This window comes from Thermobia domestica, unplaced genomic scaffold, assembly GCF_964235325.1.
Source record: "Thermobia domestica unplaced genomic scaffold, izTheDome1.hap1.1 HAP1_SCAFFOLD_794, whole genome shotgun sequence".
Taxonomy (NCBI): domain Eukaryota; kingdom Metazoa; phylum Arthropoda; class Insecta; order Zygentoma; family Lepismatidae; genus Thermobia; species Thermobia domestica.
Window position 1 is genome coordinate 10,385 of NW_027656504.1, and position 72,089 is coordinate 82,473.

The 72,089-nt window shown below is 38.7% G+C and overlaps 5 non-coding genes across 5 annotated transcripts; all 5 read right to left on the minus strand.

Annotated features, from left to right (window-relative positions):
* Positions 1-7,876: 7,876 nt before the first annotated feature.
* Positions 7,877-7,995, minus strand: LOC145677337 (5S ribosomal RNA). The gene has a single exon (XR_014129774.1). It is a non-coding gene; the product is annotated as a 5S ribosomal RNA (ribosomal RNA).
* A 16,821-nt stretch (positions 7,996-24,816) lies between these two features.
* Positions 24,817-24,935, minus strand: LOC145677339 (5S ribosomal RNA). Its single transcript, XR_014129776.1, has one exon. It is a non-coding gene; the product is annotated as a 5S ribosomal RNA (ribosomal RNA).
* A 16,052-nt stretch (positions 24,936-40,987) lies between these two features.
* Positions 40,988-41,106, minus strand: LOC145677340 (5S ribosomal RNA). Its single transcript, XR_014129777.1, has one exon. It is a non-coding gene; the product is annotated as a 5S ribosomal RNA (ribosomal RNA).
* A 14,939-nt stretch (positions 41,107-56,045) lies between these two features.
* On the minus strand, positions 56,046-56,164 carry LOC145677341 (5S ribosomal RNA). The gene has a single exon (XR_014129778.1). It is a non-coding gene; the product is annotated as a 5S ribosomal RNA (ribosomal RNA).
* Positions 56,165-69,915: 13,751 nt separating this feature from the next.
* Positions 69,916-70,034, minus strand: LOC145677342 (5S ribosomal RNA). The gene has a single exon (XR_014129779.1). It is a non-coding gene; the product is annotated as a 5S ribosomal RNA (ribosomal RNA).
* Between the last annotated feature and the right edge of the window lie 2,055 nt (positions 70,035-72,089).

Here is a 72,089-nt window from a genome sequence, read left to right on the forward strand (position 1 = left end):
AAAGTGGATGCCGAGAAGCTTGCTCCATTTATCAAGAAATACTTGAGAAGTGCAGTTGCTTCTGGGTCTTTGGTTCAGACCAAGGGAAAAGGTGCATCTGGATCGTTTAAGCTTAGTGCTTCATCGCTGAAGGAGAAGCCTGAAGGTGGATCTTCAACCAAGGCGAAACGATCAGCATCAAAGGAGAAGAAGCCTGCGAAAAAGCCAGCAGCTAAACGTCCCAAGAAGACTGGTGAAAAGAAAAAGGCTGCTGCTCCCAAACCTAAGAAATCACCATCTAAAGTGAAGAAGGCAAAAACTCCCAAGAAGCCAAAGGCCCCGAAGCCAAAGAAGGCTACAGCAAAACCGAAAAGTGCTAAGAAGGCTGCACCAAAGAAGAAGTAAATGTGTCAGTAAATCATCTGACATTTTAAAACGGCTCTTTTTAGAGCCATCAAATACTTTGAGAAGAGTAAAATTGTGCTTTTCCTATCATTATCACATGTTCATTCATAGCAATGTATAGTATACACGCAAGGGACTTTGAGTTTTCTTTTTAACCGAAGCACTTCTTGATGTAAGTGCTTTATAACAGAGGGGAATTGAGGGTGGGGAAAGAAAGCTTTCACGGGTGTCAAGAATGGTGTACTCGAAAAAAAATGGGGAACACATTACGTAATGTCAATTTGTGATCACTTACTTTTTCCTTGTTCCTATCTTCAAGTAGCGAAACAGTACAGAAAACGCACTTAATGCATTTGTTAGAAAAACTTTTGCAGGCTGACTGGGTTCGATTCTCGGTGGGAGCTCAAATGTTTCGCATTGCACGTTAATAAGTAGGTCCACGTTTGAAACAGCCTTGCTGCTGAAAGGGACACTAAACTAAAATCAACTCTTTTCAAGGCTGGGGTGAAAGAAATGTTCGAACTTATTACAACTCGTGAAAGTGAAGTAGACTGTTTCAATTTAACGTCGTACTATTATGATTTTTATGATAAAGGAGACGGGTGATTACGCCTAATGAATGATGGAAATACTGGTGTAATGAGAAAGTGTTAGGAAAAGGGAACACGCTAATAACCACGGATACCGTCTTATAATTCGTAATATTGCTATAAAGAAAAATAGTAACACCAGCAGAAATGTAGGTGTACAATTGAACTGATGTTAAGTACAAACAGACACTTAAAGAAAGTTTAGTTTAACGTTTGCATTCAACAGCAGCGACCTCTGAGAAAATATTACTTTTGCTACCTTGGAAGAAGTACATATTTCGCCTGCGAGTTCTATGAGATTAATAACGTTGAGAAGGGCAAACAGTGGTTGAATCGAAGTTAACTTATGCAACATATGGCAAAATCGAATCCTTGACCACATAAAACGAAGATAATCAATCGGTAAACATAGGGGAAAACTAAAGAATATACTTGAAAGATAGGATGATATACGAAACGAGAGGAAAACGAAGGTAGATGTATTAACTATGCAACATACGGCGTGAGAATTTAAAAAAAAAAGATAACAAGTATGGACAAGATCCTTGTTAGGATAACAGCATCTCTAAGTAGTGTATTGGTCCTAAAAAGGACCGTTTTTGAACTCAGTGCCAGAACTTCAAACTTAAGCACGTTCCCCACGGATGCGGCGAGCAAGCTGAATGTCCTTAGGCATGATTGTGACTCTCTTTGCGTGAATAGCACACAAGTTGGTGTCTTCGAAAAGCCCTACAAGGTAAGCTTCACTTGCCTCCTGTAAAGCCATGACAGCTGAGCTTTGGAAGCGAAGATCTGTCTTGAAATCTTGTGCAATTTCTCGGACGAGTCGTTGGAAGGGCAGCTTGCGGATGAGCAATTCAGTGCTCTTCTGGTAACGACGAATTTCTCGGAGAGCCACAGTACCAGGCCTGTAACGATGGGGCTTTTTCACTCCACCGGTAGCTGGAGCACTCTTTCTTGCAGCTTTGGTGGCAAGCTGCTTTCGAGGAGCTTTGCCTCCAGTAGATTTCCTAGCTGTCTGCTTGGTACGTGCCATTGCAACTGTCACGACTTGTTTCAAATAATTGCGCGCTGAATGAAGTCAAGTTATATAAAGAGCAAAACCGTTAAATCAAGCTATTTCTCATTGGATAAAGTCAGTCGAAAAGGACAGTTCTCATTGGCTTAGACACGTTTTGTGTTTTTCCTCCGTGCTTTCCCTGCATGATCGAAGGAACAAAACCACGAGTCTTGGGCTGCTTGGGCTTGTATTTCTCGTGTGTGGTGAGCGAAGCAGTAACATATCGAAATGACAGGACGTGGAAAAGGAGGCAAGGGTCTTGGCAAAGGAGGTGCCAAGCGCCACCGTAAAGTTCTTCGTGACAACATCCAGGGTATCACCAAACCCGCTATTAGGCGTCTTGCTCGCCGTGGTGGTGTGAAGCGTATCTCTGGTCTCATTTATGAAGAGACCCGAGGAGTATTGAAAGTATTCCTGGAGAACGTAATCAGAGATGCTGTTACATACACAGAACACGCCAAGAGGAAGACAGTGACAGCTATGGATGTTGTGTATGCCTTGAAGAGGCAAGGAAGAACCCTGTACGGTTTCGGAGGTTAAGTTGGGGTTCCTCCTATTTTGGATATAAAATTGGCATAAACGGCTCTTTTCAGAGCCAACAAATTTATATAAAGGGAAAGATTTACTTTGTGCGATTTTCTGTTAGATTATAAGAATTCGTGTAACTACATTAAAGCCTTTTGATGCACACAAAATTACAGACGTAGAGAGATTAATTTGAGAAAATCATACGTTTTTTTTTACATTATGTACGTTCATGTATACGTATTCATATGTAGCAGTATTAATGCTGGAGAAGGGGTTCTGGTTGGAAATTGGCGATTTGTTGGAAGTAGCGAGCATGAGAGATGCGAAACGCAAGTCGGAATTTCTGTTCTGACAGTAGGATGTACGTATAGAGGCTTATACAACTTCTATACTGTGCTGTGAGGGGCGAATAATGCGTTAGAAACCTGAATCTTGTCCTTTATCTTGTTTACGTGGTCTTGGGTTCGATTTTTTTCTTTTGCGGTAGTGTCTATTGTGATTTACATGTAAATTAATGACACTTCGTAGCGGGTTAGTAAAATAAAGAGTAATACAAATATGAGATGTAGGTTAATGCATTGTATACTTCACATTATTTACTAAAGAAAGGCAGTAGTTACAAGAAACCTAGGCTCGCTCGTTGGGCACAGTAGCAAATGAGTTCTGAGATCAGAGAATAAGAGTAGTTGCGTATTACAAACCATATACATATAACACATATCACACAAATATGAATATCGACCTTGCAAAGAATAAATCGTACTTAAGTGTGCATTTAATGTCATTACTATGTTGCAAAAGAAATTTAGGAAAGTTTTTTGATCCGCTCTGTTCATGATGTCATTGGGGCATAGTAATGAACAATAATAAATGTCGAGAACATATTGAACAGAGTAATTTCAGCCAAGCCAACGCAAGAGAGAAACATGAGTGCTTTAAGAATGTTGGAAATTCCTTTGTCTAGCATGAAGTACATGAGAATATGTGGTATGAGGTTTTCTTCCATTGCTGAGAATCTGGGCTCGACTGTCCTGTCCTCTGGGTAATATGAGCCCGATGTACGCAAATATCAAAAAAATGTAGCTAGCGACAATACAAAAGGTAATGATCTTATAATTAATAATGTAGTGGGAACTAAGCACATCGCTGTTTGGAGTATTCTAAAGATAGTGTGACTTCCTATGGGCTTCAATTACGATCGACGACTACACATACTAATTAATCGAATAGCAGCGAGAATTTCGAATGACACTAAGCAACTATCTCAGACACTTTTGATGAGTCTGTATATCGAAAACAATTCATTTCAATCGTAAATCTCCTCTATAAAGGGGTTTGTGGCCCTCATAAGGGCCGATTTGTATGAGATATAGGTCTTACATTTATGCCTTCTTCTCAGTTTTCTTGGGCAGAAGTACAGCTTGAATGTTGGGCAAAACACCACCCTGAGCGATTGTAACTCCAGACAACAACTTGTTTAATTCCTCGTCGTTACGGATAGCTAACTGCAGATGACGTGGAATAATCCTAGTCTTCTTGTTGTCACGAGCAGCGTTGCCTGCCAACTCAAGAACTTCAGCTGCCAGGTATTCCATGACTGCAGCCAAATACACGGGAGCGCCAGCACCAACTCGTTCGGCATAGTTACCCTTTCGCAAAAGACGATGGATTCTGCCTACTGGGAATTGAAGGCCAGCCCTGCTGGAGCGGGACTTGCTCTTTCCCTTGACTTTTCCACCTTTGCCGCGACCAGACATTGTTCAATATTCTTTCGTAATAAGATGAGAGGAAAAATTGCGGCCTCCCATGAATCAAGTCAGTTTTGTTACTACTTCAAGCGTGCACCCGAGTGCATCAAATGAAAAGCAAGGCAGTTGGCGCGAATTGAAACACGTACTGTAATTTAAATGAAGTCGATAAATCGGCGGACACATCTAGCTGGCCATATAGGTTGTACAGCCTTTGGCGACAGTCGGCTGACGGGAACCCAATACTATCTCCTCGGGATAGCATTAGAGGAGCAAAAACACTATCAATTAGTGACTAAAAGGCCCTTTCGAGGACCATTCTCCCCAATCTGTGACATAGTGACGTGAAGTGTACCAAACAAGTGTGGCCCTTTTTAGGACCAAAACCAAGTGCAGTGCTTTTTGAACGAGGTGAATACACGTCAGCCATGCCCAGACCCAGGAAGAGGACGCCGACGAGGAGACCACCAGAGAAGGAGGAAGATGAAGAATTCATCGATGTGGTCACGGTCCCTGAAACAACCCCACTAGACGTTTCATTCTCATTTGTTGACCCGGTTACAATAGAGAAGACCTTCAGAGGAGCCACAGAAGCATATCTAAACAGAGTAATCAGCCTGAGAATACTAAAAGAAGAATTCCATGTTGTGCAAGTGGAAGACACCACATACAAAGTACTCTTCAAATCGGAAGCGACGAGGGACAGATTCCTGAAAGTTTTCCAAGATGCAGACTTCGGCTCGAAGGCTAAGATATTGGAGAAGCAAACCGGATCCCAATCCAGAGAGGAGCTCAAATCGTCAAATAAAAGACAAGAAGCCCCATCACAGACAGAGAAGACAAACCACACCCAGGAGGAAGAACCATGCGTCGGCTCTGCTAAGGGCCCAAGCCACATACAGGTGAAAAACCACAAAACCCAGAAGCTGAAATCACACCCTGGTGAGATGACTGGCCCTGAACAGGACCACAAAGAAACTCCTGAAGACGATGCCACATCTGACAAACACAAGGAAGAGGATGATTTCACATTAGTGAAGTCGAGAAGACAAAAGAAAGAAGACACCAAACAAGGACCCGGCCCTTCTCAGGACCACAATTCCAGAGCAACAACAAACACAAACAAGAAGCAGCAAGAGATAGAGACCCGTACTCCCCTGCAAGCCAATAGAAGCAAGAAGAACAAACCACATGAAGACTCAGAACCAATAAGATCCGGACAGAAATCAAAAGAAAGAAAAGAAACGACATTCACCTGTGTTGTCAAAGGTGTCCCTACCAACATAGAAGTCCAAGTAGTAAAAGATGAACTGAGAAGACAGAAGATTGACTTCAGAGGCATAACTCGCATAAAATCAGACAAAGGACCCACACCATTACTAAGGATTTTCTCAGAGAACCCGGAACAAATTGGCAGATTACTGTCAACTGGAGTGAAAATTCAGCATATCCACTATAAAGTAGAATCGTCAAGAACAGTACCAAGACCATTTCCCTGCCATAACTGCTACCAATACGGTCACTTCAAGAACCGGTGCCAAGCGGAAAGAATCTGCAACAGATGTGGGAAACCACATAGAGAGGACTGCAATACACCCAGAAAAAGAGACTTCTGCGCTACATGCATTAGCGACACACACCGTACTGGTAGCGGAAACTGCCCCAAGAGACCAAGAGCCACACAACCAACCAGACCACCACCGCTGTTAACGCCCACAGATGTAACAAAAATCACAAGCAGCGGCTCTTATCAGGACCAACAGGCAGCTCACCATGAAGAAACCAACAACTCGGAAACACCCAACAAGGAATTACAAAGATGGATCAAGCAAGAAATAGAAGAAGCAACAAACAGAATCATAACATGGATGACCTACGTAATAACCGCCACAACATCACAGCAACAACAGAAAAATCTTGCAATAGCCTTACAAACCGCCTCCAAGAAGATTTTTGAAAATACAGTAAATGCACTCCAGACCACAACAGGGCACCTTTACATCACAAGGACTTTTGCTGACACAGTTAAAAGGAAAACCAGTTCAGACCATGCGACACCAAAGCGGAAGGAACAGCAAGCTGAGAAGGAAGGCAGGGGATAAAGCAGCTGTGACGGAAGCAAACAGATGACGACCAGGCCTGGCCATGGACAATGAACCGACTTGCATGCCTTAAAAAAAAATAACAGATGTCCCACTAACAATAAAATCCCCCAACTACAGACAACACAGATTAGTATAATAACCAACAGATTATAAGATAGGATTTGTAAAATAACATAATTTATTAATTTATTACTACAGACAAGTTTACATGGATTTTCACCACCCTTCTCAAGTGGTTTTGCCATGTAAATACTATTGCATGCAGCATGACCGATAAAGGGGGTTTTTTCCTGGTTTCCAGGTTTTTTATCCCTCTATCAACACAATAAAATCTTCTTTCGCGCTTTCCTGTCTTCTATTTTACCCTTCTTTCTTTCTATTTACACTTTAACCACAGATACGCGTGTAAATGTCTTTCGTTAAAGATAGAAACCGCGACACACACCCACCGACACCAGCTTTAGGCTACTAATTGCATGTGAGGAGAGGCATGTAGATAGATGGTTGATGCCTTACTCTCTGTCAGGGCGCGGGCTTTCCCGAGGGGCGTCCTTATTTTTAACTTTTCTGTTTCTGTTTCTGCGGACACATCTAATTTTGCTGAACGAGTGAGTCATCATGCCACCAAAAACTAGCGGAAAGGCTGCAAAGAAGGCTGGTAAAGCCCAAAAGAATATCTCCAAGGGAGATAAGAAGAAGAAGAGGAGGAGGAAGGAGAGCTATGCCATTTACATCTACAAAGTTTTGAAGCAAGTGCATCCTGACACTGGCATATCTAGCAAAGCTATGAGTATCATGAACAGCTTTGTTAATGACATCTTCGAGCGTATTGCTGCTGAAGCTTCTCGTTTGGCCCATTACAATAAGCGGTCAACTATCACCAGCCGGGAAATCCAAACAGCTGTGCGCCTTCTTTTGCCTGGTGAACTTGCCAAGCACGCTGTAAGTGAGGGTACGAAGGCTGTTACCAAGTACACAAGCTCTAAGTAAAAATCTTCTTCAAGATTTTTCATTTCAAACGGTCCTTGTCAGGACCAACACATTATTCGAAAGAGTTAAATCACGAAATTTGCTTCATTCTGTTATGTAGAAACACCTTGAAATCCAATTTCTATATGCTGTTAGTAAAAAAGTAAAGCACATAGCGGAGATGTGTCGTGCTTGTATACGAAAGGCATTTACTCGCCGGAGATCTACACTTAGTCATAATAATTTACTTTTAAAAAGTGGTAATACATTCCGTGTTAAGTATAGTAGTAGGTGCACACGGATCGGAAATCAGGTTATTTTAATGTGCCGTGCAAATAAACAGGCTGTTAGTGTAAGAAATAGTGGGTATAACGCTTAGAATATCGATTAATCGCTATGAAATAATGTTGATAAATTATCTCTTGAAAGTACTATAAAATTAATGTTTCTAGTATTTTCGTACTTGAAGGATAATGAAATTTGAAAAAGAGATGCCAACAGCACCTGGTGTTCCCAGGCGGTCACCCATCCAAGTACTGACCAGGCCCGATGCTGCTTGACTTCGGTGATCGGACGAGAACCGGTATATTCAGCATGGTATGGCCGTTGGCAACTACCTTTTCTTCAATGTCCTGTTAAGGAAGTATGTTTTAAGTAAGAATTGACATTATTAACTATAAAGGCAAGCATATTAACGTCGTTAACATTACTTGGAATATACTAATATTCGAATAAATATTTGAATGTTCGAATGATGAGTGATTCGGATGTTCATAGTGCCACTATGTCCTATCGAGTTTACTATCACGAACCACGTATGAAATTGTATATAAATAAATAAAAATAAATCCTTTATTAAGTATTGATTACAGGAAAAAGGCAAACTTACATTCTTTAATGTACACAATGAAATGTATGAAAGATATTTTTAAGATATGTTTCACTTACCCTTTATAACGCAAGGTAGTTTTCAGTGTAGCATCCTCTTCAGCTGCGAGATAACGTAAGGCAGATGATCATTCAGTCGTGAAGCACTAAAATGTAATATACATTTTAACTATTATCGATAAGAATTATTTACTGCAGGGATGCAAATAAAGTGAGGCAAATTAGTAAATAAAAACCGATACTGTAACTGATAATGTAATTACGTATCTGTATTAGTTGTATATACAGTAATCGCACGATTATCCGCGGAGTTGGATGTTGGCATAATCGCGCATAATCAGCAGTATGAGCAGAAAAGGGAAATGAAATGAAATCTTTAGATTTACGTCGCATACTTATACCGGTTACGCTAAAGGAGACGGTGATGATGAGTACTGAATGAAGAAAGTGGGAGGAAACGGGAGAAACCCGAGAAAACCCATGAGCACGGTCTTTATGCACGACAAAGTTCACACGGCACGAGCTGGGATTGAACCAGGGACCCCAAGCACCGGAGGCCAAAAAAGGGACAAAAAGTCTTTCGTGCAACTTTCGTTTTCGGTAAAAAGTTTACACATAATTTAGAAAGAGTAGTTTTCTGGTCTTTTTATTTCACAAGTTGGTTCATGTCTATATTTTTTACATGCATAAAAAATTTTTCAACTCCCTTGCTTAGTTCCTGTTAAAGACCTCTACCTCTGATTGTATTTTTTGCACATATTCTTATTGTTTTCAGACAACATTTCTAAGAGCGTAATTTATCGTCAGCAAGAAAAGAAAAGGAAAGCCTCGGATAGTGGAATGTGTACTGTATATATATATATATATATATATATATATATATATATATATATATATATATATATATATATATATATATATATATACGTATTAGTATATAGTTTTATTTTATACGTCTCCTATTATTACACAATGTGCAGATATTGTGAAAGCGCAAGTAAATATGTATAACTCCCCGTTCTGCACTTAATAACTTGAAAGAAGTTCGGGGAAGGTAGTGTAACAGAAAGTGCAAACAGAAATGAGGGTTTACAGGCATTTAATATTATTCCGTAGTAGTATGATTTTTTGTAATATATATATATATATATATATATATATATATATATATATATATATATATATATATATATATATATATATATATATATATATATATAAACATACATATTCAATGATATAGTAAGAGGTTAGCAGCACTGATAGAACTGCAGAAAGTACAAAACCGTTAATAAGAAAGAGAGAGAGATGGTGGCCGCTTTTGTGCTTTTCATTGGCTAATTCCGAATTGCGCGCGAATACGTACGAGATTTCTTTCTTTTTCCTCTTCGCAGCCCAGATGTTGCCAATTAGAAGTTTTTAGTACTACATTTGTATGAAAATGTTGCCTTTAAGAAATGTGGTTTGCATACGGAGAAAAGAGCAAAATGAATATTTATCTTAGTGGGCATGAAAAAAGACGAAACATTTTGCAAGATGGACACACGAACTTCCTTAATGCAGGCGTTCAGTACATTATTGTAAAGAAAAAAACACTAAAAAGAATTACTTCAATATCCCTAGCAACATTCAACAATTCATAGAGAAAAATCTTTATTTTGAGAACAATGGAAAACTATGTAATTGTAGATAACTACTAAATTTAATGATTAAGGAAAACGTTTAGGCCCGGCCCTTCAGAAAGAAAGTGCACAGAATTTTCTCTCATGGAAGCAATTGCAAAATCAACATTTTGTTTGCAGTTATAATTAGAGGATCTATATACAGGGTGTTCGAAAAAGAATGTATCCTCTTGAAAGAAAATATTCTCTGGGCCCCTAATCCTTTATATACCGAAAGGAAGTTTGTATAGCATTTTTTCTTACCTTCGTTAGAAGAATTGAAAGTGACTACTATCGTGACACTGATCGATAGTCGAATTACTCCCATGCTCGAATGAACACGTCTCTTGTAAGGAGAGGAAAGGCTTCTGTGATCCGCTATCGCAGCTGTGTCATATCTGCAGAGAATGTTAGGACACAAACGTGATCTTTGAGAGCCTCGTGAAAAGAAGTCGCATAGTATCATGTGTGGAGACATCGGGGCCATCTGAAGAACGCTTCATCATTAGGACCAAGGGCGAGTTACGAAACACTCTGGGATATATTTATTAACATAACTTCTCGTCATTCTGCAAGTGTGGTGGAGCTCCATCCTATTGGAAAAGGAAACCTCGGGAGCCCTCTTCATGTGTAGGTATCGTTCACATCTGAAGCATGTGAAGATAGATTACTGTACTATCGTGTACCTAAAATCATTTTCTACGAATACGAACATGTCTACACTGAAGGCAGTGCAGCTCTTTTTCTCTTTTTTTTTTGGTCATGTATTGTAACGCGGGGCAATGCACACAATAACATGTAATGTTGTGTATCATCATAAAGGGCCAGGGCGATGATTGGATCTTGATGGACGTGGAGAACTGATAGGTGATGTGAGTGGTATTGTGATCTATGGTTGTATGTTTACTGATGAATGCATAAGGAGAGGTGAAGGGGTTGCCTTTTTTTTTATGTCGATCGGCAGGGAAGCGATTGGGAAACTTTTGACTTTGTTTTTCAACCGAATATATTGATTGAATAGGTCGCCGACAATTTTACGGGGCGTCACGTCGTTGCCTTTTTCATGTCGATCGCGAGCGAAGCGAGCGTTTTTTTTTTTTTTTTTTTTTACCGACAATATGTATTGAATCGGTTGCCAACACCTTTAGGGGCGCGTCACGTCCTTCTTTCTGTGCTGATCGCGAGCGAAGCGAGCGCGAAATTTTTGACTTTTTTTTTTTTTTTTTTACCCACAATATTTATTCAATCGGTCGCCAACACTTTTAGGGGTGCGTCACGTCCTCTTTTCTCTGCTGATCGCGAGCGAAGCGAGCGCGAAATTTTGACCTTTTTTTCTCTTTTTAATTCTTTTTTTTTTCTTTAAGAAAAAATATTGATTTCATAGGTCGCCAACATTTTTACGGGATGGAACATCGTTTATTTGTTTTTCCAACCGTCTTTCTGTCTTGAGCCCCCGCCAAGTTAACTTTATGGTGGACAAAAACTATGTGCGGTGGGTTACCGCGGGGTTCTCCCGTTTCCTCCCACTTTCTTCATTCCACCACCATTTCAATCATTTCTCATAATCAGCGCCTCTTTTAGCCTAAGCGGCATAACGTGGGACGTAAAACAAAGATTTCCTTTAGTTGCTTTCTGTCTTGATTACGAGCGCGAAATTTTTTACTTTTTTTTTCTTTCTTTTGATATTATTCATTTAATAGGACGGCAACACCTTTACGGGCCGCCGCGTCGTCGTTTACACTTCTTCAGCCCATATTCTTTCTGCTTGTTCGTTTTCCGGCATCTTGTTATCACCGCCCGCGGGAATGCCTATGTCTTTCATCGCTTTTTGAAGCAAATCTTTAATAAATATGCACTCTCACATTTCTACTAATATGCATACCACAGTGGATAGACTGTAACTAGGAAAGCAGAAGCCTGCATATCATATTATTTAACAGTTGAAAGTGAACTGCCATTTTAAGTTTGATTTTGATCAGATGAGTGCAGTTCAACTCGTCGACAATTGTGAAGATTCTCGAGGTTAGGGACCATCCATTTTGTGCTTTGTAATGAAAATGGCTGCAGCCAAACTTCTCTGATCTGAATGAAACTTGGCATGATGATACATCTTGACCTGCTCTACAAGTTTATTTAGTATTTTCCGTTGCGCAGGCTTTTGCTTCTCCAGGTTCTCCCATGGAACTGAGAAACGTATTCAGTCGAACTTCTGCGGTAAGTCAGTATATCATCCTGAGAAGTTTGATCGAGATAGCAGAGGTTCGACTATTCGTTTTTCAATTCCATGTGATATTACAACACGGTGAACTAAATTTATATAGAAACACTTTGATTTTGTTTTGTTTTTTGCTAGCATTAAACTGAGAAAATGTTATTGAATAGACAGAGAACACCACTCAAAGAAAAGTACATCATAAGAATATATATATGGTTGCTGTGGTTCTCGGTTTAATTTGCTAGTTAAGAAACTTGCTCTAAATAAGTACATCTTACAGGTGAAAAACTAAGCCAGGCGATAGAATTAAATATAAAGTTATACACTTTTATTTTACGTTTACTAGTGTTGGGTTACTACTGTAAAATAAGTCAGTATATATGAAAGATAACTGTATTAGGTACTATTTTCCACCGGCGGTGTATTCTTGCATAGTGTACTTAATGTTTACAAGCGGGGCGCTACTAGTATGGATGCATGACAAGTGCTATTGAAACTCGAAAACTAACTGGTTTCCACTACCCTTGCTTATACGTATACCCGCGTCGCCTTCGCTCCTGTTCACTTTGGACGCACATTCTTGCTATCGCTCAGGCCCCCAGCTTTCTCCTGTTTTGGCTCCCTTAAATAGTATTCGTGCTTTTTATTGGCCACCTGGCAAAGCACTTGTAATGATTTTACACCAGTAACTCTAAAATACATGTGTATTACTTTATTTAATTCTGTCGTCTGCAGAATTTTTTTTTTTTTTCGTACAAATATGCCTTTTCATGCAGAACACTGAATTTTGCCTGTAAATTTTTGAGAATATGCTGTGACGAAACTTGAGCACCGTTCTTCTTTTCTTTCTTATCACGAGTCTTCTTTAGCCTAATGAGCACAATCATCACACGATAACGACTATTCTTTTCATTTAACTTGTAAACAAGTTGAACTAATAATAATAATTGATGTACAAAGGAGAAGTGTCCTACATATTTGAGGTAAAAAATAAAATAAATATACTTCTACTTCATCCGTGTTTACAAAGTTAAATGTTATCGATTTACAAAAAATGGTCACCTATCCACACACTGACCAGGCTCGACACTGCTTGACCATACATATTAAAACATCGGTCCCACTGAATACACAAGTAGTAAGCACATTCACATAAAAATAATTAGGATTACAGTATATAAAATGTGTTAATTAAAATAGCAAATGCCTTACCTTATCACAGGCGATCCAAAGCCACTGCACATCATCTGCTACGCACACTATATTCCTCCAATATTTCACTCACTTCCTATATCACGCAACAGAAAATATTAATAAAATTCACTTAGCAACATTTTCATTTTTAATCAACAATACGTATAACAATTAAGAATAAAATTAATTGTGAGCACATTGTTATAATTAGAATACTGTTTTTATTCGTTTACAAATATGGGATTAATATAGAGCTGGCAGCAACAATATATACAACTCATCCTGTATGTATCGTAAATCCTAACTTGAGAAGACATCTCTGACGCAAACAATGAGACAAGAAATCAAATACTATATCCGACACATTTGGGGTTTATTGAACTTCAATGTTGGAAGATACCACCTTGTCGGTAGTACAAATGTAATATCCTTACAACACGCGGAACTTTTGCCAGGCATATCTAGGAATTTGGGAAGATTAATTGATATCCTTAATGTGCAATGTATGATTATGACGCATTGTTATGTACACGCAGACGGAACCAGGACAATCTATAGATGACATTTGCACTGTGTTTGGACAATTTGTTCGCAGAAAGTAACCGTTTTTGTCTATGAATACTTGAGAACATGGAAGGTATGAGATATACATTTTATGCGCAAATATTATAATACAAATCATTGTTAGTTTGGTGGATGCGTGAAAGAAAGAAAAGGAGTAGATTTTTGCAGACGTCCGGATATAAAGCGAGAACTGAGAATACGCATCTATAACATCTATTTTCTTTGTGTTAATGATATCGATGAACTAAACGGGGAAACTAAAATACAACTGTTTGCAGTATAATTCGAAGTATAGTCAAGTGCAGAGGCGTACTCACGGGGTGTCCACCGGGTGCGGACTCCTCGCAAAAGTTCCTAAGTGAACATACATTTGCAGACTTTCTCATTAAATGTAGTTATTAACAGGGAAAATATTGATGTATCATCAATATAAATCTGATCTTACACTTCATCTGTACTCTGTCTGTATCATGTTTTTGTGAAAAAGTAAGTGGAATATTTATCGTGTTTTCGAATGCAGAATAATAGTATATAGACATAGTGGCTTGTAGTATTGGAACCTTGCCCCCCGAAGCTTGGATCCCTTAGAAGAAAAAAAAAATGCATGCGCGCCTGGTGAAATGGTTAACGAATTCAGTTCACTCGATGAATCGACAGATAGTAATACACATTTCGACAGATCGACAGCATTCGACAGATACAGACATATGAAAGTAGCACAAGAATTAGGCGAAAGTCCGTGCGTTTCCTCAATTCACGTAGGAAACAACAGAAAATATCAACTACCATAAAATAATCCGTATATATATTTAATTTATTTGGAATAAAATAAATATAGAAACAACCTGTTCATACATAACTACGGTAAGTGCGTTAATTGCTAACGTAAGAACAAATATGAAACAAGGCACAAAATAAAAAAGAAAAATAAAGTTAAAGGGAATAAATATTTAGGCTTGATTGTCATTCGTATTAAGAAGCTGGGTAATAAAATGTTAAAATCTACAGAAAATTATGAAATTAAATCAGGATTTGAAATAAAAGTCTATACATTGGAAGTAGGCCAGGGAGTTTGCAAGGCAGATGTGTGCGACACGCGTTACTTTATAGATTCCCTTCATTGAACTATAGTAAGCAGTACGAAGATGGTACTTTGCGTATAATCACAGGAAGGATTGAAGTTAATTACCATGGTAATATAATTATTTATTGATAAGTATTTCCATGTTAAATTATGAAAATTATAAGCACAAGGAGGGTGAAAAAGTAGTGTGACCGACTTAGCAATGACTGAAACATAAAATAGAAAAGCGAATAAAAACAAATGCCTTTTGAGTTATGTGGAATAAAGTTTCTTCTAGCCAGTAAGGAAGAATAGGATCTGGTGCATTCATTGAATACCTGAAAAAAATCGTTTATCAAAATAGAAGGAAACACACTTATCGTTGTGGCAACTACGAACTTCTGTTTACCTCAGCCCGCCTCAGCAAGTGCTTTCTATCCGGTCCGCGCTCCGTAACCAAACTCAACGCTGCCTGCCAGCGAAAATTTCATTCTTCAGTATCGTTGAGTTTATTGCAGAAAGCAATGGCAGATACGGCATCAGCACCTGCAGCCCCGGCACAGGCTTCTCCTAAGAAGTCTGCAAAGCCTAAGAAACCAAAAACAACACCTTCTCATCCAAGAACATCAGAAATGGTGAACAACGCCATCAAGAATTTGAAGGAAAGGGGAGGAAGTTCACTGCAAGCTATTAAGAAATACATCTCTCAGAACTACAAAGTGGATGCCGAGAAGCTTGCTCCATTTATCAAGAAATACTTGAGAAGTGCAGTTGCTTCTGGGTCTTTGGTTCAGACCAAGGGAAAAGGTGCATCTGGATCGTTTAAGCTTAGTGCTTCATCGCTGAAGGAGAAGCCTGAAGGTGGATCTTCAACCAAGGCGAAACGATCAGCATCAAAGGAGAAGAAGCCTGCGAAAAAGCCAGCAGCTAAACGTCCCAAGAAGACTGGTGAAAAGAAAAAGGCTGCTGCTCCCAAACCTAAGAAATCACCATCTAAAGTGAAGAAGGCAAAAACTCCCAAGAAGCCAAAGGCCCCGAAGCCAAAGAAGGCTACAGCAAAACCGAAAAGTGCTAAGAAGGCTGCACCAAAGAAGAAGTAAATGTGTCAGTAAATCATCTGACATTTTAAAACGGCTCTTTTTAGAGCCATCAAATACTTTGAGAAGAGTAAAATTGTGCTTTTCCTATCATTATCACATGTTCATTCATAGCAATGTATAGTATACACGCAAGGGACTTTGAGTTTTCTTTTTAACCGAAGCACTTCTTGATGTAAGTGCTTTATAACAGAGGGGAATTGAGGGTGGGGAAAGAAAGCTTTCACGGGTGTCAAGAATGGTGTACTCGAAAAAAAATGGGGAACACATTACGTAATGTCAATTTGTGATCACTTACTTTTTCCTTGTTCCTATCTTCAAGTAGCGAAACAGTACAGAAAACGCACTTAATGCATTTGTTAGAAAAACTTTTGCAGGCTGACTGGGTTCGATTCTCGGTGGGAGCTCAAATGTTTCGCATTGCACGTTAATAAGTAGGTCCACGTTTGAAACAGCCTTGCTGCTGAAAGGGACACTAAACTAAAATCAACTCTTTTCAAGGCTGGGGTGAAAGAAATGTTCGAACTTATTACAACTCGTGAAAGTGAAGTAGACTGTTTCAATTTAACGTCGTACTATTATGATTTTTATGATAAAGGAGACGGGTGATTACGCCTAATGAATGATGGAAATACTGGTGTAATGAGAAAGTGTTAGGAAAAGGGAACACGCTAATAACCACGGATACCGTCTTATAATTCGTAATATTGCTATAAAGAAAAATAGTAACACCAGCAGAAATGTAGGTGTACAATTGAACTGATGTTAAGTACAAACAGACACTTAAAGAAAGTTTAGTTTAACGTTTGCATTCAACAGCAGCGACCTCTGAGAAAATATTACTTTTGCTACCTTGGAAGAAGTACATATTTCGCCTGCGAGTTCTATGAGATTAATAACGTTGAGAAGGGCAAACAGTGGTTGAATCGAAGTTAACTTATGCAACATATGGCAAAATCGAATCCTTGACCACATAAAACGAAGATAATCAATCGGTAAACATAGGGGAAAACTAAAGAATATACTTGAAAGATAGGATGATATACGAAACGAGAGGAAAACGAAGGTAGATGTATTAACTATGCAACATACGGCGTGAGAATTTAAAAAAAAAAGATAACAAGTATGGACAAGATCCTTGTTAGGATAACAGCATCTCTAAGTAGTGTATTGGTCCTAAAAAGGACCGTTTTTGAACTCAGTGCCAGAACTTCAAACTTAAGCACGTTCCCCACGGATGCGGCGAGCAAGCTGAATGTCCTTAGGCATGATTGTGACTCTCTTTGCGTGAATAGCACACAAGTTGGTGTCTTCGAAAAGCCCTACAAGGTAAGCTTCACTTGCCTCCTGTAAAGCCATGACAGCTGAGCTTTGGAAGCGAAGATCTGTCTTGAAATCTTGTGCAATTTCTCGGACGAGTCGTTGGAAGGGCAGCTTGCGGATGAGCAATTCAGTGCTCTTCTGGTAACGACGAATTTCTCGGAGAGCCACAGTACCAGGCCTGTAACGATGGGGCTTTTTCACTCCACCGGTAGCTGGAGCACTCTTTCTTGCAGCTTTGGTGGCAAGCTGCTTTCGAGGAGCTTTGCCTCCAGTAGATTTCCTAGCTGTCTGCTTGGTACGTGCCATTGCAACTGTCACGACTTGTTTCAAATAATTGCGCGCTGAGGCATAGGCATAGGCATAGGCAATAGTCTGTTTACCATCAGAAGATGGAAGGATATATTAGCTATTAGCTACTTCATCCAGAGAAAATATTAATAAATGTATGTGATGAGTTGGTAGTATCGATGATAAGCGCACAACTGGTCTCAACAAGTCTTGACACGAAGGCTTCTGTTCTTGGATCTGCTGATTGTGTGCTTCCGATGTTGAGTGAAGCCGATGCATAAGTGCGGCCATCTGGTAGATGGTCCTGTTCGTGGTCCTGTACTTGGCCGTTGAAAAGTCTTCTTGTCTTCTTGGTGGGAACTTTTGATCTTCTATCTTCTTCTCGTTGTGAATCCGTGAAGAGTGCCAAAGAGAGAAGCTTTTGGCATTGAGTTCAAAAACATTATGTGTGTGTTAATGTAGGTGGGATGATTTATGTAATGTGAGAAGAATTAGATGTGTTGTTTTTCTGTGGAAATGAGGATAAATTTTTATGAGTGATATAGATATTGCCATGGGTGGTTGTGAGAATGTTTAACTGTTTTCGAAAAATTTGTCGGGTGGCTTGAGAAATGGCCTGGTGGAGTGTTTTTTGTTTCGGGGGTTCTGTTACTATTGCAAGTATGGATGCTACCCATTTCATGATGGAATTTGTGGCTCGTTCAATTGCTTCTTTGATTTGGTCTTGAAAATCTGAATTTGGAGTGGTCTGTTGCTGGTTGGGTTCTTCTGCTTCTTCATCTTCTGGAATTGTGGAGGTCTGGTGGTGATCCTTGCAAGGGCCAGTTTCTGGTAGTGGTGGAAATTCGGTTGTATTTAAAATGTTTGGGATGATCTGTCTTCTTTCTGTGAAGTGTGGCCTCTTGGGGCAATCACTGCTTCCTGTGCGGTGTCCTATTGTCTTACAGGTGGCGCAGAACATGCGGTTAATTGGTCTTCCACAAGGTGAAGTGTGACTATCGCCACAACGAAAACAGACTCTACTCTGCGTACAGAGATGGGTTAGATGGTCGTATTTGTAACAATTGTAACATGGTGTAGGTCGTGCGGCCGATCGTGATGCCTCAACTCGATGCTTCTTGTTGTTAATGATGATACCCTTCGCAATTAAGCTGCTAATGGTTTCTGTATTTGAAGAGAAAAGCCTTATTAGCGGAAGTGGACCATCAGAGTTGCGGATTCTTGTTAAGTTGCAAAAATCTAATCCCGCTTTTATGAACGATTCCTTGAGCTCTGGAATAGTAAGGTCGACATCTACACCTTTGATGACGCATGTATAAGTATGTCTGCTGTTCTTCTTGGTATGTTTGTTTGGCGGTGGTGGTAGGATTCCGTCAGCCTTTTTGATGTCTTCAGGGGTCAAGATTGTTGTCATTCTGGTTTTGGGGCCAAAATCACTCGGTTTGAACTTCTTATGAAATGCTTCAAGAGCTTCTTGACACTTAAAGGCAATATGATATCCTTCTTTGTTAAGGGTTGGTCGGCCTGCAATGCAATATTCAAAGCCGGGAAGTCGGTCTCTGAGAGGCGAATAGAATTCTTCAATGTCATGAAATTGGGTAGCTAAATGTGTAAGCACATAATGTGCAGTATATGAGTCGTCTATTGGCTTAGTATTCTTCTCTGTTTGATGAGGGCATGTTTCTGAGTTGGTGGTTGAAGTATCAGAGTTCTTCTCTGGATTTGTATTGGTGAGTGAATTGTCAGAGTTCTTCTCTGTATGTGTGTTGGTGGGTGAAATATTAGAGTTCTTCTCTGTTTCTGTAGACTGTTGTGTATCACTATCTTCGTGTGTTGAGGGGGGGTCTGGTTTGGAGTTGGTAGGCTTCCGAAGACGTTTTCGCCCCATTATAGCGGAGTAAAATATAACTGTGTACGCTAGCACTCTTCTCCTTCTGTTTTGTTGTGATTGTGATTGCGCGCTGAATGAAGTCAAGTTATATAAAGAGCAAAACCGTTAAATCAAGCTATTTCTCATTGGATAAAGTCAGTCGAAAAGGACAGTTCTCATTGGCTTAGACACGTTTTGTGTTTTTCCTCCGTGCTTTCCCTGCATGATCGAAGGAACAAAACCACGAGTCTTGGGCTGCTTGGGCTTGTATTTCTCGTGTGTGGTGAGCGAAGCAGTAACATATCGAAATGACAGGACGTGGAAAAGGAGGCAAGGGTCTTGGCAAAGGAGGTGCCAAGCGCCACCGTAAAGTTCTTCGTGACAACATCCAGGGTATCACCAAACCCGCTATTAGGCGTCTTGCTCGCCGTGGTGGTGTGAAGCGTATCTCTGGTCTCATTTATGAAGAGACCCGAGGAGTATTGAAAGTATTCCTGGAGAACGTAATCAGAGATGCTGTTACATACACAGAACACGCCAAGAGGAAGACAGTGACAGCTATGGATGTTGTGTATGCCTTGAAGAGGCAAGGAAGAACCCTGTACGGTTTCGGAGGTTAAGTTGGGGTTCCTCCTATTTTGGATATAAAATTGGCATAAACGGCTCTTTTCAGAGCCAACAAATTTATATAAAGGGAAAGATTTACTTTGTGCGATTTTCTGTTAGATTATAAGAATTCGTGTAACTACATTAAAGCCTTTTGATGCACACAAAATTACAGACGTAGAGAGATTAATTTGAGAAAATCATACGTTTTTTTTTACATTATGTACGTTCATGTATACGTATTCATATGTAGCAGTATTAATGCTGGAGAAGGGGTTCTGGTTGGAAATTGGCGATTTGTTGGAAGTAGCGAGCATGAGAGATGCGAAACGCAAGTCGGAATTTCTGTTCTGACAGTAGGATGTACGTATAGAGGCTTATACAACTTCTATACTGTGCTGTGAGGGGCGAATAATGCGTTAGAAACCTGAATCTTGTCCTTTATCTTGTTTACGTGGTCTTGGGTTCGATTTTTTTCTTTTGCGGTAGTGTCTATTGTGATTTACATGTAAATTAATGACACTTCGTAGCGGGTTAGTAAAATAAAGAGTAATACAAATATGAGATGTAGGTTAATGCATTGTATACTTCACATTATTTACTAAAGAAAGGCAGTAGTTACAAGAAACCTAGGCTCGCTCGTTGGGCACAGTAGCAAATGAGTTCTGAGATCAGAGAATAAGAGTAGTTGCGTATTACAAACCATATACATATAACACATATCACACAAATATGAATATCGACCTTGCAAAGAATAAATCGTACTTAAGTGTGCATTTAATGTCATTACTATGTTGCAAAAGAAATTTAGGAAAGTTTTTTGATCCGCTCTGTTCATGATGTCATTGGGGCATAGTAATGAACAATAATAAATGTCGAGAACATATTGAACAGAGTAATTTCAGCCAAGCCAACGCAAGAGAGAAACATGAGTGCTTTAAGAATGTTGGAAATTCCTTTGTCTAGCATGAAGTACATGAGAATATGTGGTATGAGGTTTTCTTCCATTGCTGAGAATCTGGGCTCGACTGTCCTGTCCTCTGGGTAATATGAGCCCGATGTACGCAAATATCAAAAAAATGTAGCTAGCGACAATACAAAAGGTAATGATCTTATAATTAATAATGTAGTGGGAACTAAGCACATCGCTGTTTGGAGTATTCTAAAGATAGTGTGACTTCCTATGGGCTTCAATTACGATCGACGACTACACATACTAATTAATCGAATAGCAGCGAGAATTTCGAATGACACTAAGCAACTATCTCAGACACTTTTGATGAGTCTGTATATCGAAAACAATTCATTTCAATCGTAAATCTCCTCTATAAAGGGGTTTGTGGCCCTCATAAGGGCCGATTTGTATGAGATATAGGTCTTACATTTATGCCTTCTTCTCAGTTTTCTTGGGCAGAAGTACAGCTTGAATGTTGGGCAAAACACCACCCTGAGCGATTGTAACTCCAGACAACAACTTGTTTAATTCCTCGTCGTTACGGATAGCTAACTGCAGATGACGTGGAATAATCCTAGTCTTCTTGTTGTCACGAGCAGCGTTGCCTGCCAACTCAAGAACTTCAGCTGCCAGGTATTCCATGACTGCAGCCAAATACACGGGAGCGCCAGCACCAACTCGTTCGGCATAGTTACCCTTTCGCAAAAGACGATGGATTCTGCCTACTGGGAATTGAAGGCCAGCCCTGCTGGAGCGGGACTTGCTCTTTCCCTTGACTTTTCCACCTTTGCCGCGACCAGACATTGTTCAATATTCTTTCGTAATAAGATGAGAGGAAAAATTGCGGCCTCCACAGGTTCACAGGTTATCTTGACAAATTGGTCGAGTTGGAGTTCCGGGCTATAAGCCCCTGCCTCTTATATGAGATGATAATCCATTTGAAGTGACGGCATGTGAAGTGATGACCAAATCAGCCACTGTCGCTGATCGCCAGGGAATGTGGATTCTGGTAGAAGTCCTGTATGATGCCTGGGGAGCTGTGAGTCCGGTCGTTGCTGTTGAGAGAGTTTTAGCGCTGGAAGCTGAGACGAGTCTTGATTGGCAGCAGCGATGACCAATGAGGCGGCCTGGAGTGGCCCTCATAAGGGTGTGGTCCTGAATGTATGGAAAGAACGTGATTAATTGAAGAATTCACTAAGCATGTCAATGAAGATTGACAGCTTGCTGAACAGGTCTTGTTCTTCTTTCAGTTTCGGCATATACTTCTTGAGGAGAGGGAGTAATTTGAAGAGTTCAAAGTCCTTTAAGAGTTGAAGAAGGTCCTTTAAGGAATTGGCAGCAGTGTCTTCGGATGCTGAAGGAGATGTATCTTTCGTTGGAAGAGAAGGCCAGGAGGTCCGGTCATCTGTACTGGAAAAGGGCTTGGTGGGCTTCGTGGTTGGTTGTGTCGTGGGAGTCGGCGTGGTTTCTGAAGAAGCGGTCTTGTTGGTTTTCCCCTGGAGTAGGCGTTGAAGTTTAGGACATCCTGAGTAATTAGCAGGGTGATCTCCCGTGCAATTGACGCATTTAGCAGGCGTGAGTGAGTCTCGTTTGTTGCACTCAAAAGTCCAGTGGGCACCGGCACATTTGACACAGCGAGGTTGTGCATTACAAGTACTTTGGCCGTGGCCAAAACGTTGGCACTTGTAGCATTGCAAATAGGCTTTAGAACGATACTGTTCAATACGGATCTTCATGTGAAGTAGGAGGTCTTCCTTGAAAATTGATGTGGCTCGCAAGGTTTTCCTCATTGTCACTAAGAAAAGGGGAAAGAAAGTTTTCCCGAACGGGTCTTGTGTGTTCCGTTTAGATAGTTGGATGACTGAAAGGACTGGATAACCTTTGTCCTTCAGTTCAGAAATGATGTCATCAACATTGGTGTCAAGAGGCAAATGACGAATCACTGCTTTGACAACGTCATTCTTTTTCTGAATTTCCGTTGCGTATTCAAGCTTTTCTTCTGAGCAAATTTCTTGTATAACAGAAAAGTCTTCCTGCAGAGTACACTTGATCTTGATGAAGCCTTTCATAAAGCGAAAGGTGGGGGTTTCCTTACACTTCCGCTGCATCTTAGCTATGAGTGCGTAGCCTCGATAATATGGGCAGTTGTAGATGTACATCCAAGTTTTGGATGTGTCATTGGTAGCATCCATCGGTTCTGGGTCGCTGTTGGCTCCTGTAAGAGCCGCAAATTTGTTTGAGGTATGAACCGGAGTCACAGGTTCTGTAGATGGTTTGCAAGTCTTCTTTGGTAAGTGAAATTCTGCATCTAGTGCATCTGAACTTGGTTGGCTGGTTGGGGTAGCGGTGGTGGAGTTCCCTTGAGACACAGATTGTATCATTTGGAGAGCCATTTTGCTGTAATCTGGTGAGGTCTGCTGTGTCGAGGGAGCTGGTGAGTTAGGCCTGGGTGATTCTGTAGGGTCACCATAGACTTCCTTGTGATGTATGCGGGGGTGCGGTCCGGAACACCAGGCGCACGTATCTTCACATCCCCAAATATCTAACGTATTAAACTGTCTGGGATCCGCTGGTATCTCCCGTTCATAATTGTAATAACGACCTGTACGTATGCGAAGATTCACTACACGTTTTTCGGTTGTCATGTTTGAAGCGCGAGTAAGTGCCTTCATTCCTCACTGATTTCCCGACGCTGTATATGCGGCCTCCCATGAATCAAGTCAGTTTTGTTACTACTTCAAGCGTGCACCCGAGTGCATCAAATGAAAAGCAAGGCAGTTGGCGCGAATTGAAACACGTACTGTAATTTAAATGAAGTCGATAAATCGGCGGACACATCTAATTTTGCTGAACGAGTGAGTCATCATGCCACCAAAAACTAGCGGAAAGGCTGCAAAGAAGGCTGGTAAAGCCCAAAAGAATATCTCCAAGGGAGATAAGAAGAAGAAGAGGAGGAGGAAGGAGAGCTATGCCATTTACATCTACAAAGTTTTGAAGCAAGTGCATCCTGACACTGGCATATCTAGCAAAGCTATGAGTATCATGAACAGCTTTGTTAATGACATCTTCGAGCGTATTGCTGCTGAAGCTTCTCGTTTGGCCCATTACAATAAGCGGTCAACTATCACCAGCCGGGAAATCCAAACAGCTGTGCGCCTTCTTTTGCCTGGTGAACTTGCCAAGCACGCTGTAAGTGAGGGTACGAAGGCTGTTACCAAGTACACAAGCTCTAAGTAAAAATCTTCTTCAAGATTTTTCATTTCAAACGGTCCTTGTCAGGACCAACACATTATTCGAAAGAGTTAAATCACGAAATTTGCTTCATTCTGTTATGTAGAAACACCTTGAAATCCAATTTCTATATGCTGTTAGTAAAAAAGTAAAGCACATAGCGGAGATGTGTCGTGCTTGTATACGAAAGGCATTTACTCGCCGGAGATCTACACTTAGTCATAATAATTTACTTTTAAAAAGTGGTAATACATTCCGTGTTAAGTATAGTAGTAGGTGCACACGGATCGGAAATCAGGTTATTTTAATGTGCCGTGCAAATAAACAGGCTGTTAGTGTAAGAAATAGTGGGTATAACGCTTAGAATATCGATTAATCGCTATGAAATAATGTTGATAAATTATCTCTTGAAAGTACTATAAAATTAATGTTTCTAGTATTTTCGTACTTGAAGGATAATGAAATTTGAAAAAGAGATGCCAACAGCACCTGGTGTTCCCAGGCGGTCACCCATCCAAGTACTGACCAGGCCCGATGCTGCTTGACTTCGGTGATCGGACGAGAACCGGTATATTCAGCATGGTATGGCCGTTGGCAACTACCTTTTCTTCAATGTCCTGTTAAGGAAGTATGTTTTAAGTAAGAATTGACATTATTAACTATAAAGGCAAGCATATTAACGTCGTTAACATTACTTGGAATATACTAATATTCGAATAAATATTTGAATGTTCGAATGATGAGTGATTCGGATGTTCATAGTGCCACTATGTCCTATCGAGTTTACTATCACGAACCACGTATGAAATTGTATATAAATAAATAAAAATAAATCCTTTATTAAGTATTGATTACAGGAAAAAGGCAAACTTACATTCTTTAATGTACACAATGAAATGTATGAAAGATATTTTTAAGATATGTTTCACTTACCCTTTATAACGCAAGGTAGTTTTCAGTGTAGCATCCTCTTCAGCTGCGAGATAACGTAAGGCAGATGATCATTCAGTCGTGAAGCACTAAAATGTAATATACATTTTAACTATTATCGATAAGAATTATTTACTGCAGGGATGCAAATAAAGTGAGGCAAATTAGTAAATAAAAACCGATACTGTAACTGATAATGTAATTACGTATCTGTATTAGTTGTATATACAGTAATCGCACGATTATCCGCGGAGTTGGATGTTGGCATAATCGCGCATAATCAGCAGTATGAGCAGAAAAGGGAAATGAAATGAAATCTTTAGATTTACGTCGCATACTTATACCGGTTACGCTAAAGGAGACGGTGATGATGAGTACTGAATGAAGAAAGTGGGAGGAAACGGGAGAAACCCGAGAAAACCCATGAGCACGGTCTTTATGCACGACAAAGTTCACACGGCACGAGCTGGGATTGAACCAGGGACCCCAAGCACCGGAGGCCAAAAAAGGGACAAAAAGTCTTTCGTGCAACTTTCGTTTTCGGTAAAAAGTTTACACATAATTTAGAAAGAGTAGTTTTCTGGTCTTTTTATTTCACAAGTTGGTTCATGTCTATATTTTTTACATGCATAAAAAATTTTTCAACTCCCTTGCTTAGTTCCTGTTAAAGACCTCTACCTCTGATTGTATTTTTTGCACATATTCTTATTGTTTTCAGACAACATTTCTAAGAGCGTAATTTATCGTCAGCAAGAAAAGAAAAGGAAAGCCTCGGATAGTGGAATGTGTACTGTATATATATATATATATATATATATATATATATATATATATATATATATATATATATATATATATATACGTATTAGTATATAGTTTTATTTTATACGTCTCCTATTATTACACAATGTGCAGATATTGTGAAAGCGCAAGTAAATATGTATAACTCCCCGTTCTGCACTTAATAACTTGAAAGAAGTTCGGGGAAGGTAGTGTAACAGAAAGTGCAAACAGAAATGAGGGTTTACAGGCATTTAATATTATTCCGTAGTAGTATGATTTTTTGTAAAATATATATATATATATATATATATATATATATATATATATATATATATATATATATATATATATAAACATACATATTCAATGATATAGTAAGAGGTTAGCAGCACTGATAGAACTGCAGAAAGTACAAAACCGTTAATAAGAAAGAGAGAGAGATGGTGGCCGCTTTTGTGCTTTTCATTGGCTAATTCCGAATTGCGCGCGAATACGTACGAGATTTCTTTCTTTTTCCTCTTCGCAGCCCAGATGTTGCCAATTAGAAGTTTTTAGTACTACATTTGTATGAAAATGTTGCCTTTAAGAAATGTGGTTTGCATACGGAGAAAAGAGCAAAATGAATATTTATCTTAGTGGGCATGAAAAAAGACGAAACATTTTGCAAGATGGACACACGAACTTCCTTAATGCAGGCGTTCAGTACATTATTGTAAAGAAAAAAACACTAAAAAGAATTACTTCAATATCCCTAGCAACATTCAACAATTCATAGAGAAAAATCTTTATTTTGAGAACAATGGAAAACTATGTAATTGTAGATAACTACTAAATTTAATGATTAAGGAAAACGTTTAGGCCCGGCCCTTCAGAAAGAAAGTGCACAGAATTTTCTCTCATGGAAGCAATTGCAAAATCAACATTTTGTTTGCAGTTATAATTAGAGGATCTATATACAGGGTGTTCGAAAAAGAATGTATCCTCTTGAAAGAAAATATTCTCTGGGCCCCTAATCCTTTATATACCGAAAGGAAGTTTGTATAGCATTTTTTCTTACCTTCGTTAGAAGAATTGAAAGTGACTACTATCGTGACACGGGAGATATTTGATCGATAGTCGAATTACTCCCATGCTCGAATGAACACGTCTCTTGTAAGGAGAGGAAAGGCTTCTGTGATCCGCTATCGCAGCTGTGTCATATCTGCAGAGAATGTTAGGACACAAACGTGATCTTTGAGTGCCTCGTGAAAAGAAGTCGCATAGTATCATGTGTGGAGACATCGGGGCCATCTGAAGAACGCTTCATCATTAGGACCAAGGGCGAGTTACGAAACACTCTGGGATATATTTATTAACATAACTTCTCGTCATTCTGCAAGTGTGGTGGAGCTCCATCCTATTGGAAAAGGAAACCTCGGGAGCCCTCTTCATGTGTAGGTATCGTTCACATCTGAAGCATGTGAAGATAGATTACTGTACTATCGTGTACCTAAAATCATTTTCTACGAATACGAACATGTCTACACTGAAGGCAGTGCAGCTCTTTTTCTCTTTTTTTTTTGGTCATGTATTGTAACGCGGGGCAATGCACACAATAACATGTAATGTTGTGTATCATCATAAAGGGCCAGGGCGATGATTGGATCTTGATGGACGTGGAGAACTGATAGGTGATGTGAGTGGTATTGTGATCTATGGTTGTATGTTTACTGATGAATGCATAAGGAGAGGTGAAGGGGTTGCCTTTTTTTTTATGTCGATCGGCAGGGAAGCGATTGGGAAACTTTTGACTTTGTTTTTCAACCGAATATATTGATTGAATAGGTCGCCGACAATTTTACGGGGCGTCACGTCGTTGCCTTTTTCATGTCGATCGCGAGCGAAGCGAGCGTTTTTTTTTTTTTTTTTTTTTACCGACAATATGTATTGAATCGGTTGCCAACACCTTTAGGGGCGCGTCACGTCCTTCTTTCTGTGCTGATCGCGAGCGAAGCGAGCGCGAAATTTTTGACTTTTTTTTTTTTTTTTTACCCACAATATTTATTCAATCGGTCGCCAACACTTTTAGGGGTGCGTCACGTCCTCTTTTCTCTGCTGATCGCGAGCGAAGCGAGCGCGAAATTTTGACCTTTTTTTCTCTTTTTAATTCTTTTTTTTTTCTTTAAGAAAAAATATTGATTTCATAGGTCGCCAACATTTTTACGGGATGGAACATCGTTTATTTGTTTTTCCAACCGTCTTTCTGTCTTGAGCCCCCGCCAAGTTAACTTTATGGTGGACAAAAACTATGTGCGGTGGGTTACCGCGGGGTTCTCCCGTTTCCTCCCACTTTCTTCATTCCACCACCATTTCAATCATTTCTCATAATCAGCGCCTCTTTTAGCCTAAGCGGCATAACGTGGGACGTAAAACAAAGATTTCCTTTAGTTGCTTTCTGTCTTGATTACGAGCGCGAAATTTTTTACTTTTTTTTTCTTTCTTTTGATATTATTCATTTAATAGGACGGCAACACCTTTACGGGCCGCCGCGTCGTCGTTTACACTTCTTCAGCCCATATTCTTTCTGCTTGTTCGTTTTCCGGCATCTTGTTATCACCGCCCGCGGGAATGCCTATGTCTTTCATCGCTTTTTGAAGCAAATCTTTAATAAATATGCACTCTCACATTTCTACTAATATGCATACCACAGTGGATAGACTGTAACTAGGAAAGCAGAAGCCTGCATATCATATTATTTAACAGTTGAAAGTGAACTGCCATTTTAAGTTTGATTTTGATCAGATGAGTGCAGTTCAACTCGTCGACAATTGTGAAGATTCTCGAGGTTAGGGACCATCCATTTTGTGCTTTGTAATGAAAATGGCTGCAGCCAAACTTCTCTGATCTGAATGAAACTTGGCATGATGATACATCTTGACCTGCTCTACAAGTTTATTTAGTATTTTCCGTTGCGCAGGCTTTTGCTTCTCCAGGTTCTCCCATGGAACTGAGAAACGTATTCAGTCGAACTTCTGCGGTAAGTCAGTATATCATCCTGAGAAGTTTGATCGAGATAGCAGAGGTTCGACTATTCGTTTTTCAATTCCATGTGATATTACAACACGGTGAACTAAATTTATATAGAAACACTTTGATTTTGTTTTGTTTTTTGCTAGCATTAAACTGAGAAAATGTTATTGAATAGACAGAGAACACCACTCAAAGAAAAGTACATCATAAGAATATATATATGGTTGCTGTGGTTCTCGGTTTAATTTGCTAGTTAAGAAACTTGCTCTAAATAAGTACATCTTACAGGTGAAAAACTAAGCCAGGCGATAGAATTAAATATAAAGTTATACACTTTTATTTTACGTTTACTAGTGTTGGGTTACTACTGTAAAATAAGTCAGTATATATGAAAGATAACTGTATTAGGTACTATTTTCCACCGGCGGTGTATTCTTGCATAGTGTACTTAATGTTTACAAGCGGGGCGCTACTAGTATGGATGCATGACAAGTGCTATTGAAACTCGAAAACTAACTGGTTTCCACTACCCTTGCTTATACGTATACCCGCGTCGCCTTCGCTCCTGTTCACTTTGGACGCACATTCTTGCTATCGCTCAGGCCCCCAGCTTTCTCCTGTTTTGGCTCCCTTAAATAGTATTCGTGCTTTTTATTGGCCACCTGGCAAAGCACTTGTAATGATTTTACACCAGTAACTCTAAAATACATGTGTATTACTTTATTTAATTCTGTCGTCTGCAGAATTTTTTTTTTTTTTCGTACAAATATGCCTTTTCATGCAGAACACTGAATTTTGCCTGTAAATTTTTGAGAATATGCTGTGACGAAACTTGAGCACCGTTCTTCTTTTCTTTCTTATCACGAGTCTTCTTTAGCCTAATGAGCACAATCATCACACGATAACGACTATTCTTTTCATTTAACTTGTAAACAAGTTGAACTAATAATAATAATTGATGTACAAAGGAGAAGTGTCCTACATATTTGAGGTAAAAAATAAAATAAATATACTTCTACTTCATCCGTGTTTACAAAGTTAAATGTTATCGATTTACAAAAAATGGTCACCTATCCACACACTGACCAGGCTCGACACTGCTTGACCATACATATTAAAACATCGGTCCCACTGAATACACAAGTAGTAAGCACATTCACATAAAAATAATTAGGATTACAGTATATAAAATGTGTTAATTAAAATAGCAAATGCCTTACCTTATCACAGGCGATCCAAAGCCACTGCACATCATCTGCTACGCACACTATATTCCTCCAATATTTCACTCACTTCCTATATCACGCAACAGAAAATATTAATAAAATTCACTTAGCAACATTTTCATTTTTAATCAACAATACGTATAACAATTAAGAATAAAATTAATTGTGAGCACATTGTTATAATTAGAATACTGTTTTTATTCGTTTACAAATATGGGATTAATATAGAGCTGGCAGCAACAATATATACAACTCATCCTGTATGTATCGTAAATCCTAACTTGAGAAGACATCTCTGACGCAAACAATGAGACAAGAAATCAAATACTATATCCGACACATTTGGGGTTTATTGAACTTCAATGTTGGAAGATACCACCTTGTCGGTAGTACAAATGTAATATCCTTACAACACGCGGAACTTTTGCCAGGCATATCTAGGAATTTGGGAAGATTAATTGATATCCTTAATGTGCAATGTATGATTATGACGCATTGTTATGTACACGCAGACGGAACCAGGACAATCTATAGATGACATTTGCACTGTGTTTGGACAATTTGTTCGCAGAAAGTAACCGTTTTTGTCTATGAATACTTGAGAACATGGAAGGTATGAGATATACATTTTATGCGCAAATATTATAATACAAATCATTGTTAGTTTGGTGGATGCGTGAAAGAAAGAAAAGGAGTAGATTTTTGCAGACGTCCGGATATAAAGCGAGAACTGAGAATACGCATCTATAACATCTATTTTCTTTGTGTTAATGATATCGATGAACTAAACGGGGAAACTAAAATACAACTGTTTGCAGTATAATTCGAAGTATAGTCAAGTGCAGAGGCGTACTCACGGGGTGTCCACCGGGTGCGGACTCCTCGCAAAAGTTCCTAAGTGAACATACATTTGCAGACTTTCTCATTAAATGTAGTTATTAACAGGGAAAATATTGATGTATCATCAATATAAATCTGATCTTACACTTCATCTGTACTCTGTCTGTATCATGTTTTTGTGAAAAAGTAAGTGGAATATTTATCGTGTTTTCGAATGCAGAATAATAGTATATAGACATAGTGGCTTGTAGTATTGGAACCTTGCCCCCCGAAGCTTGGATCCCTTAGAAGAAAAAAAAAATGCATGCGCGCCTGGTGAAATGGTTAACGAATTCAGTTCACTCGATGAATCGACAGATAGTAATACACATTTCGACAGATCGACAGCATTCGACAGATACAGACATATGAAAGTAGCACAAGAATTAGGCGAAAGTCCGTGCGTTTCCTCAATTCACGTAGGAAACAACAGAAAATATCAACTACCATAAAATAATCCGTATATATATTTAATTTATTTGGAATAAAATAAATATAGAAACAACCTGTTCATACATAACTACGGTAAGTGCGTTAATTGCTAACGTAAGAACAAATATGAAACAAGGCACAAAATAAAAAAGAAAAATAAAGTTAAAGGGAATAAATATTTAGGCTTGATTGTCATTCGTATTAAGAAGCTGGGTAATAAAATGTTAAAATCTACAGAAAATTATGAAATTAAATCAGGATTTGAAATAAAAGTCTATACATTGGAAGTAGGCCAGGGAGTTTGCAAGGCAGATGTGTGCGACACGCGTTACTTTATAGATTCCCTTCATTGAACTATAGTAAGCAGTACGAAGATGGTACTTTGCGTATAATCACAGGAAGGATTGAAGTTAATTACCATGGTAATATAATTATTTATTGATAAGTATTTCCATGTTAAATTATGAAAATTATAAGCACAAGGAGGGTGAAAAAGTAGTGTGACCGACTTAGCAATGACTGAAACATAAAATAGAAAAGCGAATAAAAACAAATGCCTTTTGAGTTATGTGGAATAAAGTTTCTTCTAGCCAGTAAGGAAGAATAGGATCTGGTGCATTCATTGAATACCTGAAAAAAATCGTTTATCAAAATAGAAGGAAACACACTTATCGTTGTGGCAACTACGAACTTCTGTTTACCTCAGCCCGCCTCAGCAAGTGCTTTCTATCCGGTCCGCGCTCCGTAACCAAACTCAACGCTGCCTGCCAGCGAAAATTTCATTCTTCAGTATCGTTGAGTTTATTGCAGAAAGCAATGGCAGATACGGCATCAGCACCTGCAGCCCCGGCACAGGCTTCTCCTAAGAAGTCTGCAAAGCCTAAGAAACCAAAAACAACACCTTCTCATCCAAGAACATCAGAAATGGTGAACAACGCCATAAAGAATTTGAAGGAAAGGGGAGGAAGTTCACTGCAAGCTATTAAGAAATACATCTCTCAGAACTACAAAGTGGATGCCGAGAAGCTTGCTCCATTTATCAAGAAATACTTGAGAAGTGCAGTTGCTTCTGGGTCTTTGGTTCAGACCAAGGGAAAAGGTGCATCTGGATCGTTTAAGCTTAGTGCTTCATCGCTGAAGGAGAAGCCTGAAGGTGGATCTTCAACCAAGGCGAAACGATCAGCATCAAAGGAGAAGAAGCCTGCGAAAAAGCCAGCAGCTAAACGTCCCAAGAAGACTGGTGAAAAGAAAAAGGCTGCTGCTCCCAAACCTAAGAAATCACCATCTAAAGTGAAGAAGGCAAAAACTCCCAAGAAGCCAAAGGCCCCGAAGCCAAAGAAGGCTACAGCAAAACCGAAAAGTGCTAAGAAGGCTGCACCAAAGAAGAAGTAAATGTGTCAGTAAATCATCTGACATTTTAAAACGGCTCTTTTTAGAGCCATCAAATACTTTGAGAAGAGTAAAATTGTGCTTTTCCTATCATTATCACATGTTCATTCATAGCAATGTATAGTATACACGCAAGGGACTTTGAGTTTTCTTTTTAACCGAAGCACTTCTTGATGTAAGTGCTTTATAACAGAGGGGAATTGAGGGTGGGGAAAGAAAGCTTTCACGGGTGTCAAGAATGGTGTACTCGAAAAAAAATGGGGAACACATTACGTAATGTCAATTTGTGATCACTTACTTTTTCCTTGTTCCTATCTTCAAGTAGCGAAACAGTACAGAAAACGCACTTAATGCATTTGTTAGAAAAACTTTTGCAGGCTGACTGGGTTCGATTCTCGGTGGGAGCTCAAATGTTTCGCATTGCACGTTAATAAGTAGGTCCACGTTTGAAACAGCCTTGCTGCTGAAAGGGACACTAAACTAAAATCAACTCTTTTCAAGGCTGGGGTGAAAGAAATGTTCGAACTTATTACAACTCGTGAAAGTGAAGTAGACTGTTTCAATTTAACGTCGTACTATTATGATTTTTATGATAAAGGAGACGGGTGATTACGCCTAATGAATGATGGAAATACTGGTGTAATGAGAAAGTGTTAGGAAAAGGGAACACGCTAATAACCACGGATACCGTCTTATAATTCGTAATATTGCTATAAAGAAAAATAGTAACACCAGCAGAAATGTAGGTGTACAATTGAACTGATGTTAAGTACAAACAGACACTTAAAGAAAGTTTAGTTTAACGTTTGCATTCAACAGCAGCGACCTCTGAGAAAATATTACTTTTGCTACCTTGGAAGAAGTACATATTTCGCCTGCGAGTTCTATGAGATTAATAACGTTGAGAAGGGCAAACAGTGGTTGAATCGAAGTTAACTTATGCAACATATGGCAAAATCGAATCCTTGACCACATAAAACGAAGATAATCAATCGGTAAACATAGGGGAAAACTAAAGAATATACTTGAAAGATAGGATGATATACGAAACGAGAGGAAAACGAAGGTAGATGTATTAACTATGCAACATACGGCGTGAGAATTTAAAAAAAAAAGATAACAAGTATGGACAAGATCCTTGTTAGGATAACAGCATCTCTAAGTAGTGTATTGGTCCTAAAAAGGACCGTTTTTGAACTCAGTGCCAGAACTTCAAACTTAAGCACGTTCCCCACGGATGCGGCGAGCAAGCTGAATGTCCTTAGGCATGATTGTGACTCTCTTTGCGTGAATAGCACACAAGTTGGTGTCTTCGAAAAGCCCTACAAGGTAAGCTTCACTTGCCTCCTGTAAAGCCATGACAGCTGAGCTTTGGAAGCGAAGATCTGTCTTGAAATCTTGTGCAATTTCTCGGACGAGTCGTTGGAAGGGCAGCTTGCGGATGAGCAATTCAGTGCTCTTCTGGTAACGACGAATTTCTCGGAGAGCCACAGTACCAGGCCTGTAACGATGGGGCTTTTTCACTCCACCGGTAGCTGGAGCACTCTTTCTTGCAGCTTTGGTGGCAAGCTGCTTTCGAGGAGCTTTGCCTCCAGTAGATTTCCTAGCTGTCTGCTTGGTACGTGCCATTGCAACTGTCACGACTTGTTTCAAATAATTGCGCGCTGAATGAAGTCAAGTTATATAAAGAGCAAAACCGTTAAATCAAGCTATTTCTCATTGGATAAAGTCAGTCGAAAAGGACAGTTCTCATTGGCTTAGACACGTTTTGTGTTTTTCCTCCGTGCTTTCCCTGCATGATCGAAGGAACAAAACCACGAGTCTTGGGCTGCTTGGGCTTGTATTTCTCGTGTGTGGTGAGCGAAGCAGTAACATATCGAAATGACAGGACGTGGAAAAGGAGGCAAGGGTCTTGGCAAAGGAGGTGCCAAGCGCCACCGTAAAGTTCTTCGTGACAACATCCAGGGTATCACCAAACCCGCTATTAGGCGTCTTGCTCGCCGTGGTGGTGTGAAGCGTATCTCTGGTCTCATTTATGAAGAGACCCGAGGAGTATTGAAAGTATTCCTGGAGAACGTAATCAGAGATGCTGTTACATACACAGAACACGCCAAGAGGAAGACAGTGACAGCTATGGATGTTGTGTATGCCTTGAAGAGGCAAGGAAGAACCCTGTACGGTTTCGGAGGTTAAGTTGGGGTTCCTCCTATTTTGGATATAAAATTGGCATAAACGGCTCTTTTCAGAGCCAACAAATTTATATAAAGGGAAAGATTTACTTTGTGCGATTTTCTGTTAGATTATAAGAATTCGTGTAACTACATTAAAGCCTTTTGATGCACACAAAATTACAGACGTAGAGAGATTAATTTGAGAAAATCATACGTTTTTTTTTACATTATGTACGTTCATGTATACGTATTCATATGTAGCAGTATTAATGCTGGAGAAGGGGTTCTGGTTGGAAATTGGCGATTTGTTGGAAGTAGCGAGCATGAGAGATGCGAAACGCAAGTCGGAATTTCTGTTCTGACAGTAGGATGTACGTATAGAGGCTTATACAACTTCTATACTGTGCTGTGAGGGGCGAATAATGCGTTAGAAACCTGAATCTTGTCCTTTATCTTGTTTACGTGGTCTTGGGTTCGATTTTTTTCTTTTGCGGTAGTGTCTATTGTGATTTACATGTAAATTAATGACACTTCGTAGCGGGTTAGTAAAATAAAGAGTAATACAAATATGAGATGTAGGTTAATGCATTGTATACTTCACATTATTTACTAAAGAAAGGCAGTAGTTACAAGAAACCTAGGCTCGCTCGTTGGGCACAGTAGCAAATGAGTTCTGAGATCAGAGAATAAGAGTAGTTGCGTATTACAAACCATATACATATAACACATATCACACAAATATGAATATCGACCTTGCAAAGAATAAATCGTACTTAAGTGTGCATTTAATGTCATTACTATGTTGCAAAAGAAATTTAGGAAAGTTTTTTGATCCGCTCTGTTCATGATGTCATTGGGGCATAGTAATGAACAATAATAAATGTCGAGAACATATTGAACAGAGTAATTTCAGCCAAGCCAACGCAAGAGAGAAACATGAGTGCTTTAAGAATGTTGGAAATTCCTTTGTCTAGCATGAAGTACATGAGAATATGTGGTATGAGGTTTTCTTCCATTGCTGAGAATCTGGGCTCGACTGTCCTGTCCTCTGGGTAATATGAGCCCGATGTACGCAAATATCAAAAAAATGTAGCTAGCGACAATACAAAAGGTAATGATCTTATAATTAATAATGTAGTGGGAACTAAGCACATCGCTGTTTGGAGTATTCTAAAGATAGTGTGACTTCCTATGGGCTTCAATTACGATCGACGACTACACATACTAATTAATCGAATAGCAGCGAGAATTTCGAATGACACTAAGCAACTATCTCAGACACTTTTGATGAGTCTGTATATCGAAAACAATTCATTTCAATCGTAAATCTCCTCTATAAAGGGGTTTGTGGCCCTCATAAGGGCCGATTTGTATGAGATATAGGTCTTACATTTATGCCTTCTTCTCAGTTTTCTTGGGCAGAAGTACAGCTTGAATGTTGGGCAAAACACCACCCTGAGCGATTGTAACTCCAGACAACAACTTGTTTAATTCCTCGTCGTTACGGATAGCTAACTGCAGATGACGTGGAATAATCCTAGTCTTCTTGTTGTCACGAGCAGCGTTGCCTGCCAACTCAAGAACTTCAGCTGCCAGGTATTCCATGACTGCAGCCAAATACACGGGAGCGCCAGCACCAACTCGTTCGGCATAGTTACCCTTTCGCAAAAGACGATGGATTCTGCCTACTGGGAATTGAAGGCCAGCCCTGCTGGAGCGGGACTTGCTCTTTCCCTTGACTTTTCCACCTTTGCCGCGACCAGACATTGTTCAATATTCTTTCGTAATAAGATGAGAGGAAAAATTGCGGCCTCCAGAAACAGAAACAGAAAATTTATAAGTAAGGACGCCCCTCAGGAAAGCCCGCGTCCTGGATAGTGAGTAAGGCATCAACCAACATTCTACATGCCTCTCCTCCATGCTGTTAGTAACCTATAGTATCTGTCGGTGGGGAGTGTGTGTACCGCGGCCTCTATCTTAAACGGAAGACATTTACACGCGAATCTGGTATTATGTGTAGATAGAAAGAAAGAAGGGTAAGCAAGAAGATAGGAAAGCGCGAGAGAAGTTATTTTGTTTTGATAGAGGGACAAAAAACCTGGAAGCCAGGAAAAAACCCCCTTGTCGGTCGTGCTGCATGCATAGGCAATTTACATGGCAAAACCACACTTGAAGGGGTGGTGAAAATCCATGTAAATAAGTCTGTAGTTGTATCTTTTTAATGCTACTTCTGCAGTTTATTAATATTTAATCTGTTGTCATGTCTGTGTTGTCTGTAGTATGGGAGTGTTTTGTTAGTGGGGACTTTGTTATTTTTTATTATGTCATGCAATTCTGCTGCTTGTTCCGTTGCCTCGCCTGGTCGTCGTGATTTATTCCTGAAAAGAGAAACTTAGGTTGCTTTTGTTATTAGTGTCTATTGTATATTTCTATTACCCAGATTCGTCAATTTGTGCTAGTTATATACATATTTGTACATATATATTGATATGCTTATACACAAACATACTGTACATACAAAATGTTACGTGTTTAGTTTTTTTTTAATTATTATTATTTATTATTTTTTTATTTTTATTATTTTTTTTATTTTATATTTTTATTATTATATTTTTTTTTGTTTTTATATTTTTTTATTTTTTTTTTTATTTTTATTTTTATTTATTTTTTATATATATATATACATACACACTACACACATACATACATGTATTTGAATTTTTTTTTTTTTTTTGCGTCTATAGTATACATACGCACACACATACATATATACACATATATACTATGTTATTCATGTACATATCCACGCATACACGCTCGGACATACGCACACTATCATAAACATATAGATATTCGTATACACAAGTGCACATACATATACTCACTCATACAAACTTACATACTTACACATGCATTCACACCTACATACGTATACGCTCGTACATTTTAAAATATTTTACTGTTAGCTTAAGATAGGTTTTTCTCTATCCTCTGAGTAATAGAAGCTTTTATGGGTTTAGTATTAGGTGTAGTGGTCTCTTGTGTTTGGTGTAGGAGTTTATTGTGTAGGTGCCAAGTTTATTTATTAAAGTGTTATTTATGTTATGTTTGTTGTTGTAAAGTGTTTTCGCTTGTGTCTTTATTACTTCAGCAATGGGCAGGATGTTCATACTATATTGTAATGGTTTTAATCTAGTATACCTAGGACAGTTTGTGATTAATTTTATGATTTTATTTTGAAATGTCTGTAATTTCTTCATATTTCCTATCAGTGCATGTCCCCAAGCAGGGGCTGCATATGTGAGTATCGGTCTTATAAGTGTTTTGTATAGCGTTGCTTTTGCATTTCTACTAATGTTTTGGCTTGTTAATAGCGGTTTTAGTTCGGAAAGTCGGCCAGTGGCCTTGCCTATTTGTAGCTTGGTGTGTTCTTTGAAATTTAGGTTTCTATCCAAGGTGACACCGAGGTATTTTGCTTTATTAGACCAGTTTATTGGATTATCAAAAATTTCAACGTTGGTGGTAGGGCTCTTTTTACGTTTTGTGAAATATACAGCCTCACATTTAGTGCTATTTATTTTTATTTTCCATTTGTTAAACCATTCTTCAAGTGTCGGAATGTGTCTCTGGATATATTTTACTGCCTGATTTGGTTGCCAGCTATAAGAATATATACATGTGTCATCTGCAAAGAGCGCTATGTTGGTGTCTTTATGTTTTGGTATGTCATTTACATAGATACTGAAGAGTACTGGCCCTAGGAGAGATCCCTGGGGGACACCTGCTTCTATTCTGCGATGGGTGGATTGGGAATTTACAACTGATACATAGAATTTACGGTTTTTCAGGTACGAAGTGATTAGTTTAACATAAATATCAGGTAGGCCAATGTTATTTAACTTATATATAAGACCCGTTTGCCATACTCTGTCAAAAGCTTTTTCTATGTCTAGAAATACTGCTACTACACTTTGGTTTTTGTTGAATTTATCTGTTATTGATTCTATGACTCTAACTAGTTGGTGTGTAGTAGAGTGGTGGTTTCTGAAGCCGAACTGTTCTTTTATTAGCACATTGTAGTTTTGTATGTGTTGTTTTATTCTTGCTAATATAATTGACTCGGTTAGTTTAGCTAGTGTGTTCAGTAAGCTAATTGGTCTATAGTTTTGTGGAAATTTAGGATCTTTTCCTGGTTTCGGTAATGCAACTATTTTTGCTGTTTTCCATTCAGTGGGAAAGTGGGCTAGTTTCATTATTGCATTTATGATTTTGACTAGAAAAGATATTCCTTTTGGTGAGAGGTTTTTGATACAAATATTTTGAATGTTGTCAGGACCTGCAGCTTTGAAAGGCTTTAGTTTCTTTATTACTTTGTACACTTCTTTCTTGTTTGTTTTTCTTGCTGAGGTTAATGGTTGACTTTCTAGCAGTTCGTTTACTTGTCTTTTAACTTGCCTGTCATGTTGTCTGAACTCGTCATTTTCATTGGGCTTGAAAGTTTTTTCTAGTGTATCAGCTAGGGTGTTGGCCTTATCTTCATCAGTAAAGACTAGCCCATTTTCCCCATGTATGGAAGGGGTGGGTGTGTATGGCTTGGTTAAAGTTTTAGTTATTCTCCATATACTGTTATCTTTGAAATTCGCGCTTTCTACTTTTTTATCCCAGGTATACTTTTTGTATCTCCTAATTTCTTCTTTTATTATTCGTCTTAATTGATTTATCTGAGCTTTAAGAGTTTGGTCTCTATGGTTTCGATATGCTCTTCTAAGTTTATTTCTGGTTTTAATTAACTCCTGAATTACATTAGGTAATTTATTGCTTGCGGCCTCCCATGAATCAAGTCAGTTTTGTTACTACTTCAAGCGTGCACCCGAGTGCATCAAATGAAAAGCAAGGCAGTTGGCGCGAATTGAAACACGTACTGTAATTTAAATGAAGTCGATAAATCGGCGGACACATCTAATTTTGCTGAACGAGTGAGTCATCATGCCACCAAAAACTAGCGGAAAGGCTGCAAAGAAGGCTGGTAAAGCCCAAAAGAATATCTCCAAGGGAGATAAGAAGAAGAAGAGGAGGAGGAAGGAGAGCTATGCCATTTACATCTACAAAGTTTTGAAGCAAGTGCATCCTGACACTGGCATATCTAGCAAAGCTATGAGTATCATGAACAGCTTTGTTAATGACATCTTCGAGCGTATTGCTGCTGAAGCTTCTCGTTTGGCCCATTACAATAAGCGGTCAACTATCACCAGCCGGGAAATCCAAACAGCTGTGCGCCTTCTTTTGCCTGGTGAACTTGCCAAGCACGCTGTAAGTGAGGGTACGAAGGCTGTTACCAAGTACACAAGCTCTAAGTAAAAATCTTCTTCAAGATTTTTCATTTCAAACGGTCCTTGTCAGGACCAACACATTATTCGAAAGAGTTAAATCACGAAATTTGCTTCATTCTGTTATGTAGAAACACCTTGAAATCCAATTTCTATATGCTGTTAGTAAAAAAGTAAAGCACATAGCGGAGATGTGTCGTGCTTGTATACGAAAGGCATTTACTCGCCGGAGATCTACACTTAGTCATAATAATTTACTTTTAAAAAGTGGTAATACATTCCGTGTTAAGTATAGTAGTAGGTGCACACGGATCGGAAATCAGGTTATTTTAATGTGCCGTGCAAATAAACAGGCTGTTAGTGTAAGAAATAGTGGGTATAACGCTTAGAATATCGATTAATCGCTATGAAATAATGTTGATAAATTATCTCTTGAAAGTACTATAAAATTAATGTTTCTAGTATTTTCGTACTTGAAGGATAATGAAATTTGAAAAAGAGATGCCAACAGCACCTGGTGTTCCCAGGCGGTCACCCATCCAAGTACTGACCAGGCCCGATGCTGCTTGACTTCGGTGATCGGACGAGAACCGGTATATTCAGCATGGTATGGCCGTTGGCAACTACCTTTTCTTCAATGTCCTGTTAAGGAAGTATGTTTTAAGTAAGAATTGACATTATTAACTATAAAGGCAAGCATATTAACGTCGTTAACATTACTTGGAATATACTAATATTCGAATAAATATTTGAATGTTCGAATGATGAGTGATTCGGATGTTCATAGTGCCACTATGTCCTATCGAGTTTACTATCACGAACCACGTATGAAATTGTATATAAATAAATAAAAATAAATCCTTTATTAAGTATTGATTACAGGAAAAAGGCAAACTTACATTCTTTAATGTACACAATGAAATGTATGAAAGATATTTTTAAGATATGTTTCACTTACCCTTTATAACGCAAGGTAGTTTTCAGTGTAGCATCCTCTTCAGCTGCGAGATAACGTAAGGCAGATGATCATTCAGTCGTGAAGCACTAAAATGTAATATACATTTTAACTATTATCGATAAGAATTATTTACTGCAGGGATGCAAATAAAGTGAGGCAAATTAGTAAATAAAAACCGATACTGTAACTGATAATGTAATTACGTATCTGTATTAGTTGTATATACAGTAATCGCACGATTATCCGCGGAGTTGGATGTTGGCATAATCGCGCATAATCAGCAGTATGAGCAGAAAAGGGAAATGAAATGAAATCTTTAGATTTACGTCGCATACTTATACCGGTTACGCTAAAGGAGACGGTGATGATGAGTACTGAATGAAGAAAGTGGGAGGAAACGGGAGAAACCCGAGAAAACCCATGAGCACGGTCTTTATGCACGACAAAGTTCACACGGCACGAGCTGGGATTGAACCAGGGACCCCAAGCACCGGAGGCCAAAAAAGGGACAAAAAGTCTTTCGTGCAACTTTCGTTTTCGGTAAAAAGTTTACACATAATTTAGAAAGAGTAGTTTTCTGGTCTTTTTATTTCACAAGTTGGTTCATGTCTATATTTTTTACATGCATAAAAAATTTTTCAACTCCCTTGCTTAGTTCCTGTTAAAGACCTCTACCTCTGATTGTATTTTTTGCACATATTCTTATTGTTTTCAGACAACATTTCTAAGAGCGTAATTTATCGTCAGCAAGAAAAGAAAAGGAAAGCCTCGGATAGTGGAATGTGTACTGTATATATATATATATATATATATATATATATATATATATATATATATATATATATATATATATATATATATATATACGTATTAGTATATAGTTTTATTTTATACGTCTCCTATTATTACACAATGTGCAGATATTGTGAAAGCGCAAGTAAATATGTATAACTCCCCGTTCTGCACTTAATAACTTGAAAGAAGTTCGGGGAAGGTAGTGTAACAGAAAGTGCAAACAGAAATGAGGGTTTACAGGCATTTAATATTATTCCGTAGTAGTATGATTTTTTGTAAAATATATATATATATATATATATATATATATATATATATATATATATATATATATATATATATATAAACATACATATTCAATGATATAGTAAGAGGTTAGCAGCACTGATAGAACTGCAGAAAGTACAAAACCGTTAATAAGAAAGAGAGAGAGATGGTGGCCGCTTTTGTGCTTTTCATTGGCTAATTCCGAATTGCGCGCGAATACGTACGAGATTTCTTTCTTTTTCCTCTTCGCAGCCCAGATGTTGCCAATTAGAAGTTTTTAGTACTACATTTGTATGAAAATGTTGCCTTTAAGAAATGTGGTTTGCATACGGAGAAAAGAGCAAAATGAATATTTATCTTAGTGGGCATGAAAAAAGACGAAACATTTTGCAAGATGGACACACGAACTTCCTTAATGCAGGCGTTCAGTACATTATTGTAAAGAAAAAAACACTAAAAAGAATTACTTCAATATCCCTAGCAACATTCAACAATTCATAGAGAAAAATCTTTATTTTGAGAACAATGGAAAACTATGTAATTGTAGATAACTACTAAATTTAATGATTAAGGAAAACGTTTAGGCCCGGCCCTTCAGAAAGAAAGTGCACAGAATTTTCTCTCATGGAAGCAATTGCAAAATCAACATTTTGTTTGCAGTTATAATTAGAGGATCTATATACAGGGTGTTCGAAAAAGAATGTATCCTCTTGAAAGAAAATATTCTCTGGGCCCCTAATCCTTTATATACCGAAAGGAAGTTTGTATAGCATTTTTTCTTACCTTCGTTAGAAGAATTGAAAGTGACTACTATCGTGACACGGGAGATATTTGATCGATAGTCGAATTACTCCCATGCTCGAATGAACACGTCTCTTGTAAGGAGAGGAAAGGCTTCTGTGATCCGCTATCGCAGCTGTGTCATATCTGCAGAGAATGTTAGGACACAAACGTGATCTTTGAGAGCCTCGTGAAAAGAAGTCGCATAGTATCATGTGTGGAGACATCGGGGCCATCTGAAGAACGCTTCATCATTAGGACCAAGGGCGAGTTACGAAACACTCTCTGGGATATATTTATTAACATAACTTCTCGTCATTCTGCAAGTGTGGTGGAGCTCCATCCTATTGGAAAAGGAAACCTCGGGAGCCCTCTTCATGTGTAGGTATCGTTCACATCTGAAGCATGTGAAGATAGATTACTGTACTATCGTGTACCTAAAATCATTTTCTACGAATACGAACATGTCTACACTGAAGGCAGTGCAGCTCTTTTTCTCTTTTTTTTTTGGTCATGTATTGTAACGCGGGGCAATGCACACAATAACATGTAATGTTGTGTATCATCATAAAGGGCCAGGGCGATGATTGGATCTTGATGGACGTGGAGAACTGATAGGTGATGTGAGTGGTATTGTGATCTATGGTTGTATGTTTACTGATGAATGCATAAGGAGAGGTGAAGGGGTTGCCTTTTTTTTTATGTCGATCGGCAGGGAAGCGATTGGGAAACTTTTGACTTTGTTTTTCAACCGAATATATTGATTGAATAGGTCGCCGACAATTTTACGGGGCGTCACGTCGTTGCCTTTTTCATGTCGATCGCGAGCGAAGCGAGCGTTTTTTTTTTTTTTTTTTTTACCGACAATATGTATTGAATCGGTTGCCAACACCTTTAGGGGCGCGTCACGTCCTTCTTTCTGTGCTGATCGCGAGCGAAGCGAGCGCGAAATTTTTGACTTTTTTTTTTTTTTTTTTACCCACAATATTTATTCAATCGGTCGCCAACACTTTTAGGGGTGCGTCACGTCCTCTTTTCTCTGCTGATCGCGAGCGAAGCGAGCGCGAAATTTTGACCTTTTTTTCTCTTTTTAATTCTTTTTTTTTTCTTTAAGAAAAAATATTGATTTCATAGGTCGCCAACATTTTTACGGGATGGAACATCGTTTATTTGTTTTTCCAACCGTCTTTCTGTCTTGAGCCCCCGCCAAGTTAACTTTATGGTGGACAAAAACTATGTGCGGTGGGTTACCGCGGGGTTCTCCCGTTTCCTCCCACTTTCTTCATTCCACCACCATTTCAATCATTTCTCATAATCAGCGCCTCTTTTAGCCTAAGCGGCATAACGTGGGACGTAAAACAAAGATTTCCTTTAGTTGCTTTCTGTCTTGATTACGAGCGCGAAATTTTTTACTTTTTTTTTCTTTCTTTTGATATTATTCATTTAATAGGACGGCAACACCTTTACGGGCCGCCGCGTCGTCGTTTACACTTCTTCAGCCCATATTCTTTCTGCTTGTTCGTTTTCCGGCATCTTGTTATCACCGCCCGCGGGAATGCCTATGTCTTTCATCGCTTTTTGAAGCAAATCTTTAATAAATATGCACTCTCACATTTCTACTAATATGCATACCACAGTGGATAGACTGTAACTAGGAAAGCAGAAGCCTGCATATCATATTATTTAACAGTTGAAAGTGAACTGCCATTTTAAGTTTGATTTTGATCAGATGAGTGCAGTTCAACTCGTCGACAATTGTGAAGATTCTCGAGGTTAGGGACCATCCATTTTGTGCTTTGTAATGAAAATGGCTGCAGCCAAACTTCTCTGATCTGAATGAAACTTGGCATGATGATACATCTTGACCTGCTCTACAAGTTTATTTAGTATTTTCCGTTGCGCAGGCTTTTGCTTCTCCAGGTTCTCCCATGGAACTGAGAAACGTATTCAGTCGAACTTCTGCGGTAAGTCAGTATATCATCCTGAGAAGTTTGATCGAGATAGCAGAGGTTCGACTATTCGTTTTTCAATTCCATGTGATATTACAACACGGTGAACTAAATTTATATAGAAACACTTTGATTTTGTTTTGTTTTTTGCTAGCATTAAACTGAGAAAATGTTATTGAATAGACAGAGAACACCACTCAAAGAAAAGTACATCATAAGAATATATATATGGTTGCTGTGGTTCTCGGTTTAATTTGCTAGTTAAGAAACTTGCTCTAAATAAGTACATCTTACAGGTGAAAAACTAAGCCAGGCGATAGAATTAAATATAAAGTTATACACTTTTATTTTACGTTTACTAGTGTTGGGTTACTACTGTAAAATAAGTCAGTATATATGAAAGATAACTGTATTAGGTACTATTTTCCACCGGCGGTGTATTCTTGCATAGTGTACTTAATGTTTACAAGCGGGGCGCTACTAGTATGGATGCATGACAAGTGCTATTGAAACTCGAAAACTAACTGGTTTCCACTACCCTTGCTTATACGTATACCCGCGTCGCCTTCGCTCCTGTTCACTTTGGACGCACATTCTTGCTATCGCTCAGGCCCCCAGCTTTCTCCTGTTTTGGCTCCCTTAAATAGTATTCGTGCTTTTTATTGGCCACCTGGCAAAGCACTTGTAATGATTTTACACCAGTAACTCTAAAATACATGTGTATTACTTTATTTAATTCTGTCGTCTGCAGAATTTTTTTTTTTTTCGTACAAATATGCCTTTTCATGCAGAACACTGAATTTTGCCTGTAAATTTTTGAGAATATGCTGTGACGAAACTTGAGCACCGTTCTTCTTTTCTTTCTTATCACGAGTCTTCTTTAGCCTAATGAGCACAATCATCACACGATAACGACTATTCTTTTCATTTAACTTGTAAACAAGTTGAACTAATAATAATAATTGATGTACAAAGGAGAAGTGTCCTACATATTTGAGGTAAAAAATAAAATAAATATACTTCTACTTCATCCGTGTTTACAAAGTTAAATGTTATCGATTTACAAAAAATGGTCACCTATCCACACACTGACCAGGCTCGACACTGCTTGACCATACATATTAAAACATCGGTCCCACTGAATACACAAGTAGTAAGCACATTCACATAAAAATAATTAGGATTACAGTATATAAAATGTGTTAATTAAAATAGCAAATGCCTTACCTTATCACAGGCGATCCAAAGCCACTGCACATCATCTGCTACGCACACTATATTCCTCCAATATTTCACTCACTTCCTATATCACGCAACAGAAAATATTAATAAAATTCACTTAGCAACATTTTCATTTTTAATCAACAATACGTATAACAATTAAGAATAAAATTAATTGTGAGCACATTGTTATAATTAGAATACTGTTTTTATTCGTTTACAAATATGGGATTAATATAGAGCTGGCAGCAACAATATATACAACTCATCCTGTATGTATCGTAAATCCTAACTTGAGAAGACATCTCTGACGCAAACAATGAGACAAGAAATCAAATACTATATCCGACACATTTGGGGTTTATTGAACTTCAATGTTGGAAGATACCACCTTGTCGGTAGTACAAATGTAATATCCTTACAACACGCGGAACTTTTGCCAGGCATATCTAGGAATTTGGGAAGATTAATTGATATCCTTAATGTGCAATGTATGATTATGACGCATTGTTATGTACACGCAGACGGAACCAGGACAATCTATAGATGACATTTGCACTGTGTTTGGACAATTTGTTCGCAGAAAGTAACCGTTTTTGTCTATGAATACTTGAGAACATGGAAGGTATGAGATATACATTTTATGCGCAAATATTATAATACAAATCATTGTTAGTTTGGTGGATGCGTGAAAGAAAGAAAAGGAGTAGATTTTTGCAGACGTCCGGATATAAAGCGAGAACTGAGAATACGCATCTATAACATCTATTTTCTTTGTGTTAATGATATCGATGAACTAAACGGGGAAACTAAAATACAACTGTTTGCAGTATAATTCGAAGTATAGTCAAGTGCAGAGGCGTACTCACGGGGTGTCCACCGGGTGCGGACTCCTCGCAAAAGTTCCTAAGTGAACATACATTTGCAGACTTTCTCATTAAATGTAGTTATTAACAGGGAAAATATTGATGTATCATCAATATAAATCTGATCTTACACTTCATCTGTACTCTGTCTGTATCATGTTTTTGTGAAAAAGTAAGTGGAATATTTATCGTGTTTTCGAATGCAGAATAATAGTATATAGACATAGTGGCTTGTAGTATTGGAACCTTGCCCCCCGAAGCTTGGATCCCTTAGAAGAAAAAAAAAATGCATGCGCGCCTGGTGAAATGGTTAACGAATTCAGTTCACTCGATGAATCGACAGATAGTAATACACATTTCGACAGATCGACAGCATTCGACAGATACAGACATATGAAAGTAGCACAAGAATTAGGCGAAAGTCCGTGCGTTTCCTCAATTCACGTAGGAAACAACAGAAAATATCAACTACCATAAAATAATCCGTATATATATTTAATTTATTTGGAATAAAATAAATATAGAAACAACCTGTTCATACATAACTACGGTAAGTGCGTTAATTGCTAACGTAAGAACAAATATGAAACAAGGCACAAAATAAAAAAGAAAAATAAAGTTAAAGGGAATAAATATTTAGGCTTGATTGTCATTCGTATTAAGAAGCTGGGTAATAAAATGTTAAAATCTACAGAAAATTATGAAATTAAATCAGGATTTGAAATAAAAGTCTATACATTGGAAGTAGGCCAGGGAGTTTGCAAGGCAGATGTGTGCGACACGCGTTACTTTATAGATTCCCTTCATTGAACTATAGTAAGCAGTACGAAGATGGTACTTTGCGTATAATCACAGGAAGGATTGAAGTTAATTACCATGGTAATATAATTATTTATTGATAAGTATTTCCATGTTAAATTATGAAAATTATAAGCACAAGGAGGGTGAAAAAGTAGTGTGACCGACTTAGCAATGACTGAAACATAAAATAGAAAAGCGAATAAAAACAAATGCCTTTTGAGTTATGTGGAATAAAGTTTCTTCTAGCCAGTAAGGAAGAATAGGATCTGGTGCATTCATTGAATACCTGAAAAAAATCGTTTATCAAAATAGAAGGAAACACACTTATCGTTGTGGCAACTACGAACTTCTGTTTACCTCAGCCCGCCTCAGCAAGTGCTTTCTATCCGGTCCGCGCTCCGTAACCAAACTCAACGCTGCCTGCCAGCGAAAATTTCATTCTTCAGTATCGTTGAGTTTATTGCAGAAAGCAATGGCAGATACGGCATCAGCACCTGCAGCCCCGGCACAGGCTTCTCCTAAGAAGTCTGCAAAGCCTAAGAAACCAAAAACAACACCTTCTCATCCAAGAACATCAGAAATGGTGAACAACGCCATCAAGAATTTGAAGGAAAGGGGAGGAAGTTCACTGCAAGCTATTAAGAAATACATCTCTCAGAACTACAAAGTGGATGCCGAGAAGCTTGCTCCATTTATCAAGAAATACTTGAGAAGTGCAGTTGCTTCTGGGTCTTTGGTTCAGACCAAGGGAAAAGGTGCATCTGGATCGTTTAAGCTTAGTGCTTCATCGCTGAAGGAGAAGCCTGAAGGTGGATCTTCAACCAAGGCGAAACGATCAGCATCAAAGGAGAAGAAGCCTGCGAAAAAGCCAGCAGCTAAACGTCCCAAGAAGACTGGTGAAAAGAAAAAGGCTGCTGCTCCCAAACCTAAGAAATCACCATCTAAAGTGAAGAAGGCAAAAACTCCCAAGAAGCCAAAGGCCCCGAAGCCAAAGAAGGCTACAGCAAAACCGAAAAGTGCTAAGAAGGCTGCACCAAAGAAGAAGTAAATGTGTCAGTAAATCATCTGACATTTTAAAACGGCTCTTTTTAGAGCCATCAAATACTTTGAGAAGAGTAAAATTGTGCTTTTCCTATCATTATCACATGTTCATTCATAGCAATGTATAGTATACACGCAAGGGACTTTGAGTTTTCTTTTTAACCGAAGCACTTCTTGATGTAAGTGCTTTATAACAGAGGGGAATTGAGGGTGGGGAAAGAAAGCTTTCACGGGTGTCAAGAATGGTGTACTCGAAAAAAAATGGGGAACACATTACGTAATGTCAATTTGTGATCACTTACTTTTTCCTTGTTCCTATCTTCAAGTAGCGAAACAGTACAGAAAACGCACTTAATGCATTTGTTAGAAAAACTTTTGCAGGCTGACTGGGTTCGATTCTCGGTGGGAGCTCAAATGTTTCGCATTGCACGTTAATAAGTAGGTCCACGTTTGAAACAGCCTTGCTGCTGAAAGGGACACTAAACTAAAATCAACTCTTTTCAAGGCTGGGGTGAAAGAAATGTTCGAACTTATTACAACTCGTGAAAGTGAAGTAGACTGTTTCAATTTAACGTCGTACTATTATGATTTTTATGATAAAGGAGACGGGTGATTACGCCTAATGAATGATGGAAATACTGGTGTAATGAGAAAGTGTTAGGAAAAGGGAACACGCTAATAACCACGGATACCGTCTTATAATTCGTAATATTGCTATAAAGAAAAATAGTAACACCAGCAGAAATGTAGGTGTACAATTGAACTGATGTTAAGTACAAACAGACACTTAAAGAAAGTTTAGTTTAACGTTTGCATTCAACAGCAGCGACCTCTGAGAAAATATTACTTTTGCTACCTTGGAAGAAGTACATATTTCGCCTGCGAGTTCTATGAGATTAATAACGTTGAGAAGGGCAAACAGTGGTTGAATCGAAGTTAACTTATGCAACATATGGCAAAATCGAATCCTTGACCACATAAAACGAAGATAATCAATCGGTAAACATAGGGGAAAACTAAAGAATATACTTGAAAGATAGGATGATATACGAAACGAGAGGAAAACGAAGGTAGATGTATTAACTATGCAACATACGGCGTGAGAATTTAAAAAAAAAAGATAACAAGTATGGACAAGATCCTTGTTAGGATAACAGCATCTCTAAGTAGTGTATTGGTCCTAAAAAGGACCGTTTTTGAACTCAGTGCCAGAACTTCAAACTTAAGCACGTTCCCCACGGATGCGGCGAGCAAGCTGAATGTCCTTAGGCATGATTGTGACTCTCTTTGCGTGAATAGCACACAAGTTGGTGTCTTCGAAAAGCCCTACAAGGTAAGCTTCACTTGCCTCCTGTAAAGCCATGACAGCTGAGCTTTGGAAGCGAAGATCTGTCTTGAAATCTTGTGCAATTTCTCGGACGAGTCGTTGGAAGGGCAGCTTGCGGATGAGCAATTCAGTGCTCTTCTGGTAACGACGAATTTCTCGGAGAGCCACAGTACCAGGCCTGTAACGATGGGGCTTTTTCACTCCACCGGTAGCTGGAGCACTCTTTCTTGCAGCTTTGGTGGCAAGCTGCTTTCGAGGAGCTTTGCCTCCAGTAGATTTCCTAGCTGTCTGCTTGGTACGTGCCATTGCAACTGTCACGACTTGTTTCAAATAATTGCGCGCTGATAGGCATAGGCATAGGCATAGTCTGTTTACCATCAGAAGATGGAAGGATATATTAGCTATTAGCTACTTCATCCAGAGAAAATATTAATAAATTGATGTGATGAGTTGGTAGCAGCGATGATAAGCGCACAACTGGTCTCAACAAGTCTTAACACGAAGGCTTCTGTTCTTGGGTCTGCTGATTGTGTGCTTCCGATGTTGAGTGAAGCCGATGCATAAGTGCGTCCATCAGGTAGATGGGCCTGTTCGTGGTCCTGTACTTGGCCGTTGAAAGTCTTCTTATCTTCTTGGTTGGAGCTTTTGATCTTCTATCTTCTTCTCTTTGTGAATCCGTGAAGAGTGCCGAAGAGAGAAGTTTTTGGCATTGAGTTCAAAAACATTGTGTGTGTGTTAATGTAGGTGAGATGATTTATGTGATGTGAGAAGAATTAGATGTGTTGTTTTTCTGTGGAAATGGGGATAAATTTTTATGAGTGATATAGATATTGCCATGAGTGGTTGTGAGAATATTTAACTGTTTTCGAAAAATTTGTCTGGTGGCTTGAGAAATGGCCTGATGGAGTGTTTTTTGTTTCGGGGGTTCTGTTACTATTGCAAGTATTGATGCTACCCATTTCATGATGGAATTTGTGGCTCGTTCTATTGCTTCGTTAATTTGGTCTTGAAAATCTGAATTTGGAGTGGTCTGTTGCTGGTCGGGTTCTTCTGCTTCTTCATCTTCTGGAATTGTGGAGGTCTGGTGGTGATCCTTGCAAGGGCCAGTTTCTGGTAGTGGTGGGAATTCTGTTGTATTCAAAATGTTTGGGATGATTTGTCTTCTTTCTGTGAAGTGTGGCCTCTTGGGGCAGTCACTGCTTCCTGTGCGGTGTCCTATTGTCTTACAGGTGGCGCAGAACATTCGGTTAATTGGTCTTCCACAAGGTGAAGAGTGACTTTCGCCACAACGAAAACAGACTCTACTCTGCGTACAGAGATGGGTTAGATGGTCGTATTTGTAACAATTGTAACATGGTGTAGGTCGTGCCGCCGATCTTGATGCCTCAACTCGATGTTTCTTGTTGTTAATGATGAGACCCTTCGCAATTAAGCTGCTAATGGTTTCTGTATTTGAAGAGAAGAGCCTTATTAGCGGAAGTGGACCATCAGAGTTGCGGATTCTTGTTAGGTTGCAAAAATCTAATCCTGCTTTTGTGAATGATTCCTTGAGCTCTGGAATAGTAAGGTCGACATCTACGCCTTTGATGACGCATGTATAAGTATGTCTGCTGTGCTTCTTGGTATGTTTGTTTGGCGGTGGTGGTAGGATTCCGTCAGCCTTTTTGATGTCTTCAGGAGTCAAAATTGGTGTTATTCTGGTTTTGGGGCCAAAATCACTCGGTTTGAACTTCTTATGAAATGCGTCAAGAGCTCCTTGACACTTAAAGGCAAGATGATATCCTTCTTTGTTAAGGGTTGGACGGCCTGCAATACAATATTCAAAGCCTGGAAGTCGGTCTCTGAGAGGAGAATAGAATTCTTCAATGTCATGAAATTGGGTAGCTAATTGTGTAAACACATAATGTGCAGTATATGAGTTGGCTATTGGTTTAGTATTCTTCTCTGTTTGATGAGGGCATGTTTCTGAGTCAGTGGTGGAGGTATCAGAGTTCTTCTCTGGATTTGTGTTGGTGAGTGAATTGTCAGAGTTCTTCTCTGTATGTGTGTTGGTGGGTGAAATATTAGAGTTCTTCTCTGTTTCTGTAGACTGTTGTGTATCACTATCTTCGTGTGTTGAGGGGGGGTCTGGTTTGGAGGTGATAGGCTTCCGAAGACGTTTTCGCCCCATTATAGTGGAGTAAAGTATACTGTGTACGCTATCACTCTTCTCGCACTGTCGTGTTGATTGCGCGCTGAATGAAGTCAAGTTATATAAAGAGCAAAACCGTTAAATCAAGCTATTTCTCATTGGATAAAGTCAGTCGAAAAGGACAGTTCTCATTGGCTTAGACACGTTTTGTGTTTTTCCTCCGTGCTTTCCCTGCATGATCGAAGGAACAAAACCACGAGTCTTGGGCTGCTTGGGCTTGTATTTCTCGTGTGTGGTGAGCGAAGCAGTAACATATCGAAATGACAGGACGTGGAAAAGGAGGCAAGGGTCTTGGCAAAGGAGGTGCCAAGCGCCACCGTAAAGTTCTTCGTGACAACATCCAGGGTATCACCAAACCCGCTATTAGGCGTCTTGCTCGCCGTGGTGGTGTGAAGCGTATCTCTGGTCTCATTTATGAAGAGACCCGAGGAGTATTGAAAGTATTCCTGGAGAACGTAATCAGAGATGCTGTTACATACACAGAACACGCCAAGAGGAAGACAGTGACAGCTATGGATGTTGTGTATGCCTTGAAGAGGCAAGGAAGAACCCTGTACGGTTTCGGAGGTTAAGTTGGGGTTCCTCCTATTTTGGATATAAAATTGGCATAAACGGCTCTTTTCAGAGCCAACAAATTTATATAAAGGGAAAGATTTACTTTGTGCGATTTTCTGTTAGATTATAAGAATTCGTGTAACTACATTAAAGCCTTTTGATGCACACAAAATTACAGACGTAGAGAGATTAATTTGAGAAAATCATACGTTTTTTTTTACATTATGTACGTTCATGTATACGTATTCATATGTAGCAGTATTAATGCTGGAGAAGGGGTTCTGGTTGGAAATTGGCGATTTGTTGGAAGTAGCGAGCATGAGAGATGCGAAACGCAAGTCGGAATTTCTGTTCTGACAGTAGGATGTACGTATAGAGGCTTATACAACTTCTATACTGTGCTGTGAGGGGCGAATAATGCGTTAGAAACCTGAATCTTGTCCTTTATCTTGTTTACGTGGTCTTGGGTTCGATTTTTTTCTTTTGCGGTAGTGTCTATTGTGATTTACATGTAAATTAATGACACTTCGTAGCGGGTTAGTAAAATAAAGAGTAATACAAATATGAGATGTAGGTTAATGCATTGTATACTTCACATTATTTACTAAAGAAAGGCAGTAGTTACAAGAAACCTAGGCTCGCTCGTTGGGCACAGTAGCAAATGAGTTCTGAGATCAGAGAATAAGAGTAGTTGCGTATTACAAACCATATACATATAACACATATCACACAAATATGAATATCGACCTTGCAAAGAATAAATCGTACTTAAGTGTGCATTTAATGTCATTACTATGTTGCAAAAGAAATTTAGGAAAGTTTTTTGATCCGCTCTGTTCATGATGTCATTGGGGCATAGTAATGAACAATAATAAATGTCGAGAACATATTGAACAGAGTAATTTCAGCCAAGCCAACGCAAGAGAGAAACATGAGTGCTTTAAGAATGTTGGAAATTCCTTTGTCTAGCATGAAGTACATGAGAATATGTGGTATGAGGTTTTCTTCCATTGCTGAGAATCTGGGCTCGACTGTCCTGTCCTCTGGGTAATATGAGCCCGATGTACGCAAATATCAAAAAAATGTAGCTAGCGACAATACAAAAGGTAATGATCTTATAATTAATAATGTAGTGGGAACTAAGCACATCGCTGTTTGGAGTATTCTAAAGATAGTGTGACTTCCTATGGGCTTCAATTACGATCGACGACTACACATACTAATTAATCGAATAGCAGCGAGAATTTCGAATGACACTAAGCAACTATCTCAGACACTTTTGATGAGTCTGTATATCGAAAACAATTCATTTCAATCGTAAATCTCCTCTATAAAGGGGTTTGTGGCCCTCATAAGGGCCGATTTGTATGAGATATAGGTCTTACATTTATGCCTTCTTCTCAGTTTTCTTGGGCAGAAGTACAGCTTGAATGTTGGGCAAAACACCACCCTGAGCGATTGTAACTCCAAACAACAACTTGTTTAATTCCTCGTCGTTACGGATAGCTAACTGCAGATGACGTGGAATAATCCTAGTCTTCTTGTTGTCACGAGCAGCGTTGCCTGCCAACTCAAGAACTTCAGCTGCCAGGTATTCCATGACTGCAGCCAAATACACGGGAGCGCCAGCACCAACTCGTTCGGCATAGTTACCCTTTCGCAAAAGACGATGGATTCTGCCTACTGGGAATTGAAGGCCAGCCCTGCTGGAGCGGGACTTGCTCTTTCCCTTGACTTTTCCACCTTTGCCGCGACCAGACATTGTTCAATATTCTTTCGTAATAAGATGAGAGGAAAAATTGCGGCCTCCCATGAATCAAGTCAGTTTTGTTACTACTTCAAGCGTGCACCCGAGTGCATCAAATGAAAAGCAAGGCAGTTGGCGCGAATTGAAACACGTACTGTAATTTAAATGAAGTCGATAAATCGGCGGACACATCTAATTTTGCTGAACGAGTGAGTCATCATGCCACCAAAAACTAGCGGAAAGGCTGCAAAGAAGGCTGGTAAAGCCCAAAAGAATATCTCCAAGGGAGATAAGAAGAAGAAGAGGAGGAGGAAGGAGAGCTATGCCATTTACATCTACAAAGTTTTGAAGCAAGTGCATCCTGACACTGGCATATCTAGCAAAGCTATGAGTATCATGAACAGCTTTGTTAATGACATCTTCGAGCGTATTGCTGCTGAAGCTTCTCGTTTGGCCCATTACAATAAGCGGTCAACTATCACCAGCCGGGAAATCCAAACAGCTGTGCGCCTTCTTTTGCCTGGTGAACTTGCCAAGCACGCTGTAAGTGAGGGTACGAAGGCTGTTACCAAGTACACAAGCTCTAAGTAAAAATCTTCTTCAAGATTTTTCATTTCAAACGGTCCTTGTCAGGACCAACACATTATTCGAAAGAGTTAAATCACGAAATTTGCTTCATTCTGTTATGTAGAAACACCTTGAAATCCAATTTCTATATGCTGTTAGTAAAAAAGTAAAGCACATAGCGGAGATGTGTCGTGCTTGTATACGAAAGGCATTTACTCGCCGGAGATCTACACTTAGTCATAATAATTTACTTTTAAAAAGTGGTAATACATTCCGTGTTAAGTATAGTAGTAGGTGCACACGGATCGGAAATCAGGTTATTTTAATGTGCCGTGCAAATAAACAGGCTGTTAGTGTAAGAAATAGTGGGTATAACGCTTAGAATATCGATTAATCGCTATGAAATAATGTTGATAAATTATCTCTTGAAAGTACTATAAAATTAATGTTTCTAGTATTTTCGTACTTGAAGGATAATGAAATTTGAAAAAGAGATGCCAACAGCACCTGGTGTTCCCAGGCGGTCACCCATCCAAGTACTGACCAGGCCCGATGCTGCTTGACTTCGGTGATCGGACGAGAACCGGTATATTCAGCATGGTATGGCCGTTGGCAACTACCTTTTCTTCAATGTCCTGTTAAGGAAGTATGTTTTAAGTAAGAATTGACATTATTAACTATAAAGGCAAGCATATTAACGTCGTTAACATTACTTGGAATATACTAATATTCGAATAAATATTTGAATGTTCGAATGATGAGTGATTCGGATGTTCATAGTGCCACTATGTCCTATCGAGTTTACTATCACGAACCACGTATGAAATTGTATATAAATAAATAAAAATAAATCCTTTATTAAGTATTGATTACAGGAAAAAGGCAAACTTACATTCTTTAATGTACACAATGAAATGTATGAAAGATATTTTTAAGATATGTTTCACTTACCCTTTATAACGCAAGGTAGTTTTCAGTGTAGCATCCTCTTCAGCTGCGAGATAACGTAAGGCAGATGATCATTCAGTCGTGAAGCACTAAAATGTAATATACATTTTAACTATTATCGATAAGAATTATTTACTGCAGGGATGCAAATAAAGTGAGGCAAATTAGTAAATAAAAACCGATACTGTAACTGATAATGTAATTACGTATCTGTATTAGTTGTATATACAGTAATCGCACGATTATCCGCGGAGTTGGATGTTGGCATAATCGCGCATAATCAGCAGTATGAGCAGAAAAGGGAAATGAAATGAAATCTTTAGATTTACGTCGCATACTTATACCGGTTACGCTAAAGGAGACGGTGATGATGAGTACTGAATGAAGAAAGTGGGAGGAAACGGGAGAAACCCGAGAAAACCCATGAGCACGGTCTTTATGCACGACAAAGTTCACACGGCACGAGCTGGGATTGAACCAGGGACCCCAAGCACCGGAGGCCAAAAAAGGGACAAAAAGTCTTTCGTGCAACTTTCGTTTTCGGTAAAAAGTTTACACATAATTTAGAAAGAGTAGTTTTCTGGTCTTTTTATTTCACAAGTTGGTTCATGTCTATATTTTTTACATGCATAAAAAATTTTTCAACTCCCTTGCTTAGTTCCTGTTAAAGACCTCTACCTCTGATTGTATTTTTTGCACATATTCTTATTGTTTTCAGACAACATTTCTAAGAGCGTAATTTATCGTCAGCAAGAAAAGAAAAGGAAAGCCTCGGATAGTGGAATGTGTACTGTATATATATATATATATATATATATATATATATATATATATATATATATATATATATATATATATATATATATATATATACGTATTAGTATATAGTTTTATTTTATACGTCTCCTATTATTACACAATGTGCAGATATTGTGAAAGCGCAAGTAAATATGTATAACTCCCCGTTCTGCACTTAATAACTTGAAAGAAGTTCGGGGAAGGTAGTGTAACAGAAAGTGCAAACAGAAATGAGGGTTTACAGGCATTTAATATTATTCCGTAGTAGTATGATTTTTTGTAAAATATATATATATATATATATATATATATATATATATATATATATATATATATATAAACATACATATTCAATGATATAGTAAGAGGTTAGCAGCACTGATAGAACTGCAGAAAGTACAAAACCGTTAATAAGAAAGAGAGAGAGATGGTGGCCGCTTTTGTGCTTTTCATTGGCTAATTCCGAATTGCGCGCGAATACGTACGAGATTTCTTTCTTTTTCCTCTTCGCAGCCCAGATGTTGCCAATTAGAAGTTTTTAGTACTACATTTGTATGAAAATGTTGCCTTTAAGAAATGTGGTTTGCATACGGAGAAAAGAGCAAAATGAATATTTATCTTAGTGGGCATGAAAAAAGACGAAACATTTTGCAAGATGGACACACGAACTTCCTTAATGCAGGCGTTCAGTACATTATTGTAAAGAAAAAAACACTAAAAAGAATTACTTCAATATCCCTAGCAACATTCAACAATTCATAGAGAAAAATCTTTATTTTGAGAACAATGGAAAACTATGTAATTGTAGATAACTACTAAATTTAATGATTAAGGAAAACGTTTAGGCCCGGCCCTTCAGAAAGAAAGTGCACAGAATTTTCTCTCATGGAAGCAATTGCAAAATCAACATTTTGTTTGCAGTTATAATTAGAGGATCTATATACAGGGTGTTCGAAAAAGAATGTATCCTCTTGAAAGAAAATATTCTCTGGGCCCCTAATCCTTTATATACCGAAAGGAAGTTTGTATAGCATTTTTTCTTACCTTCGTTAGAAGAATTGAAAGTGACTACTATCGTGACACGGGAGATATTTGATCGATAGTCGAATTACTCCCATGCTCGAATGAACACGTCTCTTGTAAGGAGAGGAAAGGCTTCTGTGATCCGCTATCGCAGCTGTGTCATATCTGCAGAGAATGTTAGGACACAAACGTGATCTTTGAGAGCCTCGTGAAAAGAAGTCGCATAGTATCATGTGTGGAGACATCGGGGCCATCTGAAGAACGCTTCATCATTAGGACCAAGGGCGAGTTACGAAACACTCTGGGATATATTTATTAACATAACTTCTCGTCATTCTGCAAGTGTGGTGGAGCTCCATCCTATTGGAAAAGGAAACCTCGGGAGCCCTCTTCATGTGTAGGTATCGTTCACATCTGAAGCATGTGAAGATAGATTACTGTACTATCGTGTACCTAAAATCATTTTCTACGAATACGAACATGTCTACACTGAAGGCAGTGCAGCTCTTTTTCTCTTTTTTTTTTGGTCATGTATTGTAACGCGGGGCAATGCACACAATAACATGTAATGTTGTGTATCATCATAAAGGGCCAGGGCGATGATTGGATCTTGATGGACGTGGAGAACTGATAGGTGATGTGAGTGGTATTGTGATCTATGGTTGTATGTTTACTGATGAATGCATAAGGAGAGGTGAAGGGGTTGCCTTTTTTTTTATGTCGATCGGCAGGGAAGCGATTGGGAAACTTTTGACTTTGTTTTTCAACCGAATATATTGATTGAATAGGTCGCCGACAATTTTACGGGGCGTCACGTCGTTGCCTTTTTCATGTCGATCGCGAGCGAAGCGAGCGTTTTTTTTTTTTTTTTTTTTTTACCGACAATATGTATTGAATCGGTTGCCAACACCTTTAGGGGCGCGTCACGTCCTTCTTTCTGTGCTGATCGCGAGCGAAGCGAGCGCGAAATTTTTGACTTTTTTTTTTTTTTTTTTACCCACAATATTTATTCAATCGGTCGCCAACACTTTTAGGGGTGCGTCACGTCCTCTTTTCTCTGCTGATCGCGAGCGAAGCGAGCGCGAAATTTTGACCTTTTTTTCTCTTTTTAATTCTTTTTTTTTTCTTTAAGAAAAAATATTGATTTCATAGGTCGCCAACATTTTTACGGGATGGAACATCGTTTATTTGTTTTTCCAACCGTCTTTCTGTCTTGAGCCCCCGCCAAGTTAACTTTATGGTGGACAAAAACTATGTGCGGTGGGTTACCGCGGGGTTCTCCCGTTTCCTCCCACTTTCTTCATTCCACCACCATTTCAATCATTTCTCATAATCAGCGCCTCTTTTAGCCTAAGCGGCATAACGTGGGACGTAAAACAAAGATTTCCTTTAGTTGCTTTCTGTCTTGATTACGAGCGCGAAATTTTTTACTTTTTTTTTCTTTCTTTTGATATTATTCATTTAATAGGACGGCAACACCTTTACGGGCCGCCGCGTCGTCGTTTACACTTCTTCAGCCCATATTCTTTCTGCTTGTTCGTTTTCCGGCATCTTGTTATCACCGCCCGCGGGAATGCCTATGTCTTTCATCGCTTTTTGAAGCAAATCTTTAATAAATATGCACTCTCACATTTCTACTAATATGCATACCACAGTGGATAGACTGTAACTAGGAAAGCAGAAGCCTGCATATCATATTATTTAACAGTTGAAAGTGAACTGCCATTTTAAGTTTGATTTTGATCAGATGAGTGCAGTTCAACTCGTCGACAATTGTGAAGATTCTCGAGGTTAGGGACCATCCATTTTGTGCTTTGTAATGAAAATGGCTGCAGCCAAACTTCTCTGATCTGAATGAAACTTGGCATGATGATACATCTTGACCTGCTCTACAAGTTTATTTAGTATTTTCCGTTGCGCAGGCTTTTGCTTCTCCAGGTTCTCCCATGGAACTGAGAAACGTATTCAGTCGAACTTCTGCGGTAAGTCAGTATATCATCCTGAGAAGTTTGATCGAGATAGCAGAGGTTCGACTATTCGTTTTTCAATTCCATGTGATATTACAACACGGTGAACTAAATTTATATAGAAACACTTTGATTTTGTTTTGTTTTTTGCTAGCATTAAACTGAGAAAATGTTATTGAATAGACAGAGAACACCACTCAAAGAAAAGTACATCATAAGAATATATATATGGTTGCTGTGGTTCTCGGTTTAATTTGCTAGTTAAGAAACTTGCTCTAAATAAGTACATCTTACAGGTGAAAAACTAAGCCAGGCGATAGAATTAAATATAAAGTTATACACTTTTATTTTACGTTTACTAGTGTTGGGTTACTACTGTAAAATAAGTCAGTATATATGAAAGATAACTGTATTAGGTACTATTTTCCACCGGCGGTGTATTCTTGCATAGTGTACTTAATGTTTACAAGCGGGGCGCTACTAGTATGGATGCATGACAAGTGCTATTGAAACTCGAAAACTAACTGGTTTCCACTACCCTTGCTTATACGTATACCCGCGTCGCCTTCGCTCCTGTTCACTTTGGACGCACATTCTTGCTATCGCTCAGGCCCCCAGCTTTCTCCTGTTTTGGCTCCCTTAAATAGTATTCGTGCTTTTTATTGGCCACCTGGCAAAGCACTTGTAATGATTTTACACCAGTAACTCTAAAATACATGTGTATTACTTTATTTAATTCTGTCGTCTGCAGAATTTTTTTTTTTTTTTCGTACAAATATGCCTTTTCATGCAGAACACTGAATTTTGCCTGTAAATTTTTGAGAATATGCTGTGACGAAACTTGAGCACCGTTCTTCTTTTCTTTCTTATCACGAGTCTTCTTTAGCCTAATGAGCACAATCATCACACGATAACGACTATTCTTTTCATTTAACTTGTAAACAAGTTGAACTAATAATAATAATTGATGTACAAAGGAGAAGTGTCCTACATATTTGAGGTAAAAAATAAAATAAATATACTTCTACTTCATCCGTGTTTACAAAGTTAAATGTTATCGATTTACAAAAAATGGTCACCTATCCACACACTGACCAGGCTCGACACTGCTTGACCATACATATTAAAACATCGGTCCCACTGAATACACAAGTAGTAAGCACATTCACATAAAAATAATTAGGATTACAGTATATAAAATGTGTTAATTAAAATAGCAAATGCCTTACCTTATCACAGGCGATCCAAAGCCACTGCACATCATCTGCTACGCACACTATATTCCTCCAATATTTCACTCACTTCCTATATCACGCAACAGAAAATATTAATAAAATTCACTTAGCAACATTTTCATTTTTAATCAACAATACGTATAACAATTAAGAATAAAATTAATTGTGAGCACATTGTTATAATTAGAATACTGTTTTTATTCGTTTACAAATATGGGATTAATATAGAGCTGGCAGCAACAATATATACAACTCATCCTGTATGTATCGTAAATCCTAACTTGAGAAGACATCTCTGACGCAAACAATGAGACAAGAAATCAAATACTATATCCGACACATTTGGGGTTTATTGAACTTCAATGTTGGAAGATACCACCTTGTCGGTAGTACAAATGTAATATCCTTACAACACGCGGAACTTTTGCCAGGCATATCTAGGAATTTGGGAAGATTAATTGATATCCTTAATGTGCAATGTATGATTATGACGCATTGTTATGTACACGCAGACGGAACCAGGACAATCTATAGATGACATTTGCACTGTGTTTGGACAATTTGTTCGCAGAAAGTAACCGTTTTTGTCTATGAATACTTGAGAACATGGAAGGTATGAGATATACATTTTATGCGCAAATATTATAATACAAATCATTGTTAGTTTGGTGGATGCGTGAAAGAAAGAAAAGGAGTAGATTTTTGCAGACGTCCGGATATAAAGCGAGAACTGAGAATACGCATCTATAACATCTATTTTCTTTGTGTTAATGATATCGATGAACTAAACGGGGAAACTAAAATACAACTGTTTGCAGTATAATTCGAAGTATAGTCAAGTGCAGAGGCGTACTCACGGGGTGTCCACCGGGTGCGGACTCCTCGCAAAAGTTCCTAAGTGAACATACATTTGCAGACTTTCTCATTAAATGTAGTTATTAACAGGGAAAATATTGATGTATCATCAATATAAATCTGATCTTACACTTCATCTGTACTCTGTCTGTATCATGTTTTTGTGAAAAAGTAAGTGGAATATTTATCGTGTTTTCGAATGCAGAATAATAGTATATAGACATAGTGGCTTGTAGTATTGGAACCTTGCCCCCCGAAGCTTGGATCCCTTAGAAGAAAAAAAAAATGCATGCGCGCCTGGTGAAATGGTTAACGAATTCAGTTCACTCGATGAATCGACAGATAGTAATACACATTTCGACAGATCGACAGCATTCGACAGATACAGACATATGAAAGTAGCACAAGAATTAGGCGAAAGTCCGTGCGTTTCCTCAATTCACGTAGGAAACAACAGAAAATATCAACTACCATAAAATAATCCGTATATATATTTAATTTATTTGGAATAAAATAAATATAGAAACAACCTGTTCATACATAACTACGGTAAGTGCGTTAATTGCTAACGTAAGAACAAATATGAAACAAGGCACAAAATAAAAAAGAAAAATAAAGTTAAAGGGAATAAATATTTAGGCTTGATTGTCATTCGTATTAAGAAGCTGGGTAATAAAATGTTAAAATCTACAGAAAATTATGAAATTAAATCAGGATTTGAAATAAAAGTCTATACATTGGAAGTAGGCCAGGGAGTTTGCAAGGCAGATGTGTGCGACACGCGTTACTTTATAGATTCCCTTCATTGAACTATAGTAAGCAGTACGAAGATGGTACTTTGCGTATAATCACAGGAAGGATTGAAGTTAATTACCATGGTAATATAATTATTTATTGATAAGTATTTCCATGTTAAATTATGAAAATTATAAGCACAAGGAGGGTGAAAAAGTAGTGTGACCGACTTAGCAATGACTGAAACATAAAATAGAAAAGCGAATAAAAACAAATGCCTTTTGAGTTATGTGGAATAAAGTTTCTTCTAGCCAGTAAGGAAGAATAGGATCTGGTGCATTCATTGAATACCTGAAAAAAATCGTTTATCAAAATAGAAGGAAACACACTTATCGTTGTGGCAACTACGAACTTCTGTTTACCTCAGCCCGCCTCAGCAAGTGCTTTCTATCCGGTCCGCGCTCCGTAACCAAACTCAACGCTGCCTGCCAGCGAAAATTTCATTCTTCAGTATCGTTGAGTTTATTGCAGAAAGCAATGGCAGATACGGCATCAGCACCTGCAGCCCCGGCACAGGCTTCTCCTAAGAAGTCTGCAAAGCCTAAGAAACCAAAAACAACACCTTCTCATCCAAGAACATCAGAAATGGTGAACAACGCCATCAAGAATTTGAAGGAAAGGGGAGGAAGTTCACTGCAAGCTATTAAGAAATACATCTCTCAGAACTACAAAGTGGATGCCGAGAAGCTTGCTCCATTTATCAAGAAATACTTGAGAAGTGCAGTTGCTTCTGGGTCTTTGGTTCAGACCAAGGGAAAAGGTGCATCTGGATCGTTTAAGCTTAGTGCTTCATCGCTGAAGGAGAAGCCTGAAGGTGGATCTTCAACCAAGGCGAAACGATCAGCATCAAAGGAGAAGAAGCCTGCGAAAAAGCCAGCAGCTAAACGTCCCAAGAAGACTGGTGAAAAGAAAAAGGCTGCTGCTCCCAAACCTAAGAAATCACCATCTAAAGTGAAGAAGGCAAAAACTCCCAAGAAGCCAAAGGCCCCGAAGCCAAAGAAGGCTACAGCAAAACCGAAAAGTGCTAAGAAGGCTGCACCAAAGAAGAAGTAAATGTGTCAGTAAATCATCTGACATTTTAAAACGGCTCTTTTTAGAGCCATCAAATACTTTGAGAAGAGTAAAATTGTGCTTTTCCTATCATTATCACATGTTCATTCATAGCAATGTATAGTATACACGCAAGGGACTTTGAGTTTTCTTTTTAACCGAAGCACTTCTTGATGTAAGTGCTTTATAACAGAGGGGAATTGAGGGTGGGGAAAGAAAGCTTTCACGGGTGTCAAGAATGGTGTACTCGAAAAAAAATGGGGAACACATTACGTAATGTCAATTTGTGATCACTTACTTTTTCCTTGTTCCTATCTTCAAGTAGCGAAACAGTACAGAAAACGCACTTAATGCATTTGTTAGAAAAACTTTTGCAGGCTGACTGGGTTCGATTCTCGGTGGGAGCTCAAATGTTTCGCATTGCACGTTAATAAGTAGGTCCACGTTTGAAACAGCCTTGCTGCTGAAAGGGACACTAAACTAAAATCAACTCTTTTCAAGGCTGGGGTGAAAGAAATGTTCGAACTTATTACAACTCGTGAAAGTGAAGTAGACTGTTTCAATTTAACGTCGTACTATTATGATTTTTATGATAAAGGAGACGGGTGATTACGCCTAATGAATGATGGAAATACTGGTGTAATGAGAAAGTGTTAGGAAAAGGGAACACGCTAATAACCACGGATACCGTCTTATAATTCGTAATATTGCTATAAAGAAAAATAGTAACACCAGCAGAAATGTAGGTGTACAATTGAACTGATGTTAAGTACAAACAGACACTTAAAGAAAGTTTAGTTTAACGTTTGCATTCAACAGCAGCGACCTCTGAGAAAATATTACTTTTGCTACCTTGGAAGAAGTACATATTTCGCCTGCGAGTTCTATGAGATTAATAACGTTGAGAAGGGCAAACAGTGGTTGAATCGAAGTTAACTTATGCAACATATGGCAAAATCGAATCCTTGACCACATAAAACGAAGATAATCAATCGGTAAACATAGGGGAAAACTAAAGAATATACTTGAAAGATAGGATGATATACGAAACGAGAGGAAAACGAAGGTAGATGTATTAACTATGCAACATACGGCGTGAGAATTTAAAAAAAAAAGATAACAAGTATGGACAAGATCCTTGTTAGGATAACAGCATCTCTAAGTAGTGTATTGGTCCTAAAAAGGACCGTTTTTGAACTCAGTGCCAGAACTTCAAACTTAAGCACGTTCCCCACGGATGCGGCGAGCAAGCTGAATGTCCTTAGGCATGATTGTGACTCTCTTTGCGTGAATAGCACACAAGTTGGTGTCTTCGAAAAGCCCTACAAGGTAAGCTTCACTTGCCTCCTGTAAAGCCATGACAGCTGAGCTTTGGAAGCGAAGATCTGTCTTGAAATCTTGTGCAATTTCTCGGACGAGTCGTTGGAAGGGCAGCTTGCGGATGAGCAATTCAGTGCTCTTCTGGTAACGACGAATTTCTCGGAGAGCCACAGTACCAGGCCTGTAACGATGGGGCTTTTTCACTCCACCGGTAGCTGGAGCACTCTTTCTTGCAGCTTTGGTGGCAAGCTGCTTTCGAGGAGCTTTGCCTCCAGTAGATTTCCTAGCTGTCTGCTTGGTACGTGCCATTGCAACTGTCACGACTTGTTTCAAATAATTGCGCGCTGAATGAAGTCAAGTTATATAAAGAGCAAAACCGTTAAATCAAGCTATTTCTCATTGGATAAAGTCAGTCGAAAAGGACAGTTCTCATTGGCTTAGACACGTTTTGTGTTTTTCCTCCGTGCTTTCCCTGCATGATCGAAGGAACAAAACCACGAGTCTTGGGCTGCTTGGGCTTGTATTTCTCGTGTGTGGTGAGCGAAGCAGTAACATATCGAAATGACAGGACGTGGAAAAGGAGGCAAGGGTCTTGGCAAAGGAGGTGCCAAGCGCCACCGTAAAGTTCTTCGTGACAACATCCAGGGTATCACCAAACCCGCTATTAGGCGTCTTGCTCGCCGTGGTGGTGTGAAGCGTATCTCTGGTCTCATTTATGAAGAGACCCGAGGAGTATTGAAAGTATTCCTGGAGAACGTAATCAGAGATGCTGTTACATACACAGAACACGCCAAGAGGAAGACAGTGACAGCTATGGATGTTGTGTATGCCTTGAAGAGGCAAGGAAGAACCCTGTACGGTTTCGGAGGTTAAGTTGGGGTTCCTCCTATTTTGGATATAAAATTGGCATAAACGGCTCTTTTCAGAGCCAACAAATTTATATAAAGGGAAAGATTTACTTTGTGCGATTTTCTGTTAGATTATAAGAATTCGTGTAACTACATTAAAGCCTTTTGATGCACACAAAATTACAGACGTAGAGAGATTAATTTGAGAAAATCATACGTTTTTTTTTACATTATGTACGTTCATGTATACGTATTCATATGTAGCAGTATTAATGCTGGAGAAGGGGTTCTGGTTGGAAATTGGCGATTTGTTGGAAGTAGCGAGCATGAGAGATGCGAAACGCAAGTCGGAATTTCTGTTCTGACAGTAGGATGTACGTATAGAGGCTTATACAACTTCTATACTGTGCTGTGAGGGGCGAATAATGCGTTAGAAACCTGAATCTTGTCCTTTATCTTGTTTACGTGGTCTTGGGTTCGATTTTTTTCTTTTGCGGTAGTGTCTATTGTGATTTACATGTAAATTAATGACACTTCGTAGCGGGTTAGTAAAATAAAGAGTAATACAAATATGAGATGTAGGTTAATGCATTGTATACTTCACATTATTTACTAAAGAAAGGCAGTAGTTACAAGAAACCTAGGCTCGCTCGTTGGGCACAGTAGCAAATGAGTTCTGAGATCAGAGAATAAGAGTAGTTGCGTATTACAAACCATATACATATAACACATATCACACAAATATGAATATCGACCTTGCAAAGAATAAATCGTACTTAAGTGTGCATTTAATGTCATTACTATGTTGCAAAAGAAATTTAGGAAAGTTTTTTGATCCGCTCTGTTCATGATGTCATTGGGGCATAGTAATGAACAATAATAAATGTCGAGAACATATTGAACAGAGTAATTTCAGCCAAGCCAACGCAAGAGAGAAACATGAGTGCTTTAAGAATGTTGGAAATTCCTTTGTCTAGCATGAAGTACATGAGAATATGTGGTATGAGGTTTTCTTCCATTGCTGAGAATCTGGGCTCGACTGTCCTGTCCTCTGGGTAATATGAGCCCGATGTACGCAAATATCAAAAAAATGTAGCTAGCGACAATACAAAAGGTAATGATCTTATAATTAATAATGTAGTGGGAACTAAGCACATCGCTGTTTGGAGTATTCTAAAGATAGTGTGACTTCCTATGGGCTTCAATTACGATCGACGACTACACATACTAATTAATCGAATAGCAGCGAGAATTTCGAATGACACTAAGCAACTATCTCAGACACTTTTGATGAGTCTGTATATCGAAAACAATTCATTTCAATCGTAAATCTCCTCTATAAAGGGGTTTGTGGCCCTCATAAGGGCCGATTTGTATGAGATATAGGTCTTACATTTATGCCTTCTTCTCAGTTTTCTTGGGCAGAAGTACAGCTTGAATGTTGGGCAAAACACCACCCTGAGCGATTGTAACTCCAGACAACAACTTGTTTAATTCCTCGTCGTTACGGATAGCTAACTGCAGATGACGTGGAATAATCCTAGTCTTCTTGTTGTCACGAGCAGCGTTGCCTGCCAACTCAAGAACTTCAGCTGCCAGGTATTCCATGACTGCAGCCAAATACACGGGAGCGCCAGCACCAACTCGTTCGGCATAGTTACCCTTTCGCAAAAGACGATGGATTCTGCCTACTGGGAATTGAAGGCCAGCCCTGCTGGAGCGGGACTTGCTCTTTCCCTTGACTTTTCCACCTTTGCCGCGACCAGACATTGTTCAATATTCTTTCGTAATAAGATGAGAGGAAAAATTGCGGCCTCCCATGAATCAAGTCAGTTTTGTTACTACTTCAAGCGTGCACCCGAGTGCATCAAATGAAAAGCAAGGCAGTTGGCGCGAATTGAAACACGTACTGTAATTTAAATGAAGTCGATATGCACTCCAGACCACAACAGGGCACCTTTACATCACAAGGACTTTTGCCGACACAGTTAAAAGGAAAACCAGTACAGACCATGCGAAAACAAAGCGGAAGGAACAGCAAGCTGAGAAGGAAGGCAGGGGATAATGCAGCTGTGACGGAAGCAAACAGATGACGACCAGGCCTGGCCATGGACAATGAAACGACTTGCATGCTTAAAAAATAACAGATATCCCACTAACAACATAATCCCCCACCTACAGACAACACAGATTTGCATTAAAAAACTAACAGATTCTAAGCTAGGTTAGCAACATAACAAATAATTTATTTATTATTACAGACGCTTTTACATGGATTTTTGCCACCCTTCAAATGTGGTTTTGCCATGTAAATACTATTGCATGCAGCACGACCGATATAGGGGGTTTTTTCCTGGTTTCCAGGTTTTTTGTCCCTCTCTCAAAACATAATAAACCTTCTCTCGCGCTTTCCTATCATCTATTTTACCCTTCTTTCCTTCTATTTCACACATTGACAGATTCGCGTGTAAATGTCTTTCGAAAAAGATAGAAGCCGCGGCATACACCTACACCCGACAGATACTTTAGTGTACTAATTGCATGTGAGGAGAGGCATGTAGATAGATGGTTGATGCCTTACTCTCTGTCAGGGCGCGGGCTTTCCCGAGGGGCGTCCTTATTTTTAACTTTTCTGTTTCTGTTTCTGCGGACACATCTAATTTTGCTGAACGAGTGAGTCATCATGCCACCAAAAACTAGCGGAAAGGCTGCAAAGAAGGCTGGTAAAGCCCAAAAGAATATCTCCAAGGGAGATAAGAAGAAGAAGAGGAGGAGGAAGGAGAGCTATGCCATTTACATCTACAAAGTTTTGAAGCAAGTGCATCCTGACACTGGCATATCTAGCAAAGCTATGAGTATCATGAACAGCTTTGTTAATGACATCTTCGAGCGTATTGCTGCTGAAGCTTCTCGTTTGGCCCATTACAATAAGCGGTCAACTATCACCAGCCGGGAAATCCAAACAGCTGTGCGCCTTCTTTTGCCTGGTGAACTTGCCAAGCACGCTGTAAGTGAGGGTACGAAGGCTGTTACCAAGTACACAAGCTCTAAGTAAAAATCTTCTTCAAGATTTTTCATTTCAAACGGTCCTTGTCAGGACCAACACATTATTCGAAAGAGTTAAATCACGAAATTTGCTTCATTCTGTTATGTAGAAACACCTTGAAATCCAATTTCTATATGCTGTTAGTAAAAAAGTAAAGCACATAGCGGAGATGTGTCGTGCTTGTATACGAAAGGCATTTACTCGCCGGAGATCTACACTTAGTCATAATAATTTACTTTTAAAAAGTGGTAATACATTCCGTGTTAAGTATAGTAGTAGGTGCACACGGATCGGAAATCAGGTTATTTTAATGTGCCGTGCAAATAAACAGGCTGTTAGTGTAAGAAATAGTGGGTATAACGCTTAGAATATCGATTAATCGCTATGAAATAATGTTGATAAATTATCTCTTGAAAGTACTATAAAATTAATGTTTCTAGTATTTTCGTACTTGAAGGATAATGAAATTTGAAAAAGAGATGCCAACAGCACCTGGTGTTCCCAGGCGGTCACCCATCCAAGTACTGACCAGGCCCGATGCTGCTTGACTTCGGTGATCGGACGAGAACCGGTATATTCAGCATGGTATGGCCGTTGGCAACTACCTTTTCTTCAATGTCCTGTTAAGGAAGTATGTTTTAAGTAAGAATTGACATTATTAACTATAAAGGCAAGCATATTAACGTCGTTAACATTACTTGGAATATACTAATATTCGAATAAATATTTGAATGTTCGAATGATGAGTGATTCGGATGTTCATAGTGCCACTATGTCCTATCGAGTTTACTATCACGAACCACGTATGAAATTGTATATAAATAAATAAAAATAAATCCTTTATTAAGTATTGATTACAGGAAAAAGGCAAACTTACATTCTTTAATGTACACAATGAAATGTATGAAAGATATTTTTAAGATATGTTTCACTTACCCTTTATAACGCAAGGTAGTTTTCAGTGTAGCATCCTCTTCAGCTGCGAGATAACGTAAGGCAGATGATCATTCAGTCGTGAAGCACTAAAATGTAATATACATTTTAACTATTATCGATAAGAATTATTTACTGCAGGGATGCAAATAAAGTGAGGCAAATTAGTAAATAAAAACCGATACTGTAACTGATAATGTAATTACGTATCTGTATTAGTTGTATATACAGTAATCGCACGATTATCCGCGGAGTTGGATGTTGGCATAATCGCGCATAATCAGCAGTATGAGCAGAAAAGGGAAATGAAATGAAATCTTTAGATTTACGTCGCATACTTATACCGGTTACGCTAAAGGAGACGGTGATGATGAGTACTGAATGAAGAAAGTGGGAGGAAACGGGAGAAACCCGAGAAAACCCATGAGCACGGTCTTTATGCACGACAAAGTTCACACGGCACGAGCTGGGATTGAACCAGGGACCCCAAGCACCGGAGGCCAAAAAAGGGACAAAAAGTCTTTCGTGCAACTTTCGTTTTCGGTAAAAAGTTTACACATAATTTAGAAAGAGTAGTTTTCTGGTCTTTTTATTTCACAAGTTGGTTCATGTCTATATTTTTTACATGCATAAAAAATTTTTCAACTCCCTTGCTTAGTTCCTGTTAAAGACCTCTACCTCTGATTGTATTTTTTGCACATATTCTTATTGTTTTCAGACAACATTTCTAAGAGCGTAATTTATCGTCAGCAAGAAAAGAAAAGGAAAGCCTCGGATAGTGGAATGTGTACTGTATATATATATATATATATATATATATATATATATATATATATATATATATATATATATATATATATATATATACGTATTAGTATATAGTTTTATTTTATACGTCTCCTATTATTACACAATGTGCAGATATTGTGAAAGCGCAAGTAAATATGTATAACTCCCCGTTCTGCACTTAATAACTTGAAAGAAGTTCGGGGAAGGTAGTGTAACAGAAAGTGCAAACAGAAATGAGGGTTTACAGGCATTTAATATTATTCCGTAGTAGTATGATTTTTTGTAAAATATATATATATATATATATATATATATATATATATATATATATATATATATATATATATATATATATATATATAACATACATATTCAATGATATAGTAAGAGGTTAGCAGCACTGATAGAACTGCAGAAAGTACAAAACCGTTAATAAGAAAGAGAGAGAGATGGTGGCCGCTTTTGTGCTTTTCATTGGCTAATTCCGAATTGCGCGCGAATACGTACGAGATTTCTTTCTTTTTCCTCTTCGCAGCCCAGATGTTGCCAATTAGAAGTTTTTAGTACTACATTTGTATGAAAATGTTGCCTTTAAGAAATGTGGTTTGCATACGGAGAAAAGAGCAAAATGAATATTTATCTTAGTGGGCATGAAAAAAGACGAAACATTTTGCAAGATGGACACACGAACTTCCTTAATGCAGGCGTTCAGTACATTATTGTAAAGAAAAAAACACTAAAAAGAATTACTTCAATATCCCTAGCAACATTCAACAATTCATAGAGAAAAATCTTTATTTTGAGAACAATGGAAAACTATGTAATTGTAGATAACTACTAAATTTAATGATTAAGGAAAACGTTTAGGCCCGGCCCTTCAGAAAGAAAGTGCACAGAATTTTCTCTCATGGAAGCAATTGCAAAATCAACAT